At 33.3% G+C, this 71,339-nt stretch overlaps 6 protein-coding genes across 10 annotated transcripts; 5 read left to right on the forward strand and 1 right to left on the reverse strand.

Annotated features, from left to right (window-relative positions):
• The first annotated feature begins 1,534 nt into the window (after positions 1-1,534).
• On the forward strand, positions 1,535-7,656 carry LOC146909411 (cationic amino acid transporter 4, vacuolar-like). 4 transcript variants are annotated; one of them, XM_085722966.1, is made up of 14 exons: positions 1,535-1,936; positions 2,605-2,804; positions 3,094-3,180; positions 3,521-3,661; positions 3,755-3,873; positions 3,959-4,055; positions 4,265-4,437; positions 4,537-4,571; positions 4,897-5,081; positions 5,175-5,436; positions 6,280-6,388; positions 6,525-6,637; positions 7,057-7,132; positions 7,215-7,656. In XM_085722966.1, the coding sequence occupies exons 1-14, from the start codon at positions 1,771-1,773 to the stop codon at positions 7,369-7,371; spliced, it is 1,920 nt and encodes a 639-aa protein (XP_085579092.1). In that variant the 5' UTR covers positions 1,535-1,770; the 3' UTR covers positions 7,372-7,656. The 4 variants fall into 4 exon arrangements, with proteins under 4 accessions (XP_085579092.1, XP_085579089.1, XP_085579090.1 ...); XM_085722963.1 differs by lacking the exons at positions 4,265-4,437; positions 4,537-4,571 and having other exon boundaries at positions 4,923-5,081; positions 6,247-6,388; XM_085722964.1 differs by lacking the exons at positions 4,265-4,437; positions 4,537-4,571 and having other exon boundaries at positions 4,923-5,081.
• Positions 7,657-8,659: 1,003 nt separating this feature from the next.
• LOC146909412 (uncharacterized) lies at positions 8,660-12,791 on the forward strand. 2 transcript variants are annotated; one of them, XR_015017625.1, is made up of 7 exons: positions 8,660-8,900; positions 9,109-9,291; positions 9,595-9,672; positions 9,880-10,020; positions 10,431-11,800; positions 12,113-12,229; positions 12,549-12,791. XR_015017625.1 is itself a non-coding variant. In XM_085722969.1 (6 exons), exons 2-5 carry the CDS (start codon positions 9,127-9,129, stop codon positions 12,212-12,214), a joined length of 486 nt encoding a protein of 161 aa, XP_085579095.1. In that variant the 5' UTR covers positions 8,660-8,900; positions 9,109-9,126; the 3' UTR covers positions 12,215-12,229; positions 12,549-12,791. The 2 variants fall into 2 exon arrangements, 1 of the variants encoding a protein (XP_085579095.1); XM_085722969.1 differs by lacking the exon at positions 10,431-11,800.
• Positions 12,792-22,125: 9,334 nt separating this feature from the next.
• LOC146909413 (cationic amino acid transporter 4, vacuolar-like) lies at positions 22,126-28,266 on the forward strand. The gene is made up of 14 exons (XM_085722970.1): positions 22,126-22,495; positions 23,180-23,381; positions 23,690-23,774; positions 24,038-24,178; positions 24,272-24,390; positions 24,476-24,572; positions 24,785-24,957; positions 25,057-25,123; positions 25,511-25,669; positions 25,759-26,020; positions 26,860-26,968; positions 27,105-27,217; positions 27,667-27,742; positions 27,825-28,266. The coding sequence occupies exons 1-14, from the start codon at positions 22,330-22,332 to the stop codon at positions 27,979-27,981; spliced, it is 1,926 nt and encodes a 641-aa protein (XP_085579096.1). The 5' UTR covers positions 22,126-22,329; the 3' UTR covers positions 27,982-28,266.
• Positions 28,267-29,189: 923 nt separating this feature from the next.
• Positions 29,190-32,633, forward strand: LOC146909414 (uncharacterized). Its single transcript, XM_085722971.1, has 6 exons — positions 29,190-29,436; positions 29,649-29,831; positions 30,134-30,211; positions 30,419-30,559; positions 32,006-32,092; positions 32,371-32,633. The coding sequence occupies exons 2-6, from the start codon at positions 29,667-29,669 to the stop codon at positions 32,392-32,394; spliced, it is 495 nt and encodes a 164-aa protein (XP_085579097.1). The 5' UTR covers positions 29,190-29,436; positions 29,649-29,666; the 3' UTR covers positions 32,395-32,633.
• A 21,509-nt stretch (positions 32,634-54,142) lies between these two features.
• On the forward strand, positions 54,143-55,682 carry LOC146909415 (uncharacterized). The gene is made up of 2 exons (XM_085726533.1): positions 54,143-55,293; positions 55,371-55,682. Exons 1-2 carry the CDS (start codon positions 54,329-54,331, stop codon positions 55,393-55,395), a joined length of 990 nt encoding a protein of 329 aa, XP_085582659.1. The 5' UTR covers positions 54,143-54,328; the 3' UTR covers positions 55,396-55,682.
• Positions 55,683-61,239: 5,557 nt separating this feature from the next.
• On the reverse strand, positions 61,240-66,167 carry LOC146909416 (uncharacterized). Its single transcript, XM_085723159.1, has 8 exons — positions 66,014-66,167; positions 65,678-65,894; positions 65,497-65,591; positions 65,098-65,398; positions 64,897-64,994; positions 64,659-64,743; positions 64,424-64,479; positions 61,240-61,490 (listed from the first exon to the last, which is right to left on the reverse strand). Exons 2-7 carry the CDS (start codon positions 65,871-65,873, stop codon positions 64,427-64,429), a joined length of 828 nt encoding a protein of 275 aa, XP_085579285.1. The 5' UTR covers positions 65,874-65,894; positions 66,014-66,167; the 3' UTR covers positions 61,240-61,490; positions 64,424-64,426.
• Positions 66,168-71,339: the final 5,172 nt, after the last annotated feature.

The raw sequence follows: 71,339 nt of genomic DNA on the forward strand, positions 1-71,339 counted from the left end.
ATGAAAAAACATTGCAACAGCTTCAGTTGTAGGAACGTTTCTTGTCCTTACCAATTGCCCTTTCTCTTTTAAAATCTTACAAAGCTTAAAAAATGTCCTCTTACTAACTCTTAACTGTTCGATACAATCAGCTTCTGTTCCTCTATATAAACGATTTAGAAAATTGCGCCTTTCCAATTCTAAATTTCGAGCCGGTTCCTTGACAAAATATGTGTCATAATACCAAGTCATTGCACCTAAAAGCATAGTAACAACACTAACAACAATGAATGTTGTTTCCTCAAGCTCTCTCATCTCTTCTTCATCTCTTTTACGTTTTCTTGAAGCTATTGAATCATTGACTATACTAGTGTCCATTTCTGCTTGAAATCTAAACACAAGAAAATGTGACTTGAAATTTGATAGAAAAAGCTTTCAATATAGTACTAGCCTATCAAAAAACTAGAGCAGTATCAACTCATTAACAAAATTCAATCAAACACAAACCACAAGCTTACACAGTGAAATAAGCAAATTCTAACAACTTAAAATTCAAAAAAATCTGAAATCAACATGTTATAACAACTTAAACAGTGAAATTCATCAATTATAATGGCTTAAATCAGAATAACACTGAAATAAGTCAATTCTAACAACTTAAAATCCAAAAAACTCTGAAATCAACAAGTTCTAACAGCTTAAACAGTGAAATTCATCAATTATAATGGCTTAAATCAGAATAACACTGAAATAAGTCAATTCTAACAACTTAAAATTCAAAAAACTCTGAAATCAACAAGTTCTAACAGCTTAAACAGTGAAATTCATCAATTATAATGGCTTAAATCAGAATAACAGTGAAATAAGTCAATTCTAACAACCTAAAATCCAAAAAACTTTGAAATCAACAAATTCTACTGAGATCTATCAATTATAAGCAAATAAATATAGATACCTGAGCTAGAAATGTGAAGAAGATGATGTGATAAGCGATTAATACGACGAACAGAGAGAACTGTGACGGCGAGGAGAGAGAAGCAAACGGCGGTGAGGAGAGGGAAGCACCACCGCGGCGAGGAGAGAGAGGGACGGTGAAGATTCGCCGGAGAAGAGAGTGAGAGTTGCGGTGAAGCTTCGCGAGAGAAGAGTGAGTTTTGCGTGAGAAAGTGAGAAACGCGTGTGATGAAATGACAGAGAATTGTGAAATTTTTGTATTTTAGGTGTTATTTTAAATCCCTCATATTTTGCTAACTAAAAATTCTTATTTAAATGCCCTGAATTTTAAAAATGACTTAAATATTTTCCCAAACAGTGGAATTTGGGTCAAGTCAATTTAAATCCTCCAAAAAATTACATTCCCTCATTAAAATACTCTATCCAAACACACTCTAGATTTCCTGACCCTGTAACTTTGAATAATAAAGAACTTTAAAGAAGCTGAGTCCCATATCAAAATGCTACGGACATATATTTATCCATTAATTAATTAATTAATCTAAAAAATTGAATTAGTGTATTATTTTGGATTATAATAGATTCGTCCGCAGAGGATCTTATTCTTCTCATTCATATCGTTGTTGTGTTCGCAAAAAAAGTTGCCGACTCATCGCGCTTCAATCCTTTCCTATCCCTCTGCAAAATCAAAAGGGTGTTTTTTTCTGTGCACAGAATTTTCGGGGGTTCATCACAAAAAATTTCTGTCAAAAAAAAAAAAAGTTCATCACAAAAAGTATCACCAATACTTTGATAATAATTGTATTGGAATTGGAATTTGAGTATTTGTTTTGGATAATGATTGTGGAAGTTGGGAATGGAGGTGTTGGTATTGGAGAAGAAAGAGGAGGGAGGTTTACTGGGTTTGGAAGTTTGATTAGGAGGAAACAAGTTGATTCTGTTCATTATAGGGGTCATCCTCAATTGGCTAGGAAGTTATCTGTTGTTGATCTTGTTGGAATTGGTAATTCATTCTTAATTTTTCAATTTCAATTTATAAGAAAAAAGTGAAAAATTTGAATAATTGGTGATTATGACTTAATGAATCGAGTTTAAAATTTTAAGTTTGGACTTGGACTTTAGACAATATAATATGTGATTGACTGTTCTTTATGATTGATGATTGATTTTGCTTTTTATCTTTTTAAAATTTTAATTTGGTCAATGAAGTGATTTAATATTAGTATGTTTGATTTTGATTTGATATGGTTTTGCTGTCAGTTAAAGGAGTGAGAGTATCTATATGTATGAAAGTTTTGCTTAGGTGTGTCATGTGGGAAGTTAATTTGTCTTTGTTGTCTTTTGTGAAACAGTAAAGCATGAAAATGTTTCTTTCTCACCGGCAATGGTGCAATTTGAGGATAATATGGTCTTAAAATTAGAAAAATGAAGAAACACCACACCAGAACTTTTATTAAAATTTGTCGTTTGATTGAACTGAATTTCATCAAAACCATAAGAGATAGTGATTGAGTTTCCGAGTATACGCAAGAATGACAGTGGCCTATTCAATATAACATGCACAATTCTCAAGTTCCAATTATGTTATCTGTAATATATGTAGGCTTTAGCTTCCTTTTACTAGACGTTTATTTACTTTACTAAAGGTAATTGATTGTTCTTGAAAATCAGGGGTTGGAGCTACAATAGGAGCTGGAGTATATATTCTTATTGGAACGGTTGCTAGGGAGCAGGCAGGACCAGCACTTGTAATATCACTCTTTATTGCTGGAATAGCTGCTGCACTTTCGGCGTTGTGTTATGCAGAACTTGCATGTCGGTGTCCGTCAGCAGGGAGTGCTTATCATTATACATACATATGCATTGGAGAAGGGTGAGTTGCATTTTGCCTATTTTGGAATAAAGGTTTCGGTGTAATGGTTAATGACAAAATTAGCTTGTTAACGACATTACAAAACAATTCTGGTGTGTTTTCGTGGTTTCCACTGCCACATGTGGAGTGGGGATATTTATGTAGAGAAGATTGACATTATTGATTTTACTCTAAAATAAAAAAATTTATTCTTAAAGATGACGGAGATGTGTGAATTGATTTTGTTTTCTTTATTCATTTTTCATCATCATTAACAATCCATGATTTTAAATATTTATATTTATCTCGGGGTTGCTTGGTTGGTTGGCTGGTCCTTGATTCTTGAATACACAATTGGTGCTTCAGCTGTTGCTCGTGGCATAACCCCAAATCTGGTGTGTTGCACTTTTTTTACTTCCTTTTTCTAACTTTAACCTTTCATGTTATCTTTTACCATCATGCTACTTTATAATTGAGAATGCGTGAAGAGAGTAATCAAACACATGAATTCTGGGTTATTAAAAGTCATGAATTGTATGACATGGGTATCTTGAATGTATTTTGATTTTTAACTCTTAGTGATGTATCTATACATACAATATATTTCATCCCAACTAGTACGACACACTTAACAATTTACTCCCTTTGTCCCTATTTGTAAGCACCCTTTGCCTCTAATAAAAGGGTGCTTAGATATAGGGACGGAAGGAGTAATTTTGTATTTGCTTATTGCAGGCCTTGTTTTTTGGTGGTCAAGACAACCTACCTTCATTTCTGGCTCGTCATACCTTGCCAGGTCTTGGAATAGTGGTTGATCCATGTGCAGCTGTATTAATTGTTCTTATCACCCTCCTCTTGTGTCTTGGAATCAAGGAGGTATGCATTTTCAATAAAACAAATACATGATCAGCATTTTTCTAATTACCTATTTTATCATACCAACCTATTTTATCTCAATTGATGTTCCAGAGTTCAACGGTACAATCCATTGTGACTACAGTAAATGTTTCTGTCATGCTATTCATTATTATAGTTGGTGGATATCTAGGTTTCAAAACCGGATGGGTTGGTTATGAGCTCCCGAGCGGGTAATGACTATTGAATTTTCATTTTCAGCTCTTCATCTATAGCATGCCTCTTCTTGATATAGCCGAAATTTATCTTATACCACAGGTATTTTCCATACGGAGTGAAAGGGATGTTTGCTGGATCTGCAATAGTTTTCTTTTCATACATTGGTTTTGATTCAGTGACCAGCACAGCCGAGGAGGTAAATACTCATAAGAGGGACTGATCTTTTAAGTCATGTGTAATTCATACTGGCCGAAACTAAATTCAAACCTCATAAATCAAGCACACATTCATTCGTGAACAATGCATTTAATACCGTTTTGTTAGTTAAGATTTTTATTTAATACCATATTTGTGAAACAACATCAAGTCTCTGTGATTTAAGTTTTTTATTTTGTTATTGTGCAGGTAAAAAATCATCAACGAGATTTGCCAATCGGTATATCGACTGCATTAGCAATATGTTGTGTTCTGTATATGCTTGTATCAGCAGTTATTGTTGGCTTAGTACCATATTATGAGTTGAACCCTGATACCCCGATCTCCTCAGCATTTTCTAGCTATGGGATGGAATGGGCAGTGTAAGGTTTGCTTGGGCACACTTATTTTATTGTTTAATCTAAATGTATGAACGTCTCTTTTTGAATGTTTCGCTTCAAGCTTTACTTTACCCATGACAGGTACATAATAACAACCGGAGCTGTCACTGCTCTTTAATAATTTATTTATATAGCATTTCTGTTGATCAATTCACTTAGTTATGTATGGTATGGTGATGGATTTCTGCAACCTCAATTACTTTTCCATTTCATTCTTGCCCTTATCTGTTACTAGGTTGTTTCATTGTCATCTTCCTACTGTTGAATGAGAAGGAATGCTATAACTGAAGTCAGGAATTGAGATTGAAACCATACCAAATTTCATATTCGCTTGCAATATTCCTAACTGTTTTGGAAATAACTATCTTAGATAGACATAGATATGTTTGTGCACATTGATACCTGGTACCATTACTGTTTCTTGCACATGATAAATATATCTTTCCATTGGCACGTGTGTTTTGCAGCCACGGGTCTTTATGGCAATGGCCAGGGATGGTTTGTTGCCCTCCTCCTTCTCAGATATCCATAGGCGCACACAGATTCCTTTGAAAAGCACTATTGTCACTGGTCTCTTTGCTGCTGTTCTTGCATTCTTTATGGATGTTTCTCAGTTAGCAGGGATGGTAAGTTTTGTTCTACGATAACTTGGTTGACGCATCTTTCTTAGATTATTCTAAACTTAAACAATTGCTATGTTCATTACTTTGGGAATACAGGTTAGTGTGGGAACATTGCTTGCGTTTACCACAGTTGCAGTTTCAGTTTTGATAATCAGATATGTCCCGCCTGATGAAGTACCCGTTCCAGCTTCACTGCTAACATCTGTTGATCCATTGTTGTGGCATTCTGGTGATGATATTGAGGAAGACAGGACCGTAAGTCCCGTAGATCTTGCTAGTTATTCTGATAATAGTCACCTACATGACAAGTCAGACGTTCTTCTTGAACATCCTTTAATCATAAAAGAAATAACTAAAGGTAATTGTTGTTTGAATCTTCTGTTCGTTTTATAGAATGAATTTTAGATAAACTTTAAAATGTCACTTTCTTCCAGTATTTGCAATTCTGCATGTATATAGAAGAGTCCCTCTATTGGTTGATGATTTATGTAAGATGGGATATATTTAAATTAGGGCTGTCCTATTTGTTACGAAAACAATTAGCAAGAAATGCAAGAATTTCTCTTACACAAGGAACAAAAACAAAACAGTAGGATGCAGTGGAATACATACGGCAGGTTCAAAATAAGACATGTGGCTGAGATTAAATTCTTCGCTTTTGCTTGGCAATGAGTCTGTAATAATAAGTATTTCCGTTTAAATCATTCAGGAAGACTAGAATTTTGAATGAAATAATGAATAACCTATTTGTATTGTTAGGTTGTGACAGTTTTGTTTTCTTAGTAAGCAGAATAATAACACTGACAGTTCAGGGTGTGCATTAGGTCATTTTCTTGTTTGAAGCTGTGGCTAACACTTTATAAATGATTAATAATTGGGCAGTGTGTTCTTCTCATGTGATACCGATACACTGATCTCTGATGTTACATAATTATGGACTGGTTTACTTGATCATTCAGTCCCTTTAGAAATTGGTTGAGAAGACTATTTAAGGGTTGACAAAGAGCAGTCTAATGATGACATTTTGTTGGAGAATTTTTGTTGAAGTGTACACATTAACTTTGAAAAACTTTGATCTATATTTCGCACATGCTTAGTTTCAATCTTGTCAATAAGTTCTTTGGCATTCTTTGTATAACATTTGCTTCCATTCTTTTTTATATGCAAGTTCAAAAAGTTGAGTTTTGTCTTCTTTATGCAAAGCAACGTAGTGAGAAGACTAGGAGAAAACTCGCAGCATGGACCATAGCTCTTCTATGTATAGGGATTCTCATAGTTACTGGTTCAGCTTCAGCCGAAAGATGTCCCAGGTCTGTAAAATTTGACCATCTTCGCTAATTTCGAAGTATAAAATCATTCCATGTTCATTTTGGAAAGAACAGGGATTCCTTTGATTTATTTCTTTATCCTTATTTCTCCTCCCTTTTGGTGATTGTGCACACGCAGGATTTTGCGCGTAACATTGTTTGGAGTGGGTGTAATTATTTTTTCCTGCAGCATAACTGCGCTGGCCTGCATAAAGCAAGATGATACTAGGCATACCTTTGGACACTCAGGAGGTATGTGCAAGTCTAAATAATCGATCTAATCGGGTTATAGAACAAATTGCAATTTTTGTAGCTAGCTCCTATTGAAGAGTTTTCGCTCTCTGTCAGCTTATTATCAACAAAGCTGCAAGGATCAAGAAAAGACTAGTTTAATTATGTTATTAAAGGGCTAATTAAAAAAAATGTTATTTAAGGGACCAAGTCCAACATGAATAAATATTACGGTGTCGGTGACTAAAACAAAACAATGAGCAAAAGCCAAAGGTGATATATTCCCAGGAACTAAAAAGTGATAAGTGGCATATTTGCAGGGGCGAAAAAGATATTTTAGTTTTAAATTTATCATCTTTACAAACTTTCAACCTAGTGTATTCACAACAATCTTTGGTCAAATCAGTCTTACCCCATTATTTTGATTCCTTGTATTTCAGGTTTTGCTTGCCCATTTGTTCCATTCTTACCTGCTGCCTGCATTCTAATAAACACCTACTTACTAATTGATCTTGGGTGAGAAATCTCTTGATGCTTCATTGTATCCATTACTTGCCCGAATTACCAACATCTAAGCATTCTTGTGTTTGAATTTCAGGGTTGATACATGGCTAAGAGTTTCTGTGTGGTTGTTAATCGGAGTACTTATATACTTGTTCTACGGCCGAACTCACAGTTCACTGTTAAATGCAATCTATGTTCCCTCAGCCCGTGCTGATGAGATCCATCGTTCTCAAGCAAATCATTTAGCCTAGTATTTACACAGCAGGCACTACGGTTACCTCACAGCCAGCAGGCCCCTATCCATTGATTAGGGAATTGCCACCTTGTGTATATTACACCACCAATTTGTAAATATCTTGTTCTGGAACCAAAACTTTGTCTCTGTAATCAGATCAATGATAACCGCCATTATTCAATTGTCTATATAAGCATGTGGTGTATCATGAAAATGTCTTATGAAGTGAAGTACTTGTATAGTCAGAATAAGTAAGTTCTCACTTTATTATAGAAAAGAAAATCGGCAATTCAACTCTTTACTACCTCTCTCATTCTATGGGGCTGTTTATTCAATAGATTAAGGGTATAATTGGAATAATGAAAAAATTCAAACCAAAATCTCTTATTTCTTTATATATATTCAAGATAATGCTGTTCCTATTATGGTGGAGTATTATTATGAGATTTATCTTTTTTTTAATTAATAATTTAAACATTGTTATAAAAAAGATAAAATAGTAAATAAAATACTTTAAATAAAGAATAAAAGTCAGTCCAAACACATGTATAATAGGGTTTTGATAGAAGACACCTTTTATGAAGGTGTCTTTTATCAAGTTATTCTATGAGCATTTGTTAAAAGACACCAATTACTTTTTATGAAGGTGTCTTTTATCAAAGTTATAACTAAAAAGTGAAAATCACACCTTGAGGTGTGACTTGATAAAAGACACCTTTAAAGGGTGGCTTGTAACAAAACCCTTCTTTATATATAGTATATAAATATAGTATAGCTTAGTGTTTAGACAAGCATTGGTCCACTATTTTTATTGTCTTAATGAGTATTAAAATTATTTTGATTTTGATTAAAATTATAGATATATAATATATATATTTTGAATTTTTGCTACTGTAAAGATATTTTGAATTTTCATATTGTAACAAAAATATATTTAATTTTTCAATGACACCGATAAAAAATTACATATTATAAATAGTTATCTTTCTAAACGACACCTAGAATATATCATTTTTATAGGCAAATTTATTTAAGAATATAATTAAAAGTGAAAAAATCATTGTAAAATCATGCATTACCTTCATATAGTATAAATACTAGTAGAGACAATGCATAATATATGCAAGATTCGAGTTTTAAACTCTGACCACCACAAAAAAATACTAGACTAGCGAAATTGCCTTTTATATAGTATAAATATTTTTTTTCCTTGATTAAAATTATAAGTACAGTATACTTTTTTAAATATATTATATTTTTTTTAAAGAATATATATATACGATTCTTTGGATTGCCTTCTCTCCAATTCAACTACACTCTTTCACCCTTTTTCATCTCACAGGCCTCGTCTTGCCGCCACGAACATAACCAAAAGGGTGAAAACTTGTTAGCCGTCGCCGACGACCTTGCCTTGCCATTCCTTCCTGCGCTTAAATCTCAATTCGCAGTGGATTTTAATATTTCATCAGTGATTACGGCTCTGCCTTTTCATCCCTCTCCGTCCCTCTTCGGCAGTCCTACGCGTTTGCCTGTGCAATTTCTCCGGTACTATTTTTGTTTTCCTTTTCTCGTTCTAATCACTTTTATTTTTCGCTCCGGAAAGCCTCTGTTTTCCCTACCATTTATGCGAGTATTGATTTTTGTAGTTTTTATACAAATATATATATATATATATATATATATATATATATATATATATATATCAGAATATTAGTTTTAAGGAGTTCCCTGTACAATTCTATTATGGTCACAGGTTGAGGAGTTGAATACAATGGCAAAAGACCATGAATTGCAAAACAATGAATTCAATGTATCTACTTCACAAGTTCTACTATGTGAGCACAAAGATAGCAAAGTCAACTATTTTGATCTTGGACTGTGTGAATCATGCTACAAGGATGAATTGGGAATTTTCTCTGATATCGACGACGAAGAGGTGACTAATAACAATTAAGTATAATGTTTTATGCTTTTAGACCTGCAAATGACTGTTACATTGTTTTTTGGCAAACCTATTTTCAGATTTATTTTGAACATGGTCTTTTTGGGATTCTATTGTTCTTGTAGCTTAATGCTTCTCCTCTCCAAATTTACTTCTGTTTGTTGCTAGACAATTCAATTTTTTTTTTATTTTGATGTTGCTTTGAATTACACACACGAATGTATATTTGTGTCTGCGCTATTGTATTACCGTCATGCACATCACACCGACTATTCTTGCTGTTAAAATGCTACTTAGGTTGATGGGTACCTTTGCAACGAGAAAGAGATGCAATGCCAGAAGATAATATGGGAAAATCGGAACCAAGAGGATGAGGTACATACAATTTTATGTAATATTTATTGTCATAGTAGTGTTGGATAAAGTAGTCTGTTAGTTATTCCATAGTCTATCATGATTGTTCAAAAACTTGAACTGGGTGCTTTTAGCATACTTATGTTTTCCACTGGTTTGCTATTTATTATTAGTATTTTGTTGGAGTTAATGTGCACTTGATCTCACTCAACTTTATATTTCTTTCAGGAGCAAGCAGCTGATGAAGCAGTTGCAGCAGCTAAGAAGGAATTTTATGAAGCTATTTTGAATAAATGTACTATGGAGGATATATTAGAAGCAAAAGAACATTATGAATCTGCTGTTGCAACTTTGGCAAAATTCAGAACGGTAGGTACTTTTTGACTCAACTTTTAGTGAGATCGTCACAAATCTATTATTAGAATTGTAGTTCTGAAATTGATTACCTAAATTGTGTTAAAAATGTAATTACTCATTGACTCTAATCTATGTTTTCTAAGGACACCATTAAATTAGAATATGATTTTTCAAATTAAGCTAAGGAGTCAAGAAAGGCCATCATTCCTCTATATATCTGGCAAATTAATTGAATTCATATTCTGATTAAATTAATACTCATTTATATTAGTTTTAAATGGAACACCATTCTTGGATGTATAGGTCAACTGGAATGCTTTAGTTGTGCAGATCCAATAGTTATGCGTAGCTTTATTTGTCTACATAAAATTCTTTTAGACTAAAAGCATATAATTTTTGGCTCTTTAAATACACTATTGTAGGAAATGAAGCAGAGACGAGCGCAACAGGCAAAACCATTTCTTTCGATATTTTATCTGTTAAACTTATTAGATGACTTCTACATTTCAAGTCTATTGTTGCTCCCACACACGCACACTTACTTATATTTGTGAATTTGAAGTCGTTGCTTTTCCTTTACGTTGTTATTAACTTATTATTTATTGTCCTAAATTTATTTGAGTTGCAATGAATATCCTAAAAGAAGTAGAGATGATGTTTTGGATTAAGGTTGTGTTTATAGTAAACAACTTAACTAATTTAGTGTATTCAATTAACCTATTCTGGGGAAATTCGTTTATGACTTATTCCTAAGCTATTCTAGAAAACTTGTAGAAATAAGCTGAAAAGCTTATAAGTTATTTACAAGTGTATCTAAACACTAGAGAAATATTTGTCACAAGATAAATCCAGGTAAGCTCTTCCAAATTTTTGCAACACTTGTCATATATGTCTTATTAGGAATAATAACAAACATAAAGCAGTCATACATATCTAGGAAATTGATCTAGTTTAGTAATTAATAAGCGCTTGAATTCATATGAAAATCAAGCATTTGATGGTTAAGATTCAACATGTTTTTTTTCTTATTTATTCCATAATTTGGACTTGTATTTCTTGGCTGATAGCCAACTTAGTCCTCCGACTGGACTTCCAAAACAATTACAAGGACATCAGATATCTTAAAAGATAACATGAAACATTCAATATCTTCAAATTGCACGCATATCTCAAGCTTTTAGGAGAACTAATCCTTAGTGATATGGTTGAAATAATGGTTTAATGAAGGGCAACCTTCACCCTAAAGCTAGCTTTTGGGGTTGAGTTGGGATCATACCCAAATTCTAATATAGTGTTAATCAAAGTCTATCCCAAATTTGTTGGGCCACTCATTATTAGGACAACTACAAAAGTTCAGTCGTGCAAACTTCACGTTTTGCATGTCATATCCTGGGCATCGGAGGTTGTGTTGGAGATTCCACTTCTGTCATACCAACTTGAAAATATTTTTTGGCAATATGGAATTTCCAATGCTTAGCTCTTCGTTGAACCGGTCAGGCTTGGTTGATCTATTTGTATTGTCTAAAATCCAAAACCGGGTTCATACTAGAAAAGATTAAGAAAACAAAACAACAATGCTTATGCTACATTAATATCAACACTGTCAGAGGATGTCGACAATAATTGCACTTTGAGGACATTGATTGGAGGACACGGACTGCAATGGTTGTCGAAGGATACAAGAAAAAACAGAACTCAGGATGCCAATAGTACTAATCAATGATTGAGTCACATTTAGAATTTCTTAATGTGTGATATATCAACACCTACCACAACCTTCATTCCACTTAAGGTAGAAGAAGTATTTGTTCATTGATCAACATTTCTTATTAGTACTCCCTCCGTCCCTATATGTAAGCATCATTTGCCTCTAATAAAAGGGTGCTTAGATATAGGGATGGAAAGGAGTATTATTTTAGATAAGTTTGAGGTTACATCCATATGTGTGTTTTTGACTTATGTACAAATAGTTGTACTGGTAAGCTCAATGAGCAATATAAGATTAGTGTTGGTTATTTTTTATTTATTTATCTGCATAAGATCTTCTGAAATTGTTTATATATTGCTAAATACTAATAGTATTTTTTACCTGTATCTTTTGTAGAGGCTCGGTGACAAAGTCAACTCCGATCGCCTTGAAAAATTATTTGAAGATGAAGATCGCCTTGAAAAATTATTTGAAGATGAAGATCGCCTTGAAAAATAATTTGAAGACGAACCAGTAATCCTCTCTTCTTGAACTCTTTTCCTTTTTGTCAACGAGACAAATATTTATTTGAACTGAAACATCAAACTCGTTCCATCTATTATGTCATTGCATGTTGGCAACATTTGAAAATTGATTCTTCAAAACTCGTCTATCTAAATTTCTATTTCATTTCATGTGTTCAAAAAAATTCCAACGATAAACCGATAAATTGAAGCCGGTTGTTACTTTACATGATCATGTCTAGCTTAATAATCTTGTTTTTCCTATTTCTTTCGTTTGTTTTAATCTGTTTGACAAAATAATGATTTTCTTTCCTCAATTTTTTTTATAGTTGGCTGATGAGGAACATTACTGACGAGGAACCGAAGATTGCTGAAGTCGTTGAATGTTTGTTCAATTGTCGACTTATTAAGCTTGCATAACTGGGTGGACTTTTGCTCACCATTTTTTTTTTTTTTTTTTGAAGGATTTACTCACCATTTTTAATCATCTATCACATGCACCTAAATTGTTAATATTATTTGACATTAAAATGTTTATATCGTATAGATTACTTTTTGGATTTTTATATCAATTTGAAATTATTTGATGTCATTGATAGTTGATACACATCATGATTAACGTCGTTTAATAATAGTGCTTAAGAGGTTAATCTTAACGTATTTTAATAACATATAGAATGATTTCAGATTTATTTAAAAATTTACTGATAAAATCTACATGGCACAAGCTTTCAACACAATGATTAATTTTCAAAATATATACTTAGTGAAAATTATTGATTGGTTTAACACTAATTATATGTTAAGTTGGTTTGACAAAAACATTGTCGTTTACTATGTACTCCCGTTTCAAAATGAGTGTCGCTTTAGCCAATTGCACACAGATTAATGAATGGAATGAAATAATCATTAGACATAACACTTTTACTAAACTACCCTTGTTTTATATGAAAAAGACAAACTTAAAGTTGCATTGGAAAATTGTGTGAGAAAAAAGTTGGAGTATTTATTGAGGGTAAAGTTGGAAGAAAAATTAATGTTGTATCGAAAATGTAAAGTGACATTGATTTTGAAACAAATATTTTTGGCTAAAGCGACACTCATTTTGAAACGGAGGGAGTAACATAAATATATAATTCATGTATATAAAGAAAATAGGTCGTTTTGGAATAACTTTTTTATTTTTTTAATATTTTATTATTAGGCAAGTACATTCATATTTTTGAATGTTGGTTTGATTCTAGCTAGATACACTTTAGCTAGTTCCCAGCTAAGTAGAAAATCATTTAAGGGAAGGGTAAGATTTTTAAAAAGTGTTATACTAAAACACAATATTTTAATATGCAAAAGGGCAAAAAAAATTTAGTGTTTTTTTTTTTTTTTTGGTTACAAGATTTTTAGTGTTCAATATTGGTCCTTGTTGATTTTTCTTCCTATTATTAATATATTATAGATTATTCTTGTTTTAATGGGATTTAACAAATTTGATAATTTGAAGAATATTATAAAAATGATAAAATAATTTAAATGCAAGAATATAGATAACTTGAGCTCCAAGTAATAAGGATATAGTATGATAGTTACACAATAAGCTTCTGCAGGTCCATAGTATGTTATGGTACTCTTGCATTTGGTTATATATAGCTTTGTACTCTCTGATTCAATCATAATAATACAATCATTTTCAGTTTCATAATATGGTATCAGATTTTCCCTCAAGGGAAAGTTTGTTACGGTCCTTGTAACCGTTTTCCGTTGTGCCTTGTAGATGAAGTTTGTTGAATCTTCATCTTATTCCTTCGTTTTTCGCCATTTTTGTTGCTTCAATTGCAACGATTCTTGTTGATTCTTGATTGATTTTGTGAAGAAGCTTCTTCTTCTTCTTCTTCGTTATTGAGTTGTTTTCACTCAATTTGATTCTTCTGCTCTTGCTTCGTTCTTCGCCATTGCAGCACTTTTTATTCTTCTGTTTTTCTTCGATTTTTCATTCTCTGTTTTGCTATGGCTCGCAACAATAATCAGCAACAACATTCTGATTCCGAATCAGCTTATTTTGTTCATCCAAGCGAAGGACCAAACTCTGTTGTAGTTTCACCGAAATTCAACGGTTCTAACTATCTCTCATGGAGTCGTTCCATGCAGCGTGCTTTAGGAGCTAAGAATAAGCTTTCCTTCATCAATGGAACTCTTCCTGTACCTGATCTTGATGATCTGAACCGAAACGCTTGGGAACGTTGTAATCATCTCGTTCATTCATGGCTTATCAACTCGGTTTCAGACTCAATTGCACAAACAATTGTCTTTCATGACAATGCTTTTGATGTATGGGAAGATTTAAAAGAACGTTTCTCCAAAGTTGATAGAATTCGTATTGCTCAATTACGTTCTTCACTGCACACACTGAAACAGGGTGCAAAATCTGTATTGGATTATTTCATAGAGATGAAAGCTTTGTGGGAAGAGTTGCATTCACATAGGCCTTTCCCTAATTGTCACTGTCCTTTTGCATGCAAGTGTGATGCTGTGAAGTTACCAAAAACCTATAGGGTTGAAGACCAAATCATTTAGTTTCTCACTGGTCTCAATGAGCAATTTTCAGTTGTTAAGACTCAGGTTCTATTAATGGATCCTCTTCCATCCTTGAACAAAGTTTTTTCATTGGTTATTCAAGAAGAGAGCAATAATGCTTCTGTTCCTGTTATAGCAACTCTTGAAGATAGCAGTGTTTCCATCAATGCTTATGATGCAAGAAAGTCTCAGGGGCGTGGTAAAGGTGGTTACAATAAACCTCCTAGGCATTGTACTTTCTGCAACAAAACTAATCACACAGTTGATTACTGTTATCAGAAGCATGGGTTTCCCAATGTGAATAAATCCAATTCACAAGCTAATGCCTCTTCTAGTGATGTATCTGAGGTCAACACTTTTTCTGGTGTATCTGGTTTGTCTCAGGACAAGATGGAGCAACTTGTAGCTTTATTGCAGCAGGCAAATTTGATTCCCTCGCCTTCAACTTCTTCTGGTTCCGTCACCAATCATGTTTCTGCTCCTCAAGTCTCTTCCAGCTACATTACTCCTGCCTCATTGACTCCTACTTCTGCAGGTATAATCAATTCCACTACCTGCTCTCCTTTATCAAATTCTTATTGGTTAGTTGATTCTGGTGCCAATGAGCACATATGTTGTGATTTAAGCTTGTTTACTTCATATCATTCTATTACACCTACCAAAGTTACTTTACCTAATGGATCCACTGTTTCTGTCACACATGCTGGCACTATAATATTTAGTCCTCAGTTTTATCTTACTAAGGTTCTCTATTCTTCTTCTTTCAAGTTGAACCTTATGTCTGTTCACAAAGTTTGTGAGTCCTTATCATATACTTTTGAATTCTTGCCTAACCAATGCATCATACAGGAATCAACATCCAAGAAGATGATTGGTTTGGCTAGTCAACGAGATGGATTATACAAGTTTCATGCTTCTTCTGTTTCTCCAAATAAAGTGTCCAATAGTTTTAATTCAAATGTTTGTAATATTTCTACTTCTTGTAATTCAAGTATTATTCCAAATAAGGCTATTTGGCATTTCAGACTAGGTCATCTATCTCATCAGAGAATGAATATGATGTCATCTTTGTATTCAAATATTCTATCTGACAATAAGAATTCTGTTTGTGACATTTGCCACTTTGCCAAACAAAAGCATTTACCATTTTCTTTAAGTACTTCACATGCTGCATCTAATTTTGAACTCTTGCACCTTGACATTTGGGGTCCCCTTTCTATATCATCTATTCATGGTCATAAATATTTCCTTACAATTGTTGATGACCATAGTAGATTTTTGTGGATCATTTTACTAAAGAGCAAATCTGAAGTTTCTAATCATGTTAAAACCTTCATTAGAATGGTCCAAACTCAATTTCATGTTACTCCCAAATGCATCAGATCTGATAATGGCCCAGAATTCCTTATCCCTTCCTTTTATGAGTCTTTGGGCATTTTACATCAAAAATCTTGTGTTGAAACTCCCCAACAAAATGGTAGAGTTGAAAGAAAGCATCAACATATTTTAAATGTTGGGAGGGACCTTTTGTATCAGTCTAAACTGCCTGCATCTTATTGGTCCTATGCTCTTTTGCATGCAGTTTTTCTCATTAATAGAATCCCTACTCCTTTACTTCAGGGTCAATCTCCTTACTACATTCTTCATCATAAACTTCCTGACATTGATACTTTTAAAGTGTTTGGTTGTCTTTGCCATGCTTCTTCCCTTCAATCCCATAGAACCAAACTTCAACCTAGAGCAAAAAAAAACTGTTTTCTTGGGTTACAAGTCAGGCAATAAAGGTTTCATTCTCCTTGATATTCATTCTAGAGAAATTTTTGTTTCAAGGCATGTAGTTTTTCATGAATATTTTTTGCCTTATCCTAGCAATAATGAATCTATCACTTCTCAATGGGAGTATTTTTCCCCTATTCAACCTGATGTTTCTGAGACTGTTGATACTCCCTCACATGTACCTATTATTGATGATGAAGATTATTCATCAACACCTCCTTCCATACATTCTCCTGACATTACACCTTCACCTGACACTACAAATCCACCCTCTCCTTCACTTGTTCATCACTCTCCTGTCATTCCTGACATCCCTGATATTCCTTCTTCACCAAGAAAGTCCATTAGACCTAGAAATGCACCTGTCTACCTTCAGGATTATGTTTGTAACCATTCACACACTTCTCTGTAGCCTATTTCCAATTATGTTTCTCATAATAAGTTGTCTAATACTCACTCTTCTTTTGTCATGTCTTTACACTCCCAAATTGAGCCAAAAACCTATGTTGAGGCAAGCAAATTTGATTGCTGGAATAAAGCTATGCAAGTTGAACTGTCTGCTCTTGAGGCAACTGGTACTTGGAAGATTGTTGACTTACCAGATCACACCAAGCTTATAGGCTGCAGATGGATATACAAAATCAAATACAATGCTGATGGTTCAGTGGAGAGATACAAGGCTAGATTGGTTGCCAAAGGTTACACTCAAATTGAGGGCCTCGACTATTTTGACACATACTCTCCTGTTGCCAAGATGACCACCATTAGGCTTGTTATTGCATTGGCATCTATACACAATTGGAATCTTCACCAATTAGATGTTAACAATGCTTTTCTTCATGGTGAATTGCAAGAGGATGTTTATATGATGCTCCCTCCTGGTATCACTTCCACAAAACCAAATCAGGTCTGCAAGTTGCTCAAATCATTGTATGGTTTGAAACAAGCCCGTAGAAAGTGGTATGAGAAGTTGACTTCTATTCTCCTTCAGCAAAATTACATTCAGGCTTCTGCAGATCATTCCATGTTCACCAAGCATTCAGATTCATCTTTTACCATTCTTCTGGTTTATGTGGATGACATCATATTGGCAGGCAATTCATTATCTGAATTCCAACATATCAAATCCATTCTGCATTCTTCCTTCAAGATCAAAGATTTGGGACAGTTGAAATATTTTCTTGGTCTTGAAGTATCTCATTCTAAGCAAGGCATCTCTTTATGCCAAAGAAAGTATTGCTTAGACTTGTTATCTGATTCAGGCACTATCAACTCCAAACCTGTTTCTACTCCTTCAGATGCTTCTCTCAAACTTTACAATGATGCATCTCCTTTATATGAAGATATTCCTTCTTATAGGAGATTGGTTGGCAGGCTCCTTTACCTCAATTCTACAAGACCAGATATCACATTTATAACCCAACAGTTGAGCCAGTTCCTTTCTAAACCTACTCAGACACATCATACTGCTGCTTTGAGAGTTCTCAAATATCTCAAAGGTTGTCCAGGCAAAGGTTTATTTTTCCCTAGAAACTCCTCCCTTCATTTGCAAGGATTTTTTGATGCAGACTGGGCTGGCTGTGTTGATAGCAGGCGCTCTATCTCTGGTCAATGTTTCTTCATAGGCAACTCTCTGATATCATGGAGAACAAAGAAACAAACAACTGTTTCTAGGTCCTCTTCTGAAGCTGAGTATATGGCTCTAGCCTCAGCCACTTGTGAATTGCAATGGATTCTATACTTGCTCAAGGATCTCAGCATTCAATGTCTCAAACTCCCAGTTTTGTTCTGTGACAATCAGAGTGCCCTTCATATAGCTGCCAATCTTGTTTTTCATAAACGTACGAAGCATTTGGAGATTGATTGTCATCTTGTTAGAGAAAAACTCCAAGATGGCATCATGAAACTCTTGCCTGTTTCTTCTCAGGATCAGCTTGCTGATTTTTTCACCAAGTCTTTATTGCCTCAGCCTTTCAACATTCTTTTATCCAAGTTAGGGTTGCTTGATTTGTACCAACCTCTAACTTGTGGGGGGCTATTGCATGGCATTCACAATATAGATAACTTGAGCTCCAAGTAATAAGGATATAGTATGATAGTTACACAATAAGCTTCTGCAGGTCCATAGTATGTTATGGTACTCTTGCATTTGGTTATATATAGCTTTGTACTCTCTGATTCAATCATAATAATACAATCATTTTCAGTTTCATAATTACATCCATCAGTAAAATTAAATTTGAATTCAAAAACAAGAAAAAAAAAATGTTAGTGAGTAATCACTTAATGTCATAAGGCGCTTTCAGACCTACCATCTCAATATTAAACTTCATTAGCGTTTCTTAACGAAGTTGTCTCAATAGTTGATAATAGTATAAATAATTTATGACTTAAAAATAAATTTATAACAAATTAAATTTAAAGGATTAACTTATTATAAAATAAAATCTAACTTAAGGATTCACTAGATTTCCTGACCCTGTAAAGCTGAGTCCCATATCAAAATGCTACGGACATATATTTATCCATTAATTAATTAATTAATCTAAAAAATTGAATTAGTGTATTATTTTGGATTATAATAGATTCGTCCGCAGAGGATCTTATTCTTCTCATCATAGTTTTAAAAACCGGACCGGTCATCAAACCGGTCAGAGTACTGGGTCACAGGTTGAACCACTGGGTCATTGGTCGAACCGCATGACTAAATCGGATTAAACCGGACGACTCGGTTATATAACTCGGTCTCAATACAATAAAATTCACCCCTTAAAAAAAACACTAACAAATTCATATCATGCACTAAAATTCTTAGCAACAACACGTTCCAATTAATTTTACTTTTGTATCTTTTTCCCTATTTAATTTAATATCATTTTTATGTATATATATAACACAAGTGTGCATATGCTTCAAAAAAAAACATAAGTGTGCTTTATTTGTATAAAAAAAAAATATTTGTGTGTTTTATATTTTTACAAAGAGACTCCTTCAAAAAAAAAAAAAAACAAAGAGATAAATATATATGGGTTGTATCTCAAAAAAGAAGATATATGGGGTTGTATATTAACCCAACATATTACGGGGTTGTATATTAAGCCCACAAACAGGGATAATGTTGACATTTTCTTATGTAGGGTTTCTTTTTGGCTTAATAGCACTTTTGGCCCCCTATGTTTGTCAAAATTGCGATTTCGGCCCCCTATCTTTGAAAACTACAAAACCGCCCCTTATGTTTCGGTTTCGTTGCACTTTTGGCCCCATGGTCAATTTTGACCTGGTCCACGCTGACATGGCATCCACATCACTTATGTGGGGGGCCAAAAGTGCTATTAAGAATATTTTTTATTTTTTTAATTCATTTTCTCCTTTTTTTTCATTTTTTTGTTTTGAAAAAATTTAAAAAAAGAGGGAAAATTAATAAAAATCGAAAATAATGAAAAAATACTGAAAAAATTTAAAAAAATTTGGAAAAAATTAATAAGAATGAAAAAAGAATCTGGAAAAAAATTTCGCATTTTTTTCATTTTTTTGTTTTGAAAAAATAAAAAAAAGAGGGAAAATTAATAAAAATCGAAAATAATGAAAAAAATACTGAAAAAATTTTAAAAAAATTGAACAAATTAATAAGAATGAAAACAAAAATCTGGAAAAAAAATTTCGCATCACATGTGTGTATATACATACCAATTCATTAAATCATTTTAATAATAAAAAAACATTAAAAACTGAAAATCTTTTAAAAATAACAAAAAATCCGATTATCTTTTTACAAAATAAAAGTTTTATTTTTTTTTAAATTTTAAAAATAACAAAAAAGCAGATTATTTTTTTCGAAAAATAAAAGAAAAAAGCAGAAAAGACATTTATATTTTTTTTCGAACTTTAAAAAATTAGAAAAAAGTTCGGATTTTTTACAAAATTTAGAAGATATTTAAAAATACTGGAATTTAATTTTCAAATTAAAAAAAGTTTAGATTTTTTTGCGAAATAAAAAACTGGAAATCTGGATATATATTTTTTTAAAATCCAATTACAATAGAAAAATTAAATGTTAAAAATCATATAATCTGAAGAAAAAAATTGATTTTAGTTTAATTAAAAATTTAGGAAACAAATCTGTGAAGCTTGAATTACATAGGAATATTTTTGTAAAAAGAATTATTAATGCGTGTAAAATTTTAAAAAGTGTCTTATTTAGGAGACATTAAAATTTAAAAAGTGAGTACCTCAAGTTGCTCTTCCAATCTCTTTTGAACTAAAATTGATTTTTTTTCTTCAGATTATATGATTTTTAAAATTTAATTTTTATATTGTAATTGGATTTTAAAAAATATATATCTAGATTTTTAAAATTTTAAATATTTTCCAGTTTTTTATTTCGCAAAAAAATCTAAACTTTTATTTTTTAAAAAGATAATCTGATTTTTTGTTATTTTTAAAAGATTTTCAGTTTTTAATGTTTTTTATTATTAAAATGATTTAATGATGTGGTATGTATATACACACATGTGATGCGAAATTTTTTTTCCAGATTTTTGTTTTCATTCTTATTAATTATTCCAATTTTTTTAAATTTTTTCAGTATTTTTTACATTATTTTCGATTTTTATTAATTTTCCCCTTTTTTTTAATTTTTTCAAAACAAAAAAAATGAAAAAAATGCGAAATTTTTTTTACAGATTTTTTTTTATTCTTATTAATTTTTCCAATTTTTTTAAAATTTTTTCAGTATTTTTTTCATTATTTTCGATTTTTATTAATTTTCCCTCTTTTTTAAAATTTTTTCAAAACAAAAAAATGAAAAAAAAAGAGAAAATGAATTAAAAAAATAAAAAATATTCTTTATAGCACTTTTGGCCCCCTAGGTTTGCAAAAGTTGCGATTTTGGCCCCCCACATAAGTGATGTGGATGCCATGTCAGCGTGGACCAGGTCAAAATTGACCATGGGGGCCAAAAGTGCAACGAAACCGAAACATAAGGGACGGTTTTGTAGTTTTCAAAGATAGAGGGCCTTAATCGCAATTTTGGCAAACATAGGGGGCCAAAAGTGCTATTAAGCCTTTCTTTTTCTTGTATTAAGTGTAGCAACTAGCAGGCTGTCAAAAGCCTTCAGCCGCCAACTCTTTTATGTGCGACCTTCTCCTCAATCTTGTTAACAACAACAATGGGCAATGGCCACATACTTCATTGTTCATTGTGTGAATGGCATGTATTCAAATTCTGTGACAATATAACAACTTCCTATCAAGTATTTATCTAGAGCTGCCGTTTGTTTTTCCTTTCTTTACATCTTCTCTGTTTCGCCATTTCTATCAATCCAGATCTGTTTTTTTTTTTTTCCGCCTCCTCATCCTTACTAGTATTGACCCGGCCGGTTTGTAGAAACCCCCGGGTCACCGGTTTTTACCGGTTTTCAGCGGTTCACACCGGGTCACGCCGGTTTAACTGCATAACCGATCCAATAGCTGGACCGAACCGGTTACCCCTCCGGTTTCCGGTCCAACCGGTTTGACCGGTCGGTCCGGTCCGGTTTTTAAAACACTGCTTCTCGTTCATATCGTTGCCGTGTTCGCAAAAAAAGTTGCTGACTCATCGCGCTTCAATCCTTTCCTATCCCTCTGCAAAACCAAACGGGTGCTTTTTTGGTTCATCAAAGTTTTCATATTTCTTCAAATTCAAATTCAAATTCATCAGAAGAAAATAGCACCAATACTTTGATAATAATTGTATTGAAATTCCAATTGAAGTATTGGTTTTGGATAATGATTGTGGAGGTTGGGAATGGAGGTGTTGGTATTGAAGAAGAAGGAGGAGGGAGGTTTAGAGGATTTGGAAGCTTGATTAGGAGGAAACAAGTTGATTCTGTTCATTGCAGGGGACATCCTCAATTGGCCAGGAAGTTATCTGTTGTTGATCTTGTTGGAATTGGTAATTCATTCTTAATTTTTCAATCAATTTGTAAGAAAGAAGTGAAAAATTTGAATAATTAGTGATTATGACTTAATGAATTGAGTTTAAAATTTTAAGTTTGGACTTGGACTTTAGAGAATAGAATATGTGATTGACTGTTATTTATGATTGATGGTTGATTTTGGTTTTATCCTTTTTAAATTTTAATGTTGGTTAATGAAGTGATTTAATAATGGTCTTTATGTTGATTTTGATTTGATATGGTTTTGCTATGAGTTAAAGGAGTGAGAATATCAATATGTATGAAAGTTTTGCTTAGGTGTGTCATGTGGGAAGTTAATTTGTCTTTGTTGTCTTTTGTGAAACATAAACAAGTAGAAGCATCAAAATGTTTCTTTCTCACCGGCAATGGTGCAAGTTGAGGATAATATGGTCTTAAAATTAGAAAAATGAAGAAACACCACACCAGAACTTTTATTAAAATTTGTCGTTTGATTGAACTGAATTTCATCAAAACAAGAGATAGTTGCTGCAACTGATTGAGTTTCCGTGTATACGCAAGAATGACGGTGGCCTATTCATTATAACATGCACGATTCTCAAGTTCTAATTACGTTATCTGTGATATATGTAGGCTTTAGCTTCCTCTTACTAGACGTTTATTTACTTTACCAAAGGTAATTGATTGTTCTTGAAAATCAGGGGTTGGAGCTACAATAGGAGCCGGAGTATATATTCTTATTGGAACAGTTGCAAGGGAGCAGGCAGGACCAGCACTTGTAATATCACTCTTTATTGCTGGAATAGCTGCTGCACTTTCAGCATTGTGTTATGCAGAACTTGCATGTCGGTGTCCGTCAGCAGGGAGTGCTTATCATTATACATACATATGCATTGGAGAAGGGTGAGTTGCATTTTGCCTATTTTGGAATAAAGGTTTCGGCGTAATGTTTAATGGAACTACTTATGATAGCTGAGAAAATTAGCCTGTTAACGACATTGACGAAACAATTCTGGTGTGTTTTCGTGGTTTCCACTGCCACATGTGGAGTGGGGATATTTATGCAGAGAAGATTGACGTTATTGATTTTACTCTTACCTAAAAAATGTATTCTTAAAGATGAAGAAGATGTGTGAATTGATTTTGTTTTCTTTATTCATTTTTCATAATCATTAACAATCCATGATTTTAAATATTTATATTTATCTCAGGGTTGCTTGGCTGGTTGGTTGGTCCCTGATTCTTGAATACACAATTGGTGCTTCAGCCGTTGCTCGTGGCATAACCCCAAATCTGGTGTGTTACACTTTTTTTACTTCCTTTTTCTAACTTTAACCTTTCATGTTATCTTTTACCATCATGCCACTTTATAATTGAGAATACGTGAAGAGAGTAATCAAACACATGAATTTTGGGTTATCAAAAGTCATGAATTTTATGACATGGGTATCCTGAATGTATTTTGATTTTTAACTCTTAGTGATGTATCTATACATACATGTTTCATCCCAACTAGTACAACACACTTAACAATTTAGTTTTGTATTTGCTTATTGCAGGCCTTGTTTTTTGGTGGTCAAGACAACCTACCTTCATTTCTGGCTCGTCATACCTTGCCAGGTCTTGGAATAGTGGTTGATCCATGTGCAGCTGTATTAATTGTTCTTATCACCCTCCTCTTGTGCCTTGGAATCAAGGAGGTATGCATTTTCAATAAAACAAATACATGATCACCATTTTTCCAATTACCTATTTTATCATACCAACCTATTTTATCTCAATTGATGTTTCAGAGTTCAACGGTACAATCTATTGTGACTACAGTAAATGTTTCTGTCATGCTATTCATTATTATAGTTGGTGGATATCTAGGTTTCAAAACTGGATGGGTTGGTTATGAGCTCCCGAGCGGGTAATGACTATTGAATCTTCATTTTCAGCTCTTCCTCTATAGCATGTTTCTTCTTGATATAGCTGAAATTTATCTTATACCACAGGTATTTTCCATACGGAGTGAACGGGATGTTTGCTGGATCTGCAATAGTTTTCTTTTCATACATTGGTTTTGATTCAGTGACCAGCACAGCCGAGGAGGTAAATACTCATAAGAGGGACTGATCTTTTAAGTCATGTGTAATTCATATTGGCCGAAACTAAATGCAAACCTCATAAATCAAGCACACATTCATCCGCGAACAATGCATTTATACCGTTTTGTTATTTAAGATTTTTATTTAATTTAATACCATATTTGCGAAACAACATCAAGTCTCTGTGATTTAAGTTTTTATTTTGTTATTGTGCAGGTTAAAAATCCTCAACGAGATTTGCCAATCGGTATATCGATTGCATTAGCTATATGTTGTGTTCTGTATATGCTTGTATCAGCAGTTATTGTTGGCTTAGTACCATATTATGAGTTGAACCCTGATACCCCGATCTCCTCAGCATTTTCTAGCTATGGGATGGAATGGGCAGTGTAAGGTTTGCTTGGGCACACTTATTTTATTGTTTAATCTAAATATATGAATGTCTCTTTTGGAATGTTTCGCTTCAAGCTTCATTTTACTCATGACAGGTACATAATAACAACCGGAGCCGTCACTGCTCTTTTTTCCAGTTTGTTGGGATCAGTTCTTCCTCAGGTACATAAACAAGTAAAAAATATGTAATAATTTATCTATATAGTATTTCTGTTGATCAATTCACTTAGTTATGTATGGTTGTTAGACTTTGGTTGTGGATTCCCACAACCTCAATTACTTTTCCATTTCATTCTTTCCCTTATTTGTTACTAGGTTGTTTCATTGTCATCTTCCTACTGTTGAATGACAAGGAATGCTATAACTGAAAGTCAGGAATTGAGATTAAAACCATACCAAATTTTATATTCGTTTGCAATGTTTCTAAATGTTTTAGAAATAACTATCTAAGATACACATTGATATGTTAGTGCACATTGATACTTGGTACCATTATTGTTTTTTTCTCATGATAAATATATCTTTGCTTTTGGCATGTGTGTTTTGCAGCCACGGGTCTTTATGGCAATGGCTAGGGATGGTTTGTTGCCCGCCTTCTTCTCAGATATCCATAGGCGCACACAGATTCCTTTGAAAAGCACTATTGTCACTGGTCTCTTTGCTGCTGTTCTTGCATTCTTTATGGATGTTTCTCAGTTAGCAGGGATGGTAAGTTTTGTTCTAACTTGGTTGTAGCATCTTCCTTAGATTATTCTAAACTTAAACAACTGCTATATTTCATTACTTTGGGAATACAGGTTAGTGTGGGAACATTGCTTGCGTTTACCACAGTTGCAGTTTCGGTTTTGATAATCAGATATGTTCCGCCTGATGAAGTACCCGTTCCAGCTTCACTGCTAACATCTGTTGATCCATTGCTGAGGCATTCTGGTGATGATATTGAGGAAGACAGGACCGTAAGTCCCGTTGATCTTGCTAGTTATTCTGATAATAGTCACCTACACGACAAGTCAGACGTTCTTCTTGAACATCCTTTAATCATAAAAGAAGTAACTAAAGGTAATTGTTGTTTGAATCTCCTGTCCGTTTTATGGAATGAATTTTAGATAAACTTTAAAATGTCAATTTCTTCCAGTATTTGCTACTCTGTCAATTTTCAATGCAATGCCTACTATACCTACTATATTTGCTTCCTTAACTAGTGTCCAGTTAGGGCTGTGCTATTTATTACAAAAACAATCAGTAAGAAATGCAAGAATTATTCTTACACAAGGAACAAAAACAAAACAGTAGGATGCAGTCGAATACATACAGCAGGTTGAAAATAAGATATGTGGCTGAGACTAAATTCTTTGCTTTCGTTTGGCAACGAGTCCGTAATAATAAGCATTTCCGTTTAAATTATTCAGGAAGACTAGAATTTTGAATGAAATAATGAATACTCTATTTGTATTGTTAGGCTGTGACAGTTTTTTTTTTCTTAGTAAACATAATAATAACATTGACAGTTCAGGGTGTGCATCAGGTCATTTTCTTGTTTAAACCCATTCTTGTGATTTGGCTGCGACTTTATAAATCATCTATAATTGGGCACTTTGTTCTTCGCATGTGATACTGGTACATTGATCTCTGATGTTACATAATTGTGGACCGGTTTACTTGATGAAAATTGGTTGAGAAGACTATTGAAGGGTTGACAAAAAGCAGTCTAATGCTGACATTTTGTTGGAGAATTTTTGTTGAAGTATATACATTAACTTCAAATACTTTGATCTATATTTCATACATGCCTAGTTTCAATCTTGTCAATAAGTTCTTTGGCATTCTTTGTATAACATTTGCTTCCATTCTTTTTTATATGCGAGTTCAAAAAGCTGAGTTTTGTCTTCTTTATACAGAGCAACGTAATGAGAAGACTAGGAGAAAACTTGCAGCATGGACCATAGCTCTTCTATGTATAGGGATTCTCATAGTTACTGGTTCAGCTTCGGCCGAAAGATGTCCCAGGTCTGTAAAATTTGACCATCTTCGCTAATTTCGAAGTATGAAATCATTCCATGTTCATTTTGGAAAGAACAACGGTTCCTTTGATTTATTTCTTTATCCTTATTTCTTTTCCCTTTTGGTGATCGTGCACATGCAGGATTTTGCGCGTAACGTTGTTTGGAGTGGGTGTAATTATTTTTTTGTGCAGCATAATTGTGCTGGCCTGCATAAAACAAGATGATACCAGGCATACCTTTGGACACTCAGGAGGTATGTGCACTAGGCATATCTAAATAATAAATCTAATCGGGTTTTGGTGGATTGCTAAAAACTTCACTATAGAACAAATTGCAATTTTTCTAGCTAGCTCCTATTGAAGAGTTTTCTCTCTGTCATCTTATTATCAGCAAACCTGCAAGGATCAAGACTAGTTTAATTATGTTATGAAAGGGCTAATTAAAAAAATATGTTATTTAAGGGATCAAGTCCAACATGAATAAATATTATGGTGTCGGTGACTAAAACAAAACAATGAGCTAAAGCCAAAAGTGATATATTCCCAGGAACTAAAAAGTGAAAAGTGGCATATTTGCAGGGGCAAAAAAGATATTTAAGTTTTTATTTATCATCTTTACAAACTTTCAACCTGGTGTGTTCACCACAGCCTTTGGTTAAATGAAATCAGTCTTACCCCATTATTTTGATTCCTTGTATTTCAGGTTTTGCTTGCCCATTTGTTCCATTCTTACCTGCTGCCTGTATTCTAATAAACACCTACTTACTAATTGATCTTGGGTGAGAAATCTCTTGATGCTTCATTGTATCCATTACTTGCCCGAATTACCAACATCTAATCATTCTTGTGTTTGAATTTCAGGGTTGATACATGGCTAAGAGTTTCTGTGTGGTTGTTAATTGGAGTACTTATATACTTGTTCTACGGCCGAACTCACAGTTCATTGTTAAATGCAATCTATGTTCCCTCGGCCCGTGCTGATGAGATCCATCGCTCTCAAGCAAATCATTTAGCCTAGTATTTACACAGCAGGCACTACAGTTACCTCACAGCCAGCAGGTCCCTATCCATTGATTAGGGAATTGCCACCTTGTGTATATTACACCACCAATTTGTAAATATCTTGTTCTGGAACCAAAACTTTGTCTCTGTAATCAGATCAATGATAACCGCCATTATTCAATTGTCTATATAAGCATGTGGTGTATCATGAAAATGTCTTATGAAGTGAAGTACTTGTATAGTCAGAATAAGTAAGTTGTCACTTTATTATAGAAAAGAAAATCGGCAATTCAGCTCTTTACTACCTCTCTCATTCTATGGGGCTGTTTATTCAATAGATTAAGGGTATAATTGGAATAATGAAAAAATTCAAACCAAAATCTCTTATTTCTTTATATATATTCAAGATAATGCTGTTCCTATTATGGTGGAGTATTATTATGAGATTTATCTTTTTTTTAATTAATAATTTAAACATTGTTATAAAAAAGATAAAATAGTAAATAAAATACTTTAAATAAAGAATAAAAGTCAGTCCAAACACATGTATAATAGGGTTTTGATAGAAGACACATTTTATGAAGGTGTCTTTTATCAAGTTATTCTATGAGCATTTGTTAAAAGACACCAATTACTTTTTATGAAGGTGTCTTTATATATAGTCAGTCCAAACACATGTATTTTCTTTATATATAGTATAGCTTAGTGTTTAGACAAGCATTGGTCCACTATTTTTATTGTCTTAATGAGTATTAAAATTATTTTGATTTTGATTAAAATTATAGATATATAATATATATATTTTGAATTTTTGCTACTGTAAAGATATTTTGAATTTTCATATTGTAACAAAAATATATTTAATTTTTCAATGACACCGATAAAAAATTACATATTATAAATAGTTATCTTTCTAAACGACACCTAGAATATATCATTTTTATAGGCAAATTTATTTAAGAATATAATTAAAAGTGAAAAAATCATTGTAAAATCATGCATTACCTTCATATAGTATAAATATTAGTAGAGACAATGCATAATATATGCAAGATTCGAGTTTTAAACTCTGACCACCACAAAAAAATACTAGACTAGCGAAATTGCCTTTTATATAGTATAAATATTTTTTTTCCTTGATTAAAATTATAAGTACAGTATACTTTTTTAAATATATTATATTTTTTTTAAAGAATATATATATACGATTCTTTGGATTGCCTTCTCTCCAATTCAACTACACTCTTTCACCCTTTTTCATCTCACAGGCCTCGTCTTGCCGCCACGAACATAACCAAAAGGGTGAAAACTTGTTAGCCGTCGCCGACGACCTTGCCTTGCCATTCCTTCCTGCGCTTAAATCTCAATTCGCAGTGGATTTTAATATTTCATCAGTGATTACGGCTCTGCCTTTTCATCCCTCTCCGTCCCTCTTCGGCAGTCCTACGCGTTTGCCTGTGCAATTTCTCCGGTACTATTTTTGTTTTCCTTTTCTCGTTCTAATCACTTTTATTTTTCGCTCCGGAAAGCCTCTGTTTTCCCTACCATTTATGCGAGTATTGATTTTTGTAGTTTTTATACAAATATATATATATATATATATATATATATATATATATATATATATATATATCAGAATATTAGTTTTAAGGAGTTCCCTGTACAATTCTATTATGGTCACAGGTTGAGGAGTTGAATACAATGGCAAAAGACCATGAATTGCAAAACAATGAATTCAATGTATCTACTTCACAAGTTCTACTATGTGAGCACAAAGATAGCAAAGTCAACTATTTTGATCTTGGACTGTGTGAATCATGCTACAAGGATGAATTGGGAATTTTCTCTGATATCGACGACGAAGAGGTGACTAATAACAATTAAGTATAATGTTTTATGCTTTTAGACCTGCAAATGACTGTTACATTGTTTTTTGGCAAACCTATTTTCAGATTTATTTTGAACATGGTCTTTTTGGGATTCTATTGTTCTTGTAGCTTAATGCTTCTCCTCTCCAAATTTACTTCTGTTTGTTGCTAGACATTTGAATTTTTTTTGATTTTGATGTTGCTTTGAATTACACACACGAATGTATATTTGTGTCTGCGCTATTGTATTACCGTCATGCACATCACACCGACTATTCTTGCTGTTAAAATGCTACTTAGGTTGATGGGTACCTTTGCAACGAGAAAGAGATGCAATGCAAGAAGATAATATGGGAAAATCGGAACCAAGAGGATGAGGTACATACAATTTTATGTAATATTTATTGTCATAGTAGTGTTGGATAAAGTAGTCTGTTAGTTATTCCATATTCTATCATGATTGTTCAAAAACTTGAACTGGGTGCTTTTAGCATACTTATGTTTTCCACTGGTTTGCTATTTATTATTAGTATTTTGTTGGAGTTAATGTGCACTTGATCTCACTCAACTTTATATTTCTTTCAGGAGCAAGCAGCTGATGAAGCAGTTGCAGCAGCTAAGAAGGAATTTTATGAAGCTATTTTGAATAAATGTACTATGGAGGATATACTAGAAGCAAAAGAACATTATGAATCTGCTGTTGCAACTTTGGCAAAATTCAGAACGGTAGGTACTTTTTGACTCAACCTTTAGTGAGATCGTCACAAATCTATTATTAGAATTGTAGTTCTGAAACTGATTACCTAAATTGTGTTAAAAATGTAATTACTCATTGACTCTAATCTATGTTTTCTAAGGACACCATTAAATTAGAATATGATTTTTCAAATTATAAAACTATTGTCTATTTTACTAGATTTTGACCTATCGATAAACAATTTAATGGTATACGTGAAGAGTGTGATGGTTCTCAAAAAATCATATCATGTAGGAAATTGTACTGTCTCTCTCTGGTATCAATTGATCCTGTCCCATGTTATAAGTTTATGACCAGAGCTATAGCATTGCTTACACTTTAATCATGTGGGGGTTAGACTATATCAAATATCAGGACATTATGTTAGAGTATTTAGTTGACCTCATACGGTTATTTATTTATTTTCTTAATCATAGAACATCTTAGATTATCTCTCAAGATTATTATCATGTTTCTTAGTTATTATTATGATTTATTTCCCAATTTCTCCATTTAATGGGATTTAGAGTCTTTTATTAGTAAAAAAAAGGGTTTGGTGCATATTCTTTTGTATCAAATCATTATCAATCACATTATACCATAATCATATTCAAAGGTTGTTCTTTCTCTTCTCCTTTTATCTAAAAGACTAAAACCCATAACTTCAATGATCAATGTGGTAGTATCCTCTGTGACCTGGCCTGTCACTATTCCACTAACAAGTTTCCTAAGTTATGAAACTTCACCAAATTATACTAATCAACCATACACAAGTTCGAAAATCTGTTTTCTAGAAATTTTTCCTTTCCGCTGTATTCTCTACGATTTACGACCATCCTCCATCAGTTCTGTTTGTTGTATCCGTCGTTTTCGCTGCTTCCAAAGTTTCCTCTCAGCTACCTTGTGCCGCCCCTGGAAATTTTACCAATGAAACCACCACCGTTGTTTTCTTATTTTGTTTCAGAATCTGTTGATGGTGACACTAATTTCAGAAACCAAATAACTCATTTCGTTCCACGCTGCAACTCCAATGACCTCTTCCAAGGCTAATTGGAAGCTATTAGAATTTATGCTATGTATTCAGGGTGAATCTTTGAATTCTGTTTTCTGTATTTTTTTGTATTGATTTTCTGCATCTTAGAGTGTGCGTCAATCTATTGATTGTTCTAGGTGACTATAATCTAACTGACATCTGTTAGTTAGTTATAGGCAGTTTGACAGCTGCCATGGGTTAGTTACAAGTATTATTTTAGATATTGAGGTTACATCCATATGTGTGTTTTTGACTTATGTACAAATAGTTGTACTGGTAAGCTCAATGAGCAATATAAGATTAGTGTTGGTTATTTTTTTATTTATTTATCTGCATAAGATCTTCTGAAATTGTTTATATATTGCTAAATACTAATAGTATTTTTTACCTGTATCTTTTGTAGAGGCTCGGTAACAAAGTCAACTTCGATCACCTTGAAAAATTATTTGAAGACGAAGATCGCCTTGAAAAATTATTTGAAGACGAACCAGTAATCCTCTCTTGAACTCTTTTCTTTTTGTCAACGAGACAAATATTTATTTGAACTGAAACATCAAACTCTTTCCATCTATTATGTCATTGCATGTTGGCAACATTTGAAAATTGATTCTTCAAAACTCGTCTACCTAAATTCTATTTCATTTCATGTGTTTAAAAAAAATTCCAACGATAAACCGATAAATTGAAGCCGGATGTTACTTTACATGATCATGTCTAGCTTAATAATCTTGACAAAATAATGATTTTCTTTCCTCAATTTTTTTATAGTTGGCTGATGAGGAACATTACTGATGAGGAACCGAAGATTGCTGAAGTCGTCTTATTTAAGCTTGCATAACTGGGTGGACTTTTGCTCGCCATTTTTTTTGTTGAAGGATTTACTCACCATTTTTAATCATCTATCACATGTTTCCTAAATTGTTAATATTATTTGACATTATCTCTCAAAAAAAAATTTATTATTTGACATTAAAATGTTTATACCGTATAGATTACCTTTTGAATTTTTATATCAATTTGAAATTAGTTGATGTCATTGTTGATACACATCATGTTTAACATCGTTTAATAATAGTGCTTAAGAGGTTTATCTTAACGTATTTTAATAACATATAGAATGATTTCAGATTTATTTAAAAATTTACGGATAAAATCTACATCGCACAAGCTTTCAACCCAGTGATTAATTTTCAAAATATATACTTAGTAAAAATTATTGATTTCTTTAACACTAATTATATGTTAAGTTGGTTTGACAAAAACATTGTCGTTTACTATGTAGCATAAATAAATACATGCAGGGGCTGGGGTTCGAACTCCGGACACCCTACTTCTCCACAATTAAATTGTGTGAGTTCTAGCTATTAGGTTAGTTGACAAAAAAAAAAACTGTATATAAAGAAAATAGGTTGTTTTGCAATAAGTTTTTTATTTTTTTTAATATTTTATTATTAGGCAAGTACATTCATATTTTTGAATGTTGGTTTGATTCTAGCTAGATATACTCCCTTTAGCTAGTTCCTATTATTAATATATTATAGATTATTCATGTTTTAATGGGATTTAACAAATTTGATAAAATGAAAGGAAAAGTCAAACTTTTTTTTTTTTCGAAGAAAAGATGCTTATATCAACATTTCATTAATGATAATAATATTAGTAATACAATGAAAAATATTAAAATAAATATTGGGACTAACTGATAACACGACTTCAAAAAAGAATGAGCTTATCACATTTGCTTGTCGCCTATTGAACTTCACCTGAGAGTTTGTGAACTTTGAATAAATATTGTCTATTTTTGAAACTTCTTGAGGTTCATCATGTGGTTAAGAACCTTCTTAAATGAATTCTTTTCTAGGCTCTTCATGTTATCCTTTTGATTTATGAGAAGTTTTTCTTTTTAACAGCAAACAAAATCAGATATTTGATCATATAAGCTAAAAGTGCGGTACTAAATCTACCACTACAAATGAAGTATAATTCATCCAAAAATACCGATACTCCATCCGATCTCAAATGTAAGTATAGACCGCATACATAATTTATTAAATGAACCTAAAAAAATTGAAAAATTGTTTACATTTAAGACCGAAGGGAGAATATCATTTTCTACGGATACATTCTAAGAGCAACAACTAAAATATATTTTGTAGTCCCATAAACCACATAATCTTGAAGTAATTTATTGATACTTTGTTTCAATGTTGTAACACTAAAAGAACTCATATTTGACCCACATAATTAATTCACATATTAATATTTTATTTATTTTTAAAATAAAAAAAAAGTGTAAAAGTTCATGTTGTGTCTGAATTGCAGCTAGGGAATGTTACTTGCTGAAGTAACGATTATTACAAGCTGGCTGACTCCACTCAATGAATGAACTTGAAAAAAAAAGTGAAAATTGGAGCTGCACCGTTGGAGCTGCACTAAGGGGTATGCATGTCCTCCCTGTAGAATGATTTGTCATTTCTAGTCTTCTATATTAACAACAACGTTGTGTGTCAAAACCTTACAAAATAATTTTAAAAAAATAAATGAAAAGACAAAAATGATGAGACAAAATTGGGAGTCTGAATTTGCTTTATTCATCTATACATTTTTTTTTTGAGCAAGTATTCATCTATACATATTACACTATTCATTTATGAAAGATAGACACAAAGGGTTAATAGTGTTTTACCCCCTGTAATATAGGTCATTTCCGGTTTTCCCCCTGTAAAATTTTCTTTTTGGATTCTGTCCTTGTAATTTGAAGTTTTTTGGTTTTGGACCTTCATGAATTTTGACTGTACAAAATCGATGATATGGCAGGGTAAACCGAAATTTTCTCAAATTAACAGGGGGTAAACCGAAATTTGCTCAAATTGCAGAGGAGTAAACCGAAATTTCCTCAAATTACAGGGGGCAAAATGTTTCATGAAGGTCTAAAACCAAAAAATCTTCAAATTACAAGGACGGAATCAAAAAAATATATATTTTTGTTTCATGAAGGTCTAAAACCAAAAAATCTTCAAATTACAAGGACGGAATCAAAAAAATATATATTTTACATGGGGTAAAACACTATTGACCCCACAAATAAAATAGGGTTAATAGTGTTTTTCACCCCTGTAATATAGGCGATTTCCGGTTTTAGCCCCTGTAAAAATTTCGGTTTGATTTATGTCCTTGTAAAAAAAAAAAAAAAATTCCGGCATACCACCCTCTTCCCTCCAACTCAGCAAATCAACCTATGTGGCACTGACATGGAATTTTATTTTCTTTTTTCTTTTTTTTCACTTGACACGTCTGCCACGTGTATAATTCGTTTTTTTACAAAAAAAAATTGAAATATTTTCATTTCGTTTTTTTTAATTTTAATTTTAAAAACTCAATTTTAATTTCAATTTTTAAAAACTTAAAACTCTAAAAAGTAATATAAATAGTTTTTCTTGTTTAGACCCTTGACATTATGAATTCTCAGAAACCCTAAGTTCTCTAACCCAAATCGTACAGAAATCGAAACCCATAAAAGAAGAAATCGAAACCCAGAGAATCAATTGAAAACGATGAACAAAGTTGCGAAGAAGAAAACGAAAAAACCAGGAAAGAAGAAGAAGACGGTTGCTGCGAAAGTAACAAAGGTGACGAACGAAGGAGAGAAGATGAAAACGAAGCATGAGAAGAAGATGCATGTAACGGACGAAGGACTATCGGCGGTGAAGAACAACGGTGGAGCTCCGGTTACTGATGTAAGTTGTATACTTTGGGAAGTTTTTTAAATCCCTTTACTTTCTTGTGTTTTTGTTTGAATATGAATGGTTTCTTCTTTGTTTATTGTTGTTGTGGTCCTGTAAACGAGGGAAAGGAGGAAAACGTTAAAGAACATGTTATTTTTTAGGGTTTTTTTATTCGTTTTGAACATGTTTATTGTTGTTGTTTGTCTATTGTGCTGTGTGGGGTCTTATAAGACACGTGTCTTACTGGTATTGGTCAATTTTTTGTGTACAGAGCAACGGTAAGTTAACCTTCATTTTTCACCATGGTGGAGAGTTTGTTAGGGAGGAAACCATATTCTACAGAGGTGGGATTCAAACCATTGTGTCTGATTTAGTTCCAGATGCTTGGAAAGTAGGTGTAATTAGGAAACTTGTGTGTAGCTGGGGTTATCAAGAATATGAGTTTAGGCTTTGGTGTAAAATGGATGAGGTATTGAATGAGTTTGTTCAAGTTAACCAGGACCATATAGCAGATGAGGTTGCCATACATGTTGTAGGTAGTGAAGTTGATGGACACATTTATGTAGAACATAATGTTACTGATATGTCTGTCAAGGCTGATCTACCTAGCTTTCTGGATTTGAATGGATCTAGTGAGGAAGATGAAGACAATTTGTACATGTATTCAAGTGATGATGGTGGTGCCAAAGGAGTGAAGCTTGATGACAGTGAGGATGAGAGGGTTACTGCACTTAATGATGGGTTTACATATGTTGAAGTGGATGCACCTGTGAATGGAACTAATAGAGTAGATCTTGGTGGGAAGTCTCTGAGGATTAAGACTTGTGCTTCAAAATCACCATTGAAGAGTAACACTCCTAAGGAAAAAATGAAAGTGAAAATGCCTACACTTAAAGGGAAGAAAGTTGATGATGAAGCAGAAGAGTATCATAGTGATGAACTAGATAGCTCAGACCCTGATAACTCTGACCATGAGAGTGGGCCCAAATATGAAAAGTTTAGAAAGGAACAATTAAATGCACAATATCAGTTTAAGTTAGGTATGGAGTTTAATTCAATGAAAGAATTCAAGGATGCAATAATTGAGTGGAATGAGCTGAATGGACATCAAATAAAGATGCCAAAAAATGAGCCAGGAAGGGTAAGGGTAATTTGCAAGGAAGAATGTGGCTATTTAGTCTTTTGCTCTAAGGTGGGGTCCAGCTAGACTTATCAGATAAAGACTTTACATAAAGACCACACTTGTGCAAGGAAACAGAAAATTATGTTAATGTTTATGCACTTAATGTGCAATATTTTGGTTTATGACTAAGACCAATAACTGCACTTTATGTTATTATTATGTTGTAATGACTTGAAGCACTTTTATGTGCTATATTTTGGCTTCTGACTTTTAGAAGATTATGCACTTAATGTGCAATCTTTTGGTAAATTTTGGTTTCGACATCTCCAAAATTTCCTCTTTGGATTTTCATCTGTATTTGATACCCACAATTTCATCATCTGATTACAACCATACTTTGGTAAATTTCCTCCAATTGGATACCCAACAACTGAAGCTTTGCTACCCCCCATTTCAGGAACCCTAATAATACGAAAAGGATGAGGAATAAGGATGAGGAATACGAAATACCCACTTCAATCTTAAGTACAATACACATAAGAGGAAGAAAATGGTGAAATTGAATTAGTGGCGAAAGAGGGTGAAAATGGTGAAGAGCGAGATCGATGGAGAAGAAGAGGATGAAAGAGAAAGTGGAGTGGGATGATTTTGGTATATTACTTTTTATAGTTTTAAGTTTTTTAAAATTGAAATTAAAATTGAGTTTTTAAAATTAAAATAAAAAAAACGAAATGAAAATATTTCAATTTTTTTGTAAAAAACGAATTATACACGTGGCAGACGTGGCAAGTGAAAAAAAAAATTCCATGTCAGCGCCACATAGGCTGGTTTGCTGAGTTGGAGGGAAGAGGGTGGTATGCCGGAAAAAAAAAATTTTACAAGGACATAAATCAAACCGAAATTTTTACAGGGGCTAAAACTGGAATCGCCTATATTACAGGGGTGAAAAACACTATTAACCCAATAAAATATTAATAGGACTTGTTAGTGTGGTCTACTTATTAGAATGAGTTTTGTTAATCTACCACTTGATTTTATCTTTTTCATAAATAGTCCGTAAATGGAGCTTTATAAATGAAGCAAATCGGTACTTCAAAATCGGGCATGTGTTCATGTATGCACACTTTCATTTCTTAAGGTGTGTTTGGATCGTTCCAATTTCATTGTGCCAACTTGTGAACACCTTTCCAGTTTGTAAATATATTTATTTATTCAATGGAAGTGAATCCTATTGATGCTTAAAATCAAATTGCATCAATACGGATAAAGGTAAAACAAGTACCCATCTACCCTTTGAACGAACTAAACATCCACTTGTAACTAACTTGGTTTGTTCATTGCATGAAGACTATATGAGTTTACATTTTTCACATAAAGTGGTTGCAACTTGAAGAATATATTACTACCTTTCTTTTCAAAGTAGACATGGTACTATCATAAATAATTTACCTACAATATAAACCAAATCACAACAAACTATCTTGAACTTCATTAGAGAAATAGTCACATTCATGCTTTAATTTGATTCTTGATCAATTTCGTTACGTTTTCCATTTGGCAAAGCATCTGCATAGTAATTTCAGTCAAATTTGGTTATTACGTCACATTGTTTTTTCATCTTCTTTACGTCTTTCTCAATGTGTTTTTATATAATTGAATTTCCTTGTTGCCATTAATTAATAGAACAAAACGTATTGACATTTTGTAACCAAAAAAAAAAAAGAGGCAGCACATAGTTAATTGAATCAACGTCAGTTTTCTCATTGGGAGGACAATTTGATTAGGTGAATTCTACGGTACAGTCACCCAAATAACTTTTCCAATAAAGTCAAACATTTTAAATCAGTTTGTGGAAAACCGGCTTTAAAAGTCTAAATAAAAAATGGAATTTATTAAAGGACCAACAGGGAAATGTATTTTACAACCCTTTATATTATGTCCAAACTATCAAGATATTACACTAGTTAAAGCACAAATTAGATGGTGTGATACAACGGCTGAATATTTTTTAGACAAATATTTATATGAAAGCCATGAAAATATAGATCATTTTTTATATAATGAATATAAAGGATTAGCTCAAGATTTAAGGAATAAACTTAAAGAATTAGCTAGATGAGTGAAGAAAATAATACCCTCACAACTAGAGTCAAAGCTTTGCTTGACGAAACCAAGAAATTAAATGAGAGATTTGAAAGACAAATTTCTTTTCTTGAAACCTTACCTCAAATCTATAAACAAAATAATATGTTTACGAAAGATTATGAGCAAGGATTAGAAAGACCCCATGAAACTTGGGTAAATATAGAAAAAGATTTTCCGTGCTACAACAAAAATGAGAATCATAAATATCCTCATATATATCATTCTTTTAATCCTCAGTTAAACAATATAACTGATATGATTAATTATATCATAAAAAATTGTTGTTGTAAGCAAAATCATTCTTCTCAACTTAAAGAAGGGGGGAAGAATAAGGAAAAAGTTGAAGCATCTTTATTTACTAACTATAAAAAATGAGTATAGAAGAAAACATAGAGTATCAACTCGAAAAACTAGATCAACTTATGGCTACCCTAGACATAAGTGAAAAAGATTCCATTAAGGAAGAACCTGAACCTAAAGATCTAAAAGATTTTGTCTACGACTTTAGTTCCGATGATGATTCAAAAGACGACGGAAATTTCGTTAAAATAGAACAATTAGAAATGGGCGAAAGCTCAGGAACAAAAAGAGGACCCTCTTATAATTGGAATACAGAATTCCATAGAGAATTTTCTCAAGCTAAATTCCAAAGAATTCCTATGAGTTATATTCCCAAACATAGTGTAAATGATGGAAGTGGAATTCTAAACATTGATTGTGTTGACAATCTAGCTCAAGCCATAAGAAGTTGGTATAATAAAAACATTATCCAAATACAGCTAGATAGTGATTTAAAAAATCTAACTCCAAAACAGATTTTTAATTATCTTTTGTGTAGAACAGAAGGTAATGCATATAAATTTTTAGCTGAAAAACCTGACGAGGAACAAACTGCAGAAAATAGTATTGGAATGATTAATAAAGTCTTTGAATGGCTTTTAAATGAGTTTAAAGGATGGCAAGATACGGTAGACTCAAATATCGCTTTTAATGCCGAAAAACTATGGAGAATAATGAATCTATCCATATGTAATCCTTGTTACATAGAAAATTATATTTGTGAATTCTCACAATTATATTATGATCTAAACAAAGACACTAGAGAAAACCAAAAGGTTGTCGAATTATTTTACCAAAAATTACCTATGGCAATGTCCCAAATAATCCAAACTGAATTTAACAGTGCAGTATCTTCAGGAAAGGTTAAAGATACTTTAGGAGCTAGAATTTCTATCCTTAGAAATTGGATGCAAGAACAATGCCTAAAGAAACAATCAAAACGAGATGCACAAATAGGATTATGCTGCGATAGAATCCAAGGAAAAATTGGAGCATATGGTTGTGAAAAAACTAGGAGAAAAAGAAAATATCCTAGAAGAAAGAAATTTAAAAGATTTTCCTATGATAAAAAGAAACATAGGAAGAAAAAATTCTATAGAAGAAAAAGAGAATACCCTAGGAAAAATAAAACCTGTCCTAAAGGTAAAAAATCATGTACATGTTGGTTATGCCATGAAACAGGACATTATGCTAATGAATGTCCAAAGAAAGTTTCTAAAGAAAAGAAACAAGTTTTAAACATGATCTATAGAATAGGTTATGAACCAGTAGAATCAGATTCAGACTTTGATTGGGAGCAACAAAGTTTCTATGAACTTTGTACAGATTCCGAAGATGAGCAAAACCAAGATTTTGAGTAAAGGAAACCCTAGTGCTACCTTTATCAAAATAAAACTTCGCAAGAAGGAAATTTTAGCCTATTTAGATACAGGCGCAACATTATGCTTTGGAAAACGAAGCATATCAAGAAATTGGGAAAGGTTAGGAAAACCTAAAGAAATAATTGTTGCAGATAAATCAAAACATCAAATATGGTTTGTTTTGAGAGACATCTCAATTACTATAGAAGGTCATGAATTCTTCATACCAACAATTTATCTCCATGATTCAGGATTAGATTTAATCATTGGAAATAACTTTTTAAAGTTATATGCACCGTTTGTGCAAAATGTTAAAACTATTTCTTTACTTTGGAAAAATTTAGCAAACCCCAAAGAAAAGACAAAAGTTATAACAACAAAAATTATAACTAGAAATGAGATTATTCAATTAATTTCTGAAAACCTTATAAACCTAAAGAGTATTTGGGAGGAAGGAAAATTCTTTTTAAATCTTGAAGAAATAGAACAAAAACTTGATGCTGTATGTTCAGAAGATCCTCTGGATAATCTGAAAAATACAAATCATGAACTTGTTACCATCAAATTACGAGATCCTAATAAGGAGATTAATGTAAAATATAAAATGCCTTATTCAGTACAAGATAAATTAGAATTTCAAAAGGATATAAAAGAACTTCAAGAAAAGAAGTTAATTACTCCATCTGCAAGTCCACATTCAGCACCCGCTTTTTATGTGACAAATCACAATGAAATAAAAAGAGGAAAAGCTAGAATGGTGATAAATTATAAGAAACTCAATGATGCTACAATCGGAGATTCTTATAAATTACCACGAAAGGATTATATTTTGCAAAAAATAAAAGGATGTGATTGGTTTTCATCTTTTGATGCAAAATCAGGATACTATCAAATCAGACTTTCAGAAGGAACTAAGCCTTTAACAGCTTTTTCATGTCCACAAGGACACTACCAATGGAATGTTCTTCCATTTGGACTAAAACAAGCACCATCTATATACCAAAGATTTATGGATAATGCTCTTAGAGGATTAGAACATATATGTTTGGCATATATTGATGACATTTTAGTTTTTACAAAAGGAACTAAAGAACAACATCTTAAAGATGTAGAAATTGTTTTAAACAGAATTTCAGAAAAGGGAATTGTTATTTCAAAAAAGAAATCACAATTAGCCAAAAAGGAAATCGAGTATTTAGGTCTTATTTTTAAGGAAAATGGCACTCTCGATTTATCTCCACATGTTCAGGAAAAGATCCAAGCTTTCCCTGATGAATTGAAAGATCGAAAACAAATTCAAAGATTTTTAGGATGTTTGAATTATATTGCCAATGAAGGATTTTTCAAAAATTTGGCAACTGAAAGAAAGATTTTACAGAAAAAGATATCTGAGAAAGTTCCATGGTCATGGACTGAACAAGATACTCTAACTGTAAAAACTATTAAAAGAAAAATTAAAGTTTTACCCAGCTTATACAATCCAACAGAAAACGATTTTTTAATTGTTGAGATTGATGCTGATAAAACAACCTGGGCAGGTTGTATGAGAGCTCTACCTAATGGTAAAGCGATACTGAATCTTGATGATTCGGGAAACTATGTTGGTGATGTAACCCATCAACAAGGAATGAAAGATACTGGAGCAACCCAGTACGCTAAGTCTAGTAGCTCGAAAGAGAAATTGGACAAATTATATGATTCATCAGAAAGATTAGTATCAAAAGATACTAAGATTGATTATTCTTATGAAAATATTAAAAATAAGATAAAAGATGAAGATCTTTTACTTTGTAAATATGTTTCAGGATCATTTACAGATACCGAAACAAGATATCCAATTCATGAATTAGAAACATTGAGTTGTGTTAAAGTTCTAACAAAATGGCAAATGGAATTAATTCCAACCAAATTTTTATTAAGAACAGATTCCAAATATGTAACTGGATTTTGGAAATATGACCTTCGCGTCAATTATAAATATGGAAGACTTGTAAGATGGCAGATGAAACTCCAACCGTTTCACCCATATATTGAATATATAAAATCTGAAAAGAATTGCTTTGCAGATGCATTGACAAGAGAATGGAAGCAGCTATAAAGACATTACAGAATTCTCTCAGGCAAAAGCAGGAGCAAATTGCCTCTGCAAAAAATCGTCTAGAAACTCTTCTTTCTGAAGAGGGGGAGATGATATTAACAATTCAAAACCTTGAAAAACTATGCAAAAAAGAAACATCAACAGTTTCAGAATCCAAAAATACTAAAAACTGGGATCTGCTTGGTCAAGATTCTGTAAAATTCAACTACTATGTAAAATACTCAGCTCCCAAAAAGAGTCAAACATTCCAATTGAGTCAATAGAACCAAAAGGATGGAAATCTTCAACAAACCCAACAACTGTCCTTGCAGATTTACCAAAAACATCTTGGGCCGATAAAGTCGAAGAAGAAGAAAGAAAAAATGGAAAAGAAAAAGAATCCATTGATCAACAAACAAGCCAAAAGATTGACAGTCAACTTGGAGGTAAAAAGAAAGCTTATGTGATTTTTGATGGACCTATGAAAGGTATTTACCAAAACTGGGAAACCCAAAGTTACATACAAACGGCAAAAATGTCAGATACAAAGGGTATGAGACCCTTGAAGAAGCAAAAACAGCCTACAACGCTGTTTACAAAGAAGTTGCAATAGCAAACAATATAGTCCAGCCATCAAAAATGGAGACTAAGAAGAAAATATCTATAGATAGAATTATCTATGGAGAAAGAAAATTTGTTAAAGAAGTCACCATTGGAGACTACTACAAAAACTGGAGATGGTTAACCAACTACTCAGAAGAGTTAAAAACAGAATGTTTTTATCCTATCAACAACGGGATAGAAGTAAAAGCTGTAACAGTCCCAGGCGTAGGAAAAGAATTAGTCAGATCATTCTATGATTGTGGAATGATTAAAACAATGTATCTTCAAGAAGATGCAGGAAGAAAAATTCATGAACTAGAACTTCTTCCAAAAGATATAGGCGAAATCGCTTATAAGTTCAACAATAGCTTCGCAAAAGGTAAAGAGTTCTTTTTATCTTTTACTTCAACTTATCCATGGTTTGAAGACGATGAAGTTATTAAAGCCAGACACTTAATCAAGATTGGCATTTCAAATCATTCATATCCAACAAATGATGGAAGAGATGTAGATCCAAGACCAGAATGTTTTCTGCATCAAATGGAAAAATTATACGATACTCTCATCAGATTTGGAGTAAAATTACCAAATTTCAGGGTAATAACTGCAAAAGAAAGTTTTCTAGTCTATAGTGACTCAAGGAAGCAAGCAAGAGAAGAACACCTTCAGCAAATTCTAAAGTTCGAAGAAAACTTTAGTGGGCTTGAAGCAGACTTGGGCCGTCTACCCGACCCAATCCAACAGGAGTGCTGCCGACACTTTCAAAAATACAAAGGACACCAATGCAAGTGGTGTGCAAAAGACATAAAAAACGTGGCAGACAAAGAATCGTTGTATGACAGTGACGTCTCACCAAACAACGAAGAAAATGTAGAAAATTAGTGGGCATGGGACCCATTTAGAGATAAGCCTTATCTCTAAGGCAATTATGTAATATAATTTTCTTTGTCGTTTTCTTCTTTCTGTCATGTCATTTCTTTTCCGTGTGCTGTAAAGGAAAGAGACGTTGTGCCAACTATGAAGGCCAACTTGTGAGTCTCTCATCCTATAAATAAGGGTCTCGAAGCTCATTTGTAATCACCATGTTTTGAAGCAATATAAGTTATATCAGTTTGATATGAGCTTGCCTCTTAGTTTTAAGAACTAGTGGTCCTATAGTGGTAAAACACTATAGTTGAGAATTCTTGAGGTAATACTCTGGAGGAATTCGCCCTGAGTTGGGATAAACTCAACACAAGCAGAAAAAACTGCTGAAGAAGATCAGATTGCTGAAGCAAAACAACCCATATTTCTGAAGAAAAATCAGGTATGAATTTATCAAGAATTATTATAAAATATGTCTGAAGTTTCATATTTTGAAGGAACATCTAGTTATCATGCTGATAGCATAATAGATAATAAAATTGAAGAAGCAGATTTATCTTTAACTGCTGAAGAAAATTTTAAAAGAAAGTTTAGTAAACTCAAGGAATTTCTGTCAAGAAAAAATATTCTATAATTCGGAATAATGGTAGGAGAGGAAGCAATTCCAATCGAAACAACTAATGGAAAAATAGTTATATCAACTATAGATAAACAACAAATCGATAAAAGACTTGGAAAATTTTCTGAGAACGAGAGAAAAAAGATTGGTTATATTCATATATCAACCATTCAAATTCTAATCAAAAGTACCTTCATGAAAGGTATTGATTCACCTCTAGAAATAGCTCTAGAAGATTCTAGAATTAGAAATAAGAAACAAGCAGTAATTGCAAAAGGAAAATGCAATCTAAAATATGGAAAGTTAAAATTTGATATAAATTTACATATGGGATTATCCCTAAAAGATATAGATTTGAATAAATCTATAGTTTTTCATTATAAACTAAAAGATTCAACATTTATGAAAGAGGGTAATCATCCTTTTACAATTTACTACATAATTAATTATGCTTTAAGTAATTCACATCATAGCATAGAATTCATAGGAAAAGAAACAATTCATATTGATGAATTATTTACACCATTAATTACTTTGGAAACACCAATATTTAAAGATATCACAAGAAATAGTTTTACTTTGATAGAAGCAGAAAAGAATATGTTTGAAGAAACAGAAAAACCATTGTTTAGAAGCCAAAGTCTTCGAATAACATCACCAAACAGAGATCAAAAGGATTTTAGTAAATCATTAAGTTCTCGGACTATATTTGAAGATGATACTTCATCCTCATTCGAACCTCCTAGAAAGGATTTCGAAATCAATAAAGAAAGTGAGTTGAAAAAGCTACAAGATTCTATAAAAACTCTATCGATACAGGTTAATAAGATCAATCAAAAACTATAAAAAGTCAAAATGCCTGGAATAAATCTAAAAACAGAGTTACAACTCTATAAGCAAAAACTAGAAGAAATAATTTCTGAAATAAATTATCAAAATACAAGAATTATGTTAAAACAAATTCTTTTTGCTTCACAAGATTTAATAATCTACCATGTAGGTTCTATTTCTAAGTTATTAGAAGAAATAGAAGATTCAAATACTCTTACAAGTATTCAGCAAGAAAAAGCAAAAATGCTTTTAGAACCCTTTCAAGGTTTAGAAAAAATCGAAAAAATGTTAAAACAAATAAAAACTGATCAAATGTTAGAACAAGAAAACCTCCGCTGGAGAATCAACAATTAGATATGCCTGGATTAGATCTTATAACAGAATTAAGACTCTTCAAGAAAAGGCTAGAAGACATAGTCTCTGAAATAGAATTGTATTATGAAAGAATTGTTTTTAAACAAACTCTTTATAATTCTAGAGAATTTGTTATATATCATATAGAATATATTGAAGATCTATTAAGAGATACAGAAGATTTAGAAAATCTTACTCAGATACAAAAACAAAGAGTTAAAACACTCTTAAAACCTTTTCAAGGATTATTTAAAATCGAACAAATGATTAAAGAAGTTCGAGAAAATTCCGCTGAAAACCCCACTCCAAAACAAACTCTTTATAATTCTAGAGAATTTGTTATATATCATATAGAATATATTGAAGATCTATTAAGAGATACAGAAGATTTAGAAAATCTTACTCAGATACAAAAACAAAGAGCTAAAACACTCTTAAAACCTTTTCAAGGATTATTTAAAATCGAACAAATGATTAAAGAAGTTCGAGAAAATTCCGCTGAAAACCCCACTCCAAACCTGGTATCTGAGCAGGAAACACAATCCTAAGGGATAAACATGAAAATAAAAATAAAAAAGAAATTAAAAAATATTTTTTATATAAAACAAAAGCTTTTTAAAATCGTTTTTCCAAATAACCGATTTAAAAAGACATCCACGTGGCACTCTCCCATTAAGCCACATAAGCGACTTTTCCAGAAAAGTCATAAAAACAACTGCACCATAGCAGTCCCCATTTGATTATGGTTTTCTCTCTCTACCCAAACTCTCTCGCTTCTCTCTACAAACAACACACAAACTCCACAGCCCCTTCTCCTTCCACAATCCAAATCCACCCTTTCAAGATGTAGATCTTGAAGGTGAGTGGTGAGCTCGCCGTCTCTCGGGCTGCACCACTAGGGGACTGTCGTCCCTTTTGCGGTTTGGGGCTCTCTTTTCCTCTCCTCAACTGGTGGCCGGTCTCTCTTCGGATCTCCTCAGCCGTCCGCCGTTCGTGGTGTTGTGGTTGTTTGATTCGCGATCGGTCTCCGTTTTGGTTGGTGTGGATAGGTTCCCTCTTCCGGCTTTGCATTTGTGAGTGTGTCGTGGATGAGTTAGGTGGTTGACGGCGGCGGCGGCGTATCAAGCTGGCTCCTGGTGGTGATTCGCGGATTTCTTGGTCTCCTTGCTCGGCCTCTGATTGCTGGTTCCTTTCATCAGATCTGTTGAGATCTGCAGATTCTTTGGCTGTTGTTTCGCTCCCACCGCGTCGGTGCACTTGGTGACTCATTTTTGTTCGTTGTTTTTGTTTTGTGTTGTGTTTGTATTTGCTGTTGGTATTGTGTTTGTTGTTACTAGATTGGGAGAGATTGGCTTGGACCTTTTTGCAGTGGATGATTCTTAGCAGCTTGCTTGTTGCGGTGGTTTGGTTACAAAAACCCGAAAGGGTCGGTTACAAAAACCCGAAAGGGTCGGTTACAATAACCCGAAAGGGTCTGGTTACTGACGTATCGGACTCATCCCGCGATCTGAGTTCTTACGCGTTGCTTGCTCGAAAGAGCTTTCATACTTGCTGTTTTTCAGGGAGCTGTTGACACTTGGATTTTGTTACCGTGTTGGCGGTCGATCCATTCGTCAAAACTGCACTTTAGTTGTTCTATTCATTTGTTCACTTTTCATTATTTTTTGTAATTTAGTTTCGCGCCAGTACGCTGGTTCGCTGGATTGCGTCTATGATTAGTGAACTTTTGTTAGGATAGATTAAAGTAGATACACCTAGGCTGATTTATAAAGTTGTATTCCCGTTTGGGTTTTTCTGGGTCAGGTCCTATGTCCCCCCAGTCTTTGTATCTTTCTATTTTCGTTTTATTTTATTATCTTTTTCCTTAAAAAAAAAAAAAAATTTCCTTTGAAAATTGGTGGGCAATTTACCCAAACCAGTAATGAAAAACAAACATGAGTCCTCCATTATAAAAATAACATTTACTATTTTATTTTACAATTTTACATTGTATTTTATTATTTGCATATTCACCCCATTTTAAATTAATGATATTTTACAATTTAAACCATCAAATTAATTAGATTTTCCTTTCATTCCAATTAAGAATGGCTTTACCAAAATCATTAAAAATAAAAAATATCAGCCCTGGGAATCAAACCAGGGCACACACACAAACTTGATAAAATACCTTAACCACTAGACCAGTACTTCTTACATACAATGAAGTGGAATGCAAACTATATGTTATTAGTGAACAATGTTTTTTTTTTTCAACGTCTTACAATCCAAGTTTTAGTAAAAAGAAATCAATTTATGTGTATATTTTTTGAGGGAATATGTGTGTGTGTATATATATGTGAAACATTAAATATTTCTAAAATAAAACAATATGAATTTATTCATTTGATTTTTTTATATTTGAAATATTATTCTTTTATATAAATTCATATTATTTATCTAAATTTGATGAACTACAACAATGTTTTATTTGTGATCAACCGAATTGTGATTTATTTTAAGTTCAACATTTCTTTTGAATCAGATGAACTATTTAAAGGTATTAATATTTTTGTCTTACAGAATAGAAGGAATAAGTAAGAGGCGTTAGCTCAGCGGTAAGAGCTTGACTTTGTAACTTCAAGAGACATTGTTCAAATCTCATATGAAATATTGTAAAATAATTGATAGCGCCACAATCATTAATAATAAAATTTAACGAATAAATTCTACATAATTTCAATTATTTATTAACAATATATTTTTTCCAATTAAAAATCATTTGACTCGTTGATATTTGCAAATACCTTAATATCCACTAACACTGATCTAACAAACATTAACGTAAATGGCAGAGCGAAATAAATATCATTTATTATCAAATAAAGAGAGTTAACTATTATGTCTACCTGTAGACGGCAAAAGTTATGGTGCATAAGTCATTTCCTTATGCACCATGCATAAGGACTTTACAACCATCAAATGTATTGGACACTTGTAATAATCCTAGGCTCTCACATTCTCACAATAAGCAAAAAACAAGGGAAACAAACATAATTCTCATACGTTCCTCTCTCCTCTCTTCAACGTTCTCTCTACTCTCATTCATTCTTCTTCTTCAAAATAAAACGCAGAATCCGATGAAAATTCCGGCCGACCAACGCCTCTGGCGCGGTGGCCGGATTTTTTTAACTCTTTTTTGGAAAATGAAAACAACTTTTGAATTCCTTTTTCGTCTTGATTACGAATCCGAACTTAGATTTTGAAGAAGATGAAGAGAGGATCGTAGATCTGAGATTTTGTTTCGAATTTTTTTTATGGTTTGTTGTGAATTGTGAATCTCACTTTCCTCAGTTCCGAATCTCACTTTCCTCAGTGTAATGACTTCTATTTTCGCTGCTGAATGGCTCGATTTCGTCAGTGTAATTATATTTGTTTCAAATCTATGAGCTTAGATCTTGGCTATTTGAAAACTTTTTTTTTTGAGAAACTAAGGCCGGATCTAGGACAAGGAAGAAAAAGGATATGTGAAGATGTAAAAATTTCTGAAAATATAGGAGTTTTTGAACTCCGGCGCGGTGGTGCCACCATCGGCCACCATGCCGGGGAAGTAAGCTTGCCAGAATCTTCATCTCCCTCACTGGTTTTCTGGAAACCATTTCCACAGCAAAATGGTTTTGGAGTTCAACTCACAGAAACCATTTCCACAGCAAAATGGTTTTGGAGTTCAACTCACAGAAACCATTTCCACAGCAAAATGGTTTCAAAGTACAACTCACAGAAACCATACCCATAGCAAAACCATTAGACAATTATTTTGGTTTCTCATAGAAGACTATCAAAACCATTAAACCATAATTATGGTTTCAGTAATAATTTCAGTGTATAACATCTTAATCATTTTCAAAACCATCTAACAATAATAATTTCATTAAACACTATTACACAATTATCTTGGTTTCACATACATGACTATCAAAACCATTAAATCATACTTATGGTTTCAGTAATCCATAAGACCAACCATTAAAATGACTAAGAGATGCAATTTGATGTGAATATTATTAGTTTGGTGAAAGTTAAAAAAAATTCCAAATATGGTGTAGATGAACAGTGCTCAGTGTAAGTCTCATAACTGTACGACACAACCTATGTTAGTATCTTTTCCAAATATATTTTATTGAATGGATAAAGGCTTATGACTTAGGTTTGGATCACTATTTTTTGCTCACATAATTTCCTACTAATGTTGTGGCTCTAAGCAATAATTAAGGTAGATTTTCCCCCAATTGAAGTCATGGCTCAAAGCAATGAAGAATAAGGTTTCTATGTTTGTAATATTTTTTTTTAGCTGAAGCTTTCAATCATTAGAAGAGTTGAGGTGTCATCTACCTATGCCATAATTTTCTACCAACGCGCGTGATGCTCTATTTTGATTTGTTTGCTTTCTTCACCTGTTTTTCTTTAGGGTGTAGGAAGTAATTCTGTTGGCCAACGTGCATAATGGGCTGGACTAATGCAGGCTTATGCATGGTGCATAAGTTATGACTTATGCATGATAACCACACCCCATGTAGACATCTATTATCCTCCTGGGTAATAATATAATAGCAGCAACAACAACAACAATAAAATAATAAGTTCATATTCAACAGTTTGATTGATTATATTTGATATCGTTAGTCGGTTGGATCCGTTTTGATCGTCGGAGCAATGTCTTTCCATGTTAACTAGGTTTATAATGGGATAGTTTGTCAGATCGACTTACACTGAAGATTCCAAATTTCGAAATTCCAGTTCATGCTTCGTTCTTATGTTAATAAGGTCATATTCAATTGTTCGATTGAATATATTTGATATTGTTAGTCGGTTGGGTCCGTTTTGATCGTTGGAGAAATGTCCTTCCATGTTGACTAGGTTTATAGTATGATAGTTTGTCAGCTCTACTTACACAGAAGATTCTGATTTCCATAATTTCAGTTTCTGCTTTGTTTTTATTCTAATAAGGTCATATTCAACGGTCCGACTAATTATATTTGACACAGTTAGTCGGTTGGGTCTGTTTTGATCGTTGGAGTAATATCCTTCCATGTTGACTAGGTTTCTAATTGGATAGTTTGTCAGATCAACTTACACCGAAGATTCTGATTTCCAAAATTTCAGCTCTTGCTTCATTCTTATTTCAGTAAAGTCACATTCAACGGTCCGATTGATTATATTTGACACCGTTAGTCAGTTGGGTCCGTTTTGATCGTCGGAGCAATGCCCTTCCATGTTGATTAGATTTCTAATGGGATAGTTTGTCAGATTGACATACACCGAAGTTTCTGATTTCCAAAATTCCAATTCATGTTTCGTTCTTATTCCAATAAGGTCATATTCAACGGTCCGATTGATTATATTTGATACCATTTGTCGGCTGTGTCTGTTTTGATCATTGAAGCAATATCCTTCCATGTTGACTAGGTCTCTAATGGGATAGTTTGTCAGTCGACTTACACCAAAGATTCCAATTTTTAAAATTCAGTTCTTGCTTCGTTTCCAAATGATTATATTCCAAAAAGGTTTATTTTCTTTATATCTAGTATATAATATAGTATATATATATATAAATATTTTAATTTTAAACATTTAAACAGAAATATTAAAAGAGACCAAGTATCTATACTTCTATTCTATACTACATATAAAGAAAATAGCCTGTTTTGCATCTTTTGAGCTGACTTTTTCTACTTCTAAAGTTACCCTCAACTTTAAATACAAATATCACATATAACAACTAGATAAGAGTAAATTCAATATTAAAACAAAATGTAACAAATTGTATATGTCTGATTTTTTTCCTTATCATTTAAAAGAGATAACGGATGAAAGTAAATTTAAATATTAAAAAAATAAATTCAATATTAAAACAAAATGTAATAAATTGTATATGTCCGTTTTTTTTCCTTATCATTTAAAAAAGATAACAGATGAGAGTAAATTTAAATATTAAAAAACGTGTAGTAAACACGTTATTTTATTTTTGGTTGCCACACAAAATATATCGTGCAACAGACACGATATGTCTAGTTTTTTTTTTCTTTCTTTTATCCTTAAAAAAAAGTGTAACATACTATATCAGGTATATGTCACTATAAATATAATCAATGATAAATTTTTTTTTTTTTTGAAAAAGCTAAATTATAGCATATCCAAATTGGCATCATGGAGAATCGAACCTAAGACCTTAAGGAATAATAAAAGGAAAATTATCATCGATATATTGAGATAAAATATTTTCAAAGAGACAATTAGAGAGTAAAATAGAGACTCTTATCATATGTGAGATAAAATATTTATTCTTGGATCATTGATTATGGAATCAAGTTGTCAGAACAAATTTTTATTTCTCTTTTCCCTAATTCACGTTCTCACTATCACTGTAATCATAAAATCTAATAAAACAAAAATTTATTTTATTTTTGAATTATTATAGAATCATTAATATTTGTTTTATTTAGTTTATTTCACACACACACACACACACACACACATATATATATATATATATATATATATATATATATATATAATCTCTGGTCCATACTATTTGGGTCATTGAGATTTGTCCATTTTTTATGGTCCAAATAGTATGGACCAGAAAATAGTCTCTTTTGAGCTGACTTTTTCTCCTTTCAAAATTACCTTCAACTTCCAATGACCCAAAAAGAGCGAAATGAAAGGCCCGATGGTGCCCGTCTTTCCGCTAGTGAAATTAATAAAGATCTAAAACTACTAATCAATTTTTTACTACTTGTTCCGGAAGTAAAAAGAGTTTCATATACTCATGAATAATTGCCTTTAGAAGGGCTCCCGCTTCCCCAGTGAATGTCTTGGTTGAAGATACGATTTCATTGAATTCAAGTTTATTTGTTTTTAAACACGCTCGTATCTCAACGAGAAAATAATCATGAGTTTTGAAAATTTTATCACATCGACTTTCTCTGAAGTAGATAAAGAGGGTAGGAATTCCGGGAGAGGGCAGCTCCAAATTCCAATCCCGGATGCATCGGTGGTAACATCAAGTAGAAGCTACAAGTGAGGTGAGTTCTTAGTAGGCTTTAATTTTGATAGTTAAAAACATTGTTGAATTTTGGCTGAACTTATGAGTTTATAAACGATATGACATTAAATAATTGAATATTGGACACTGTTATTCAACCAAATTCTAAATCACGTAGCACTGGCTACTCAATTATTCTCATTATCGAGCTAACGATTAGATTGCAGGTAGCTTTGTTATTTGATTTCGTCGCTTTATATGTATGTACTGTCATCATAAAATAGAGGTTTCAAAGTGATTATTAATTAGCCAAAGATACCATAGGAATTGTTAACCCTAGGTGTAGGTACCCAGTGGCTAGAAACCGTTGGTTCGTGTGGTGCATTACCGAACCTAAGAATTAACAGGTTAGTAATTATGGAAACAAGCACCAAGTTGTCCGACTTAGAACTACAACCTAATAGAACCACTCTCTTGAAACCCTTAGTAAGGTAGACGTAGATTAGGGTTGCCAGTTTGTAGAACTAGTAAGTAAGCATATAGGGAGTGTGCTATGAGTGTCCGAAGATTCATAGATGGGCAGACCTAAGGGAACCTTGGCCTTCATTACCTTGGGAAACACTTGAAAGCCAATTTAAGTTTGTATTTCAATTACCTTTGAATTAGAAAGACCTTGCACGTAAGGATCACCATGCAATCAACAAGTCTTAAGTGGGTCTTCCAGTCTGCTACAAACACACCCTTCGCAGGGAAGGGGTGTGTTACGAGTGAATGGCACAAATGCAAGATTTTGGTTATTTTGGATTGGCCTATGAAAATGGGTCTTAAGCATTTGTTCGATCCAGAACAATATTAATTCTAATTATATCGTTCCTCACATGATTAAATTCTCAAATCAATTACTTAAATATAGTCTCACATTGGATAAAATATGGTCTGAACATGTTATTATTTATGTGTATTCTGCCTTTGATGTATTTTCGTTGCTGATGATAATTGAAATGATGACCTGAAACAAACCACCGATTCAAACCATCATTTGTCAAACCCGAAATCCTACAAAATTGAATGCATGACAGGACGAGAATGGGCATATGTTTGGCAACCGTAGTTTCAAACAGATTGGCTTGCAAGTCATGAGTAGTAGCTCTTTCGTATACACCTCGCTCAATACTGGATTGTTTATTTCAAATTTAATAATGAGTTTCTATATGAAGTTGACCATCACCTCTCTCACGGGAATATCCTTCTTTACGTCTCTCTCATCAAAAGTGACTAGATAACGTCAATAACGTAGATCACTGAGATGCCACTCGAGCGCTCCATCGTTGGACAAATTACAAAAATTAGTTTCCAAATTAAAGATACTAATTTATCTTCAAATTAAAGATGTAAGAGACTGGTTTAATATTATTATTATTATTGGTGTCGAGGGTAAAAAAGGAATATAAAAAACTATTAGCGAGAGAAAGGTTTATGGGTTTAAGCAAAAGCGGTGCCCTCTCACTTCTCTTCTTTCTCACTCTAACAAACACACCGTTAGGGTTTGTACAAAGCTCAATTGCTTCATCAATGAAGTTTTTCTCGCCGCCCACTTAGATCTTTCCCTCTTTCTTTTTCTTTTACGCTCTATTGTGTTATCTTGTTCATCTTCTTTAACAATGGCAGAAAACCCACAAATTCCAACAACTGCAGAAAACCCACAAATTCCAACAGAAATCATCAAGATTCCGTTATTTGAACAGGAACGTTCAGAATACCTCGAAGTTTTCAGAGATGCAATGAGATATGTTCTGGACACTGATGTGTTTGGTCTGTGGAATCCAGATTCTTACCTCCACACTGGACAACGTTTTTACGACATTCAATGTGCTTGCGTTGAGCCGTTTAATATGGGTGGTGTACTCAGCCATCCTGCATACACTGGATTGATTGAGAAATTGTATGAAAAAAGGCATGATCGTGACAAGTGTCCTATTTGTCTTGCTAAAGATTGTATTGATACTATAACTCACTGTGGACATGCTTACTGTTTTCGCTGTGTCGCTCCTTGGTTAAATGAGAAAAATATATGTCCAGAATGTAGGCAACCATGTTCTATTGAAACAATAGCCATGCTTTCTTCCAAAATGACCTATGTTTTTAATAGTGTTGATCAACTGGTACAAACTAAGGAGAAGATTGTCGTTTTTGCTCAAAATCTGGGAGTTATAGCCCTGCTTCAGCATGCACTGTTGGGTCATAAGAGGGCCGATTCAATGTTCATTTGGGAGTGGAATTCCAATGATATCCAAGAGTTTTTGAATTCTCCTTATAAAATACTGCTCATGCCCCTCAATGCTCTACAAGGACCTATGCTTCTTCCGTCCAACTCAACCGTAATCTTCCTCGAAGCCTGCACCAAAGATTTGAGGAACTTTGTTTTCAATGAAGTGTCAACAACACCTGGTGGCACACTTTCCTCACAAGTTCTTGTTGCTGATAAAACTGTGGAGGAAGAAATTTTAGATGCGCAACAGCTTTCATCTATCTTTGGTGAAAGTGAAAACCTATTCTTAGGTCCAACTTTTACAAACCGACTGCAAATTAAGTCCATGCTTCTATTATCAGCATCTAAGGGTCATACGTAAGTCCTTTTTTCCATATTTATTTTTCATATTCATTCTGTTTTTTCAACTGATTTATTCTTTTCACTATTCGCAGTCGCCAAGGCATACCCGAAGTTTGATAGACTTGAAGAATGCTGAACAAGTTGGTTGATCTTGGGAATGATAGCGCTTCCATTGCATAGGATGACTTTAGGTATTATGATCTTTTGACATTGGACCATAGCAGACAAAAATAATAATTTGTTACCTCTTGATTTGCTGTTAATTTGTTCTTGAGAATGGAAACTTCCTCCATACCATACAACTGTTATGATCTTGAGATGCAACCAAACAGAATTTTCTGTTTTGTTTTGTATTTGATTTCGTTTTCAGACATATATTGTTTTTAACATGGTGTTTATTCCTAGTTTTATTTTTGTTATACTGGTTTTGTTAGTTTTGAAATTGCAGCAGCATTCCAATTATCACATTTAGATCATTTCTGTCCTAGATGATGACCTCTCCCCTGCATTATGTATTGCTCAGGTTCTAAGAACAGTGTGATATTAATTCGTTGGACACACTTTGTCCCACTTTCTTGTAATACCACATCGCATATAACTAGTAATTAACGGGTAAACATAAACCAAATCAGGACAAAGTGCTTTATTGACTTCACTTAAACTTGGACGGGATATAGTTTCACTTGGAACTGAGTGATTCATATTCATTTGCGTCTCCCTCTAGTTATCTATGGTAGGGTGGCAGATTTATATTTCACATGTTTGCTTGTCAATCTACGGTTCTCATTTATGCTTAATAGATTTTTCTTGACAGGTTAAGTTTAAATATCATATTACTAATGGTTGTATTTTGGCGCTTATGTTTTAACGATTACTTGGTTTACCCTGTTTTATCGTCGTCGTCAAAATCGACCTTCTTTCCTTTTCCCTTAAACTATTGAATAGGATTTAGTATCCATTTCCCAGCTCATCACAGATTCTAGAAGAAGTGATGATCTCCCCTTCAAAATGGGTCCTTCCTTTCAAGTGTCAACCTTGTAAGATTAGGCCCAGTAGGCCCAATTGCTTCTTCACTCATCCTGTCTCTCTGCTTTGTTAGAAAATTGGCATTGGGATTGGTATTAGATTGGAATTTCTCTAGCAGTGCTTGACCATCAGGGTGAGAGGTATCGAAAGCGCGCAGCTGATCCAGGATCAAAAGTTTGTACACAGAGATCGCTTGGTACAGTGCATTTGCAGGTAGTGGATTCCGCAAGAGCACATCTGCAACTAGGTTAGTGTGTCCTGGTGTATATAATATCTAATAGTCAAACCCAAGCAACTTAGTGAGTCATTTATGCTGAGCCGGAGTCTGAATCGTTTGCGACAACGAATTGCGCAAACTCTTTTGATCGGTGTAAATCTGTAAACAGAGGCTCAAAGGATAGTGACGCCGCTTCTTGATTGCCTCTGTAATAGCTTACATCTGTCGCTTATAAGCGGACGCGGCCTGCATTTAGGTGCATGATTTCGTACTGAAGTAGAACAGAGGGTAGGAATTCCGGGAGAGGGCAGCTCCAAATTCCAATCCCGGATGCATCGGTGGTAACATCAAGTAGAAGCTACAAGTGAGGCGAATTCTTAGTAGGCTTTAATTTTGATAGTTAAAAACCTTGGTGAATTTTGGTTGAACTTATGAGTTTATAAACGATATGACATTAAATAATTGAATATTGGACACCGTTATTCAACCAAATTCTAAATCATGTAGCACTGGCTACTTAATTATTCTCATTATCGAGCTATCGATTGGATTGTAGGTAGCTTTGTTGTTTGACTTCGTCGATTTATGTGTATGTACTGTCATCATAAAATAGAGGTGAACCCTTGAAAAGTTGAATGAAACCATACCAGTATTTTAGTTTTGAAGTTTTATTTCACTTAAATGCCTGCCTCAACGTATTTGTGAGCAAAACTGCTTTTAAAAGAACTAGAGTGACAGTGAACTATTCTCATTTGGTAAATATGTTCTTAGTGTATCACTCGTCTACTAAGAAAAGAATAGTACTACCTCATCAGGCATCAAAATAGGCTTTCATGAGACATGCCCTGTTGACATGCTGCACAACTTGCATTCTTTCTCGACTTATCTAGGTACCTAGCGGCTAGGGTCACAAATTGTGCATGAAATATTGGGATGATATTTGAAAATGCAGAGTTCATTTGGGGGATCTGGTACAAACATGGTGCAAATGGAGTGTCTCTTTAACTCCATCAAGGAGATAATGATTAATCTAATAGAGAGGAAAAAGTTTACGGTTGCGTGAAAGTGATCTGCACATGTGATTTTTTTCATGCACTGGCTTCCAAAAGGACAAAACGTAACAGAATAGATCAAGCATGGTTGTTCTTGAAGATGCAAGGGAGGTTAAGGTTGAGTATGGACTAGTAATAGAGGCCATTTGACCCAATGTGATTTTTCTTTTTAAGGAAAGACCCTTGTAATGAAGCAAACTCAGCTTCACATCAAGCAATTAGTGTCTCGATTATTTTGCATTTAACTCTTCTTTGCTTGCAAAGCAAGGCTGACTCTTGTTGACCCAACAATTTGGAGCTTAATATCTATATTTGGAGGATTATTTGGGCCCTTGATAATCTATATTTAGAGCTTAATATCTATATTTGGAGGATTATTTGGGCCCTTGATAATCTATATTTAGAGCTTAATTGCTGTGGACTTGCAGTGTCAAAACCACTTCATTATCCACATGCTTAGACGTTGATTTTAAAAATAGAAAGAGGAAGAAAAAAATATGTAGAGTGCATAATTGTTAATATTAGCAACAGGACAAAACTTAAATTGCATTGAAGGCAGTGGGATGATTTAGTAGTCTGTCCCTTTAGTCTTCCACGTAATTGACTTAGTTTTCTCCATAGCTGACTTGTCTATATCTAAATATATATTATATACTATACTATATTTATCTATCTATATACTATTTATTAAAATTGATGCCACATGATTTTTCATTTTTGCCCCTAGGAGGGGCAATTTGGTAATTTCATAATTCATGGATTTGGTTGAGTGCCACCTCACCAATGCCTTATGAATTTCCATTTTTGCCCCTCACCAATTTTTTTTAAATTATTTTTTAATTTTTATTTTTTTAATAACTTTTAACTATTTTTCAATTTTTATATTTTTAACTATTTTTCAATTTTTTCTCTCAAATTATTGCCGTTGTGGGAAATTAATGTATCGTTTGACAATTTATTTCACAAGCATCTCTCTTCAATTCACGTTGGGAACCTTTTATTTTATTTTTTAATATTATATTTCAGTAAGTTTTTTTCTTCCATTTAATTTTTTTTAAACCGTTCCATTTAATTTTTTTTAAGGAGGTTCCATTTATTATTACTGCCTTTTTTTCAAAGGAATTTTATTATTTTTTAATCGCTTATATATTTAATTTCAATATCGTTTAATCATCACAACCTCAAAAATATTTTTATCCACGCTGTCATTTAATGATACCAAATATTTTTATTTTCTTTCTTCAACCTCACAAATATATACACACACACGTTAGCGTTTGATTATTTTTATAAAATTTTTATTTTAATTAAAAGTAAAATTGTAGATGTCTTTTCTTCAAAAAATGTATAGATGTGTAAAGAAATTATACTATATATATATATATATATATATATATATATATATATATATATTTGCACCTTTATATTGTAACAAACTATGCATATCTTTTTCTTATTCAAAAAAACTAAACATATCTATTTCTATGACACCAACAATGTAACAAATATAATATCATATAATATAAATTCTTATCTTTTTGAAAGACATCAAAAATATGGTATTCTTATAACGAAATTTGTTATAGAGCATAATTGAAATAGAAAAAACCAACTATTTTGATATTATTTATGTTATTATTTCAGGCTCCTTAAATTGTTTCTCCTATTCAAATATTTAACAAGTCATCTATATGATGATGCAAATTTGTATTCATGTTACACAAAATAAACGTTATTGAGTAAATATCTTTTATTTTTTAACATTTTTACCCTTCAGAAAATATTATAAACATTTTTTTATTTATTATGTTAATTCATAACAAATTCAAAGTTTTGTCATCGTGAGCTTAGCTCAGTTGATAGGAACAATGCATAAATATATGCCAAGTCCGGGGCTCGAACATCAGACACCATAAAAAAAAAAAAATCAAAGTTTGTACAATATTTTGTCAGACAACATTTAACTTAAAAATAGCTTTAAAACTAAAAAAACAAAGAAACCAAACAACTTTAACTTCTTTCTTAAAGGCCTTTATTTTAACTTTATTTTGAAGTAACTTTTAGACCGTTAAAAACTTAGGCCAAACGGTATCTAAGTTCAGTGGGGACACTGTTTCACTTTCTTCTTCATAAGAGATCATTTACTTCCTTTTTTCATGGTTTTGAGACCATGCATGACTTGAGTTGACTGATTTTTATGGCTTGAGGGGTTCATTTTTCGACACTGTTTTAGTTTTTGCTTCATCATAGGTGGTTTTCTTCCTTTTTTTTTTTTTATGATTATGCATTTTAAGGGTTTTATTTTTTGTTTCATTTTTCAATTGTTAGTGGATTATGTACCAGAAATTGTTATGTTGCATAGCTGTAGAAAAATCTTCCTTTGTTATGTGGAGTATAGTAGAGGTCATGATGATTGAATTTTAGCTCATGGTAAGGTTTTTACACAATTGTTATTTTAGCTTCTGGTACTCTAGTTGAAAAAAAAAATTGATGTATGTGGGTTATTTTAGTTTTTTTGAGTAATCCTAAAGCTGTAACAATTTTCATATTTGGTTCATTCTTTCTTATATCATTGAGTCGTACGAAAGTTGATTGATGTAAATTTGTTTTTGTCATATCATTGAGGTCTAGAACTGTCATTGGAAGTAATGGAAATCAGCACATGGAACTGATTATCGGCGATGCAAAGGTTTGAAGGATTTGGTCGCAGTTGTTGCAAGATCTTTTATGGTTCATTTACGTTGTTTGATGTTGCGCATTTAGATTTACCTCCGCATCTTTGTTTTGTTCATGGTTTAGTGTTTGAATTCATGTCATAACTCGGTTTAGAGACTTTGAGCTTTGGATGTCATTGATCGAGGAAAGCAAGACCCTCAATTGCTACAAGACAATTCTTCTTCCTTCTCAAAGAGCTGGTGTCGAAATTTTTGAGAAGATCATCCCAAAGTAATTGCAAAAAAAAAGAAGATAAGAGCATGAGGACATACAGAAGAATAGCATAGCGGCAGCAGTAGCAGACAATCGGACTGTTATTGTACCTAGCTAAAAAAAGTTAGACCTAATTCTGAGTATAGTTAGTTTTGGCAATGGATTGCAGCTTAAGAAATCCTGACCCATTACATTAACAACTCAAAGTTGAAGGTCAAATTGATTGAAGGCTCCTGATCAATATGTCTTAATTGATATTCTGATTTCACAAGTTTAATGAGTTACTAATATAACTAGGATTTTCCTTTTCAAATTATATTCATCGTATAATTAGTGATTGTGTCCATAGTTTCTATACTGGTTCCATTCAAAAATTTAATGTTAATGAAAACTCCATTAAAGTTACTCATCATATAACTTGTGCACTGAATGTACATAGACTTGTGCATTATATCCGGTGAATGAAGTCTTATTGTATATATGCCACCAATAAAATACTCCGAGACTAAATGTCAATCTCTGGAATATAATAGCAGGCAGCTTTTATACCAATCCTCCATTATGTTTTGATGTGGGACTATTTTATACCAATTCTCTTGTGTTCCTCCTGAATTGGAGATGTCATTATGGTTAACACTTTGAAGTTTTGAAGAACACTATTACACATACCCGTTATTAAGGAGCGTATTCAGCTTTATGTGAATTATTATTACTATTGGCGTTTGCACAATCAGCCAGTATAGAGATAGTTATCCATTCACTATAGGCATCCATGCCTTCAATATTCGACAAGTTCATAACAAGGAAACTAACAAATCTCTAATTAGCATATCTCTAAAACAAGAAGAAATGAATAAACCATCAACCACATCATTTTTTTTTATACTAAAAAATAAGTCAGCATTGCCAAAAATAAGAACAAGTATCTATTCCTTCAAGTCCTTTCTTTCCTTATAATCCATCCCCTTCCTTCAAGTGCTTCTCATCCCCTGAATCATATTACACATGTTATAGGTTAGAATAGTCAATGAGATGTTGTAGAATGAATCTGACATTATCAATTAATACCACCACTTTCTGGTTATAAGTTACTAACTAATAATTTCATATTACTATTTAATGAACATCTATAAGTTTATAATCATTCACATCGATGAGAAAAAGTAGATTAAAGGAGTCGACAAAACACAATTAATTGTATCATATTTGATTTCCAAATTGGTCCTGAGGTGGGACAAAACAATGTACAATGGAAAACAAAACATCCAAATTTGTCCCTCGCCAAACCACGGGACTACTTTCTGTCCCACACACTGTTATCGCTTACAACCAAAAACAATCTAAAGTATAACCAACATTTAGCTAACTTTACTATATTTCTTTGTGATAGCCAAATAGAGGATAATTGGCATGTTTTATTTCAATGTAATAAGACTGGAACATCTCTTGCCTGAATTCGGTGTTGCACGACACCGACAGGCTACCTATGTTCAATACTGCTGAGTTGATATTAGATGTATGTTCCAAAGAGGATGATGATATTGTGAAAAGAGTGATGATGCTGATATGGGGTTATGGCAAAACAGAAACAATACTGTGGGATAATAAAATTTGGTGCAGCCCATATTTGTATTGTATCACAAAAGATGTGGGAGAGTTGGCGTGCAACTCAAGCTTTTACAAAATTCATGGGTTGGAAGGTAACAGCATGAGAGAACCCATGCTTCAAAGAGTCCAGAAGGCTTTTCTTGTTATGTAGAGGCAAATTTTCAGAGCCATGTGCATTACCAGTTTTGCTTGCTGCATCACAGACGCACACGGCCAGTTTGTTTCTACCTATTCGGGTGGACTAGACCGGAAATGTTGGTTCGTGAGGGAGAGGCGTATGGTTTGTTGGAAGCTATCCGTTAGGTACAGAACATGGGAATGCAAAATGCTAGCTTTCTAAGTGACTCAAATTCCTGTTGGCACTGTCATTGCAAGAAGAAGGGAAGGCCTGTCAGAGTTTAATAGTTTGGTTTCTAATATTCAATATGGTGTTGGGTTAACTGTTCTGGGAGATTAAGTTTGTTCGCCGTCGAGCAAATATGGCAGCCGACTTGCTTGCAAAGGAGTTCATTTCCTATGCTAATCGGATCGCCATGTTTTTTATTATGTTCCTCTTAAAATGAGTTGAGTTTGGTGTGTTCAAAAAAACAAAACTAACTTTACTATATTTAATATTATTTTCAGAATACCCTACAACTAATCATTTTGAGACAAGATAATTAGGCCTCTGATGTTGATGATAAAAGGTAGTTACTGCCATCTACATAAATATCAACTCATACAATCAAGCACGGTTACCTTGAGTCACAGCACTATAAGACCAAACATACAGGATTTAGATATCTTCTTTTTTCAAGAGAAGGGTCTCAACAAGCCCTTGATTGTTGCCTATGTTCTTCCTCAGGAGCAGGAGGTTGAGATTCTCGCATCAACTTATATCCGAGGTCCAATTACGTGACTCAAAGATAATGTCATTGTTTACGTAAATTCCAAATGTCCCTCCTCCTCACCCATTGTTTTAAAAACCAAACTGGCGATCAACCCAATCAAGACATTGGGTCACTGGTCGAACCAGTGGGTAACTACTAGGTTAATATATTTCTATACAATATACATATTATCCTAAATTTATTTCTAAAAGTTGAATGATAATATACAATATACATATTATCCTAAATTTATTTCTAAAAGTTGAATGATAATATTAATTACATATTATTGTGTACATAAGAGAAAACTTATTAGTTGATATAATATATATTCTTCTTTTGTGTTTACAATTTGGATTGAAAAGTAGTACAAGCTATATGTCAACAAAATTGTACAATTTCAAGATGAAATATTACCTTATACCAAAAAAAAAAAAATTATTACCTATTTAATGTATTAGAACCGGAATTATGCAAAGAACAACCATTGGCCTAGTGGAAAGGAAATGTGGTGTGCAGGTGACTTGACCGGGTTCCAACCCAGTCAATTCAGTTTTTTTTTAAATAAAAATAACTTCATAGACTGCACCGGTTCATACCTGTTTCGTTGGCTTTATCCGGTCTGACAAAAAAATGGCCGGTTTAATTACACAACCTATCCAAAATCACAACTAGACCAGCCATGGGTCTTGTTCCCTGTTTGGCCGGCCGGACCGGTTTTTGAAAACACTGTCCTAGCCCTAAGTTTTGGTCGTTGGGGAATGGTGCTGGAGTAATGTTATGTACTCGAACACCACTTTAAGCGAAGCAACATTCTATACAGCCCTGATAGAATAGTATATTAGTAATTCCATTTGTTTTTGCTTGGTGAAAAAATTTGTTTGAAGCAGTTACAACACTGTTTCTGTATCAATGTACAATACCTAATCACAATAATATCTGAATTAATAATGTAAAAACTCCTAATCATAATATTGATCAGTTGGTAGATTTTCTCTTGAACTCTTCCATTCACTAAATCTAATACAGATACAGACTATAATAGAAACCGGAAGAAACTAGGCGAAGGAAATTTAAGAACAAAATTATTAGCTTGAAAAAGGAGAGAAAGACTTCAAAATCACTCTTAAAAAAGGAGGAAATATAAGAACTAAATCTATTTCAGCTTTTATTATGTTGGTAAAAAGTAGAGGATGATTGGGATGTTTTATTTCAATGTAATAAGATTATGGAATGTTGGAATATCTCTCTCTCGAATTAAGCCATAATTATGTTCCGTTTTTTTATAATATTCAAAGTGAAACTCATCTTCTCAGTGAGTTACAATTTTGTGAAGTAAGTATTTTAAACAAATCAAGCAAACCTATGAGATATAACATACAAACTATAAATTAATTATGCCACGCATTCAGGATTTAAAAAGCCTAAAATCTAAGCAAGATTACCAGTCAACTTAGGGGCTTATAACCAACTGCAATCTTTGAATCAGTATTGCTTCGCCCTGAAATGTGCAATTTAGAAAGAAATTCAGAATCTCAAATACAAATTTTGTAAGTAAATTGAAGGAACAGGGCAATAACTACTGTGATAGAAAACAAATCCAATTGAAAACTAGAACACATGACCGCATAAATCTTATATACATATACTAATAAATGACTAAGTTATAAACTTATTCACCTGCTTTTTCTTTTTTGAGTTTTTCTACAGATGTAAATTCACCTCTTGAACATTCATTAAAAATAATCATCAAATCAGCTGCCATCTACGTAATAAAGGGCATTGGAGATTAAATAAGCACACAAATCAAATATAGGCTTAATTACGTTTTAGCCTCCAAAAATAAAATTAAGCCAATAACTTATTGTTAGCAGAGTTCAGGAATAAGAAGAAATAACAAAAGAAAAATCACAATTACCAGTTTTGTGAAGCCATCAAAAGCATATTTGACATGAATCGGAAGTGGATACAACATGTTTCTAAGTATCCATTCCACATAAGATTCAGAAATCCGCTCTGTAATTAAAAAAATATAATAATAATAATAATAATAATAATATTAAAACAAAAATCAGAATTAAGAAGAAAAAATTTAAAAAGGAAAATAATTTTTACTTACTTATAGGTGTGTTAAACCAAAGGAGTATTTGTTGACTGAGATCTTGAAGCATATCCTGGGGGTTTGCTCCGCAAAAGTCCGCAGCAAAGACACCGCCGACCCACAACTTCTCTATAACCAAACTAACCCCGTCTCTAAAGTTGTCTAGTGACTGTCCTTGCAGAGGACCTCCAGAATCTTTCATTTCAGAAGAAGCAACCAGGAGACGAGCTTGGCTGAGATTAACTTCTTTTATCAACTCAACAGAGGTGAAATCGCCGGCAGTACACTCTTGGTACATATCCCATAATAGTTGACAGACCTACATAGGATATAACAAGATTACAAACAATTAATATTATTACCAAAACATTAACAACAGAAATAAAACATGGAAAAGGGGAAAATAGACATGCACACCCGATTAACGCTATCATCAAGAGAACCGATGATACCAACGTAACGAAACATTCTCTGCGGGAGAGTAATCTTTGCAGAAGCAAGAGTAGGTGCTTCTATTGACAGAAACAATGAGTAAAGTTAGAATAAAATAAAATAAAAAAGCAGAATGTTATAAGTGATTATTGATGTAATTGTATACCTCCATCAGTGAACCAAGAAAATATGCTGAGACAAAGTTCATGGACTTTTTCCGAGGATCTAGGGCTAGGACCACCACGCTCCTTCTTGATAAAACTTTGAATCTCCCACCAAGAATTGATAACCAATTGAATCCCTTCCCTGAATATTTTCATTCCTGGGGAAAGTTCTACTTTCATTTCACTTGATAAATCCATCTTCCACGAGTGTGAATGACCCTTCAGATTGAAAAAAGAAACGCAATTGTCAAAGACTCGGCACAGACAATATAATACAAAGAAAATTTCAATAATCGACATTAACAAAGCAGCCTAAACTGTGAAAGAAGCATACCAACCTTCGAAAATAACGACGGTGCGGATTCAAATCAAAATAAGGGAACGAATGGATCGATCTATTCGAAGGAGAACGATGAATGAGTTAGGGTTTCGGAATTTGCAATTTTGAATTGGGGAACGGGGACTTACTTAGCCTGCCTAACATATCGGCTTACCCATCAACCCTGATCCAAATTTGTTATGTTTACTCAACTTAATTAAAACCGGACCGGATATTAAACCGGTGTCAGTAAGGGTTCGATCGAGATTGGACTAGGGTCGGACCGATAATAATTAAATAATAATAGTATAGTAAAAATATAATATAATTTCTTATGTATATCATATGTGCATGTTTCATTGGTAATTATTTTAGTTCAACATTATCTATTTGAATATGGTTTTGCGAATTTGAGGATAAAAAGAATATAATAACACAAAACAAAATCATGATGGCAACTAAATTATACAATTGATTTTGTCTAAGGTAAAAAATAATATACATTGGACAACCATAAACATATATAAAAGATAATTGACAACACACTTTAGATTTTTTTTAGAGAAGAAGATCACTCATGTTGCCGAATAGGAAGTTTGAACATGGAATCAAATTCTGAAGCATTCTTTATTTCTCTTGGAATAGCTTTTTGGAGGCTTCAACTTAAGGGCCATCCATCCTCGACTTGTTGACATTATCAGCATACAATTGTTCTTCGTACCTAATATATGTTTTTGCAATTTTGAGGAACTCGTCGAGAGACCTCAGTTGATATAGCTGGACAACTTTCTTCATGTTTGTCCCTGGGTGATGTCCCCTTTTAATCAAGTATTTCTCCATCTTCTCATCTGTTCCTCTCATTTGAACGACTTCTTTATTAAACCTATCGATGATCTCGAGGGACGCGACTGTTTTTGGATGAGTCCTCGAGGCCGTGAAGTGCGCAGTAAACTCGTGACATGGTTTGTCCCATGAGTCAATAGAATTTCTCTTCATGTTTTTATACCATGTCATCGCGCCTAGCCTCAGGGTCGTCATGAACATCTTGCACTTTATCGAACCTCAAAAATCCTTGTAGTTCAGGACGACCTCGATGTTTGTGATGTGTTCATCTGGATCAGATGTTCCGTCATATGTACCCATCTCGGGAGACTTATCCATGCCTAAAGGAATCCAGGCTTCTCTAATACGCAAGGTGAATGGACCATATGTCGCACGGTCGTCATAAGAATAGGATGAAGACCGCGAGCGTCTTGTATGTCTTCAGCCACGAGGTGACCTTCTACTTGGGGAACGCCTCTAGGATCTTATGCTCGGATACCGTCTGAAAGACCTTCTGCTCATGGAATGCCTAGGTGACCTGAATCTCGACGGACAAGGACTTTTTCCCCATCTGTTACATGGTGGGGAAAGAGGTCGAACAATCTATCGAGGAGATGGAGAACTTTTTGAACGAGCATCATCGATTTCTTTGATCTAACGGTTCTTATCCTCAACTATCAGTGATTGTCGTTGAACCGTTTGAAGCATGTATTGAACATATCATCTACGAGAGACGCATTGCTTGCCTCCTCGTTATGCCGCAGGAGACCATATTGAGGACTCTCCCGCAAGGGCATCACCATTTGTGGGATCTGATCTGAGGGTTACTCTGGGACTGTCAGCAGGTGACGACGTTGATGTGTGAGTGACTGTCACGTTGGACAAGGTGGATTTCGCTTCGTATTTGTGAGGAAACACAGTTGGTAGTCATATTTCATGGTTATTTTCTATATGTTTTGATTATTTTTTTAGGTAAAAAATGGGAGAAATTTTAAATCCCCACAGACGACACCACTAATCGTTCTTGACCAGAAGGTGGCTGCTGATGCGGTGTTGATTGTGGTTGTGATCAATTTGATTTGGCTGAACGGCGGAGGGGGAGGTGTACCTGCAGACCCTATGACGCTCAAGTTAGTATTGATTTTAAAAAGGGGGTTAGGTGAGTAACGATAATCTAACCTTGGGGACTGCTGAGAATCCCCTTTTATAGTGAGGAGGTGCAGGGGCCGTTGTAAGTAGGGGTGGACAAATGCCCAAGTCCGACCCAAACCGCTATAACTGACTATATAAATGGGAAAACATGTGGGTTTATACGGGTTGTCGAGTCTGATGGACAATTTTGATTTTCTGTGAGTATATATGGGGGGCTCGGATGTCCAAAATGGAACCAATAGAAACCGAAACCCGCCCGATTGACTACACATGTCTCACTTTTCATTCAGATACTCAATGATGGATATGACGACACATCCTCACAGTTGGGTCTTGAGACTCACAATTTGTCACATACATTGCGACAACCCAAAATTCGCAATCGTGACCGGTGCACGAACTAGAACATCCTAGTTCGGCAAGCCTATTGACGACACTTGACAAAATATAATTTAAACAGTTTCCAAATTGACTTCCACTTAAAATGATATCCACATAAATTTTGAAAGAATATCCTCTGTATTTTGAATATTTTCCAAGATATGAATCTTGTCTATAAACCTGTCTTCTAATCCAGATTTTCAAAATGGCACATTGACATAATTGTATATCTCAAAATAAAACATTCTTAGACTCTAAATAGCTGCAAATACACCAATTGTTTAGTTTTTACACAAAGTAGACCTACCAAAAGAGTGAAAATGATATGTCTTTGACTCTGCTAGAAGCTTTCACTCTTGTCTTTGAATCTGAAAAAAAAATATAAGATGAAGGGGTAAGTCATAAAGACTTAGTGAGGAGACAACAACCAGCACCAACTAGAAGGGAAACATACAAGGGCACGATTATTTACTTTTCTCAAATCAAATTTTAATCTACTAAGTTAGTAACCGTATAAAAATATAATAAGCTCACAATCAAGTGTACCTTGAAAATTTAGAATACCTTGTAAATTTTTCAAACCAAATAAGACTATATCAAAATTCCAATGTTGTAAAGAGGTGAAACCAAATAAACATATTTAAAGGAAATATAGGAATCGGGTATAAAGAAAATGATTCAAAATAGTCAAATTCAAATAAAATATAAAAACATATATAATGAAATGAATCGAAATAATTAACTTCAAATAGATTATAATATCATATTCCATTTAATAATACAAAAATAATCAACTTTAAAGAAAGTATAGAAATCCAACTTAAGTGAAAATAATCAAATGGGTGAATCGAGAACTAGCTCCATCTCGTTGATAGCTCTTTCCTACTATGAGTGACCTTTCTCTTAATGGTAGCTTGATGACATGTCATCTTACGTTATTCTTAACATGCTTTTTCAGTTTATTTTAGTAGGATTTAGCAGCAAAAAGGAGGAGTATTAGAACGATTGTCTATGATTTCGGGACTTTTGTAATGTTTTCTATACTTGAGTATATAATTCTAGTTTTCCCGAAACATGCAAATCGGCAAATCAAGAACAACAGAAGAATTGTGAAGATTCAAGAAACAAGAAAGAAGATTCAAGAGGCCTCAGAAGACTTACAAATGGGAGGAATTCTGTTCCCAAAGTACCGAGGCAAGTTATTTGAAGACGAAGACCTAAAAACGACGGAAAATCGGAGATTGGGCCCGGAAGAAAGGCATAATGCGCCTAGGGCATGCAAAAAGCGCCTATGGCATGATTTAACAAACCATGCGCCTGGGGCATCTCCCATGCGCCTAGGGCATGCATTGGGGTGCTAACTATGCGCCCCGTGCATGCAAAAATTCGGGCACAACTGTCTTTTTCTGCTTCCGTTTTGGGTAAAGCCCGCACTTTTAGCCCAAACCCAGGTAGAACTCTCACTATAAATATCAGGCTTCCTCATTCAGAATTTCTCGTTCAGAACTGTACCAGTTCAAAAGGAAGGCGACTTTGGAGCTTCGGGATAGTTTCTATCTTCTCCTTGATTTTCTAGGGTATGCTTTTATCTTTAGTAATTCTTTTTTAGTTACCATGTGTAACTAAATCTTTTTAGGTTAGAGTGCTAAGATGAACCTCTGTATATTTTTGTTGGATATTTATTTATTTTAATATGTCTTTTATTATTTTATTTATTCTTTTGTTTGCTATTAAGTTTTATTAGTATGTAGTTTTATTTCTGTGAGAGGTGCAACCCTAGATTAGATACTTAGGTTGTGATATGGCCTAATATTGTTATCACTAACCGGATGTTTATATCTTGATATTTATATCCCTTTACCGATAATTATATGTCTAGGAAGTAAATGATTATTAATTAGCCAAAGATACCATATGAATTGTTAACCCTAGGTGTAGGTACCCAGTGGCTAGAAACCGTTGGGTCGTGTGGTGCATTACCGAACCTAAGAATTAACAGGTTAGTAATTAGGGAAACAAGCACCAAGCTGTCCGACTTAGAACTACAACCTAATAGAACCACTCTCTTGAAACCCTTAGTAAGGTAGACGTAGATTAGGGTTGCCAGTTTGTAGAACTAGTAAGTAAGCATATAGGGAGTGTGCTATGAGTGTCCGAAGATTCATAGATGGGCAGACCTAAGGGAACCTTGGCCTTCATTACCTTGGGAAACACTTGAAAGCCAATTTAAGTTTGTATTTCAATTACCTTTGAATTAGAAAGACCTTGCACGTAAGGATCACCATGCAATCAACAAGTCTTAAGTGGGTCTTCCAGTCTGCTACAAACACACCCTTCGCAGGGAAGGGGTGTGTTACGAGTGAATGGCACAAATGCAAGATTTTGGTTATTTTGGATTGGCCTATGAAAATGGGTCTTAAGCATTTGTTCGATCCAGAACAATATTAATTCTAATTATATCGTTCCTCACATGATTAAATTCTCAAATCAATTACTTAAATATAGTCTCACATTGGATAAAATATGGTCTGAACATGTTATTATTTATGTGTATTCTGCCTTTGATGTATTTTCGTTGCTGATGATAATTGAAATGATGACCTGAAACAAACCACCGATTCAAACCATCATTTGTCAAACCCGAAATCCTACAAAATTGAATGCATGACAGGACGAGAATGGGCATATGTTTGGCAACCGTAGTTTCAAACAGATTGGCTTGCAAGTCATGAGTAGTAGCTCTTTCGTATACACCTCGCTCAATACTGGATTGTTTATTTCAAATTTAATAATGAGTTTCTATATGAAGTTGACCATCACCTCTCTCACGGGAATATCCTTCTTTACGTCTCTCTCATCAAAAGTGACTAGATAACGTCAATAACGTAGATCACTGAGATGCCACTCGAGCGCTCCATCGTTGGACAAATTACAAAAATTAGTTTCCAAATTAAAGATACTAATTTATCTTCAAATTAAAGATGTAAGAG

Source organism: Medicago sativa, chromosome 7 (assembly GCF_051527215.1).
Source record: "Medicago sativa cultivar Bolivia chromosome 7, Bolivia_mono, whole genome shotgun sequence".
NCBI lineage: Eukaryota > Viridiplantae > Streptophyta > Magnoliopsida > Fabales > Fabaceae > Medicago > Medicago sativa.

Coding starts and splice junctions, on each gene's coding strand:
- LOC146909411 (XM_085722966.1), top strand. CDS start 1,771: ATGATTGTGGAAGTTGGGAATGGAGGTGTTGGTATTGGAGAAGAAAGA. Junction 3,662..3,754: donor TGTGTCTTGGAATCAAGGAG/GTATGCATTTTC, acceptor TTGATGTTCCAG/AGTTCAACGGTACAATCCAT. Junction 5,437..6,279: donor CATAAAAGAAATAACTAAAG/GTAATTGTTGTT, acceptor TTCTTTATGCAA/AGCAACGTAGTGAGAAGACT.
- LOC146909416 (XM_085723159.1), bottom strand. CDS start 65,873: ATGGATTTATCAAGTGAAATGAAAGTAGAACTTTCCCCAGGAATGAAA. Junction 64,995..65,097: donor TTGGTTTAACACACCTATAA/GTAAGTAAAAAT, acceptor TTTTAATTACAG/AGCGGATTTCTGAATCTTAT. Junction 64,480..64,658: donor ACTCAAAAAAGAAAAAGCAG/GTGAATAAGTTT, acceptor TGCACATTTCAG/GGCGAAGCAATACTGATTCA.
- LOC146909413 (XM_085722970.1), top strand. CDS start 22,330: ATGATTGTGGAGGTTGGGAATGGAGGTGTTGGTATTGAAGAAGAAGGA. Junction 24,391..24,475: donor GGTTATGAGCTCCCGAGCGG/GTAATGACTATT, acceptor CTTATACCACAG/GTATTTTCCATACGGAGTGA. Junction 24,958..25,056: donor TATGGGATGGAATGGGCAGT/GTAAGGTTTGCT, acceptor TACTCATGACAG/GTACATAATAACAACCGGAG.
- LOC146909415 (XM_085726533.1), top strand. CDS start 54,329: ATGGCAGAAAACCCACAAATTCCAACAACTGCAGAAAACCCACAAATT. Junction 55,294..55,370: donor TCAGCATCTAAGGGTCATAC/GTAAGTCCTTTT, acceptor CACTATTCGCAG/TCGCCAAGGCATACCCGAAG.
- LOC146909412 (XM_085722969.1), top strand. CDS start 9,127: ATGGCAAAAGACCATGAATTGCAAAACAATGAATTCAATGTATCTACT. Junction 9,292..9,594: donor CTGATATCGACGACGAAGAG/GTGACTAATAAC, acceptor AATGCTACTTAG/GTTGATGGGTACCTTTGCAA. Junction 9,673..9,879: donor ATCGGAACCAAGAGGATGAG/GTACATACAATT, acceptor TATTTCTTTCAG/GAGCAAGCAGCTGATGAAGC.
- LOC146909414 (XM_085722971.1), top strand. CDS start 29,667: ATGGCAAAAGACCATGAATTGCAAAACAATGAATTCAATGTATCTACT. Junction 29,832..30,133: donor CTGATATCGACGACGAAGAG/GTGACTAATAAC, acceptor AATGCTACTTAG/GTTGATGGGTACCTTTGCAA. Junction 30,560..32,005: donor CTTTGGCAAAATTCAGAACG/GTAGGTACTTTT, acceptor TATCTTTTGTAG/AGGCTCGGTAACAAAGTCAA.